This window comes from Bos indicus, chromosome 8, assembly GCF_029378745.1.
Source record: "Bos indicus isolate NIAB-ARS_2022 breed Sahiwal x Tharparkar chromosome 8, NIAB-ARS_B.indTharparkar_mat_pri_1.0, whole genome shotgun sequence".
Classification (NCBI taxonomy): domain Eukaryota; kingdom Metazoa; phylum Chordata; class Mammalia; order Artiodactyla; family Bovidae; genus Bos; species Bos indicus.
The window spans coordinates 103,835,888-103,907,976 of NC_091767.1; the positions used below are offsets into that span (position 1 = coordinate 103,835,888).

Below are 72,089 nucleotides of genomic sequence, written 5' to 3' on the forward strand. Positions count from 1 at the left end.
ATGGAAAAGGTTCTGTGACTGACTGAACGTGTCAAAAGTGGTTTGCAAAGTTTCATGCTGGAGATTTCTTCCTGAATGATGCTCCACAGTTGGGTAGACCAGTTGAAGTTGATAAAACCAAGACATTAATTGAGAATAATCAACAGTATACCACATGGGAGATAGCCAGCATACTCAGGGTATCCAGATCAAGCACTGAAAATCATTGGCACCAATTTGGTTATGGTAGTTGTTTTGATGTTTGGGCTCCACTTAAGTGAAAAAAAAAAAGGACAAAAACTTCTTGGCTGTATTTCTGCATATTATTCTCTACTTAAACACAATGAAAACATTCTGTTTTTAAAACAAATTGTCAGGAGTGGTGAAAAGTGGAAACTGTGCAATAACGTGGAATGGAAGAGATCGTGGGGCAAGTGAAATGAGCTGCCAACAACCACACCGAAGCCTGCAGGATTTTCCTGCAGTGAGAGCGCTGGAGTAAGGAAAGCAAGAGAGATCGAAGAAGTCCAGCAGAGTTCTGACGATAAGGAAGAGCAGTCTCTGTGTGTAGAGCAATGGTACATCTCATACAGCTGGATTTGAGGTAAGTATTGCTAAGTTTTCCTCCGTGCTTTCTCTGGCAATGTATAGAAGTGGATGCTCCCCCTGAACTGTGCCTATTTTGGGCATTCATATAAAAGCAGACCACCTGACCTGTCTCCTGAGAAATCTGTATGCAGGTCAGGAAGCAACAGTTAGAACTGGAACAACAGACTGGTTCCAGATCAGCAAAGGAGTACATCAAAGCTGTATATTGTCATCCTGATTATTTAACTTATATGCAGAGTACATCATGCCAAATGCCAGGCTGGATGAAGCACAAGCTGGAATCAAGATTTCCAGGAGAAATATCAATAACCTCATATACACACTTGACACCACCCTTATGGCAGAAAGTGAAGAACTAAAGAGCCTCTTGATGAAAGTGAAAGAGGAGAGTGAAAAAGTTGGCTTAAAACTCAACATTCAGAAAACTGAGATCATGGCATCCTGTCCCATCACTTCACAGCAAATAGATGGGGAAACCATGGAAACAGTGACAGACTTATTTTTTTGGATTCTAAAATCACTGCAGATAGTGACTACAGCCATGAAATTAAAAGATGCTTGCTCCTTGGAAGAAAAGCTATGACCAACCTAGCATATAACAACCAGCATGTTAAAAAGCAGAGACATTACTTTACTGACAAAGGTCCATCTAGTTCAAAGCTATGGTTTTTCTAGTAGTCCTGTATGGATGTGAGAGTTAGACTATAAAGAAAGCTGAGCACTGAAGAATTGATGCTTTTAAACTGTGAGGTTGAGAAAATTCTTGGACTCTTGGAGAGTCCCTTGGACTCCAAGGAGATCCAACCAGTCAATCCTAAAGGAAATCAGTCTTGAATGTTCATTGAAAGGACTGATGCTGAAGCTGAAACTCCAATACTTTGACTACCTGATGGGAAAAAGTGACTCATTAAAAAGACCCTGATGCTGGGAAAGATTGAAAGTGGAAGGAGAATGGGATGACAGAGGATGAGATGGTTGGATGGCATCACCAATGCAATGGACATGAGTTTGAGTAGGCTCCGAGAGTTGATGATGGACAGGGAAGCTTGGTGTGCTGCAGTCTATGGGGTTGCAAAGAGTTGGACACGACTGAGTGACTGAGCTGAACTGATTGATATTTTCAGAAAATACCGTCTCAACATTTTATTTTGCATTATTTGATTGCCAGTGAAATGTTTTATTATTCTGTTTATTGACTTTTATTTTTTTCTTTTGTGTATGTGTGTGTGTGTGTATATATATATATATATATATATGTACATACATGCACATATATATACACACATATGACCAATCTAGATAGCATATTCAAAAGCAGACACATTAATTTGCCAACAAAGGTTCGTCTAGTCAAGGCTATGGTTTTTCCTGTGGTCATGTATGGATGTGAGAGTTGGACTGTGAAGAAGGCTGAGCACCGAAGAATTGATGCTTTGAACTGTGGTGTTGGAGAAGACTCTTGAGAGTCCCTTGGACTGCAAGGAGATCCAACCAGTCCATTCTGAAGGAGATCAGCCCTGGGATTTCTTTGGAAGGAATGATGCTAAAGCTGAAACTCCAGTACTTTGGCCACCTCATGCGAAGAGTTGACTCATTGGAAAAGAGTCTGATGCTGGGAGGGATTGGGGGCAGGAGGAGAAGGGGACGACAGAGGATGAGATGGCTGGATGGCATCACTGACTCGATGAACGTGAGTCTGAGTGAACTCCGGGAGTTGGTGATGGACAGGGAGGCCTGGTGTGCTGCGATTCATGGGGTCGCAAAGAGTCGGACACGACTGAGAGACTGATCTGATCTGATCTGATATATACACACATTATATATATCCTATGTAAATCCTTTGCCTATATCTATTGGGCATTTGGTTTCTTCTTGATTTGTGAGAATTAAATAGTGATTTTACTAATTAGTTTTTAGTTTTTGGCCAATGTCTTAAATCCTAATAGAAATTTAAAATATTCATCTAATCAAAATGTCTTTCACTTTGTGACTTCTGTTATCAGAGTTTCTAGGAAGGTCCCCATCTTTATATTCATGATGACTTTATCATTGTTTTCTTCTAGTCCTTTTGCTCTTTTATCCCTTCGTGCATGTGTGTTATGTTGCTTCAGTTGTTTCCAACTCTTTGTGACCCTGTGGACTGTAGCCTTATAGGGTCCTCTGTCCATGGGATTCTCCAGGCAAGAATACTGGAGTGGGTAGCCATGCCCTCCTCCAGGGGATCTTCCCAACCCAGAGATCAAACCTATGTCTCTTACGTCTCCTGCACTGGCAAGTAGGTTCTTTATCACTAGCACCATCTGGCAAGCCCCTGTTTTATCCCTAGGTTTATATTCCTTAGTTTTATAGGTTTGTAAAATTGGAAGTTAAACTTAGCAGAATTACTAGTAGCATCATAATGAAGGCCTTACTTTTTTTTTTTTCTTTTCTCTTTTTTTTTGGCCAATTTTGTCAACTTGAGTGCATGCGATTTTGAGTTGTTCGTGGGTTTCTCTCACCCCTTCCTTACCTCAAATTCTCCTCTCAACTCACTTCATCAGGTCACGGTCCTGTGGAAGATTAACGGTGGCCACAAATTCCTTGCTAACCTCTCACTGAAAGCTGAAGTCTGCTTTCCCTCCCCTTGATTTTAGGCTTACTTTGATCAGTAGGACATGGTAGAAGCAATGCTTCATGACTTCTGAAGCTAGCTCATCAGAATCCCTTCAGTTTCTGCCTGGGTGGGTCTCACGGTCTGATGCCTCTTGCGACACTCCTTCCCAGAACTGAGATGCCGTGAGAAGCCTAGGACATGGAAAGGCCACACGTAGTCACACTGGTCCATAGCCCAAGTGGGGCTTCCGGCTGACTGTCAGCATTAAATTCCATTCATGCTGGATGTTCCAGCTTGACTGATTCTGGATGACTGTAATCACCCCAGTTCATCACCAGGTACTCTGTGGAACAGAGGAACTGCCTGTCAAACCACAGAATCATGAGGAATAATAGTCAAATTCTAAGTACTTGATGATTTGTTATGTAGTGACATGTAACTGAAACAGAGTCCCGTCACCACAAGGAGTCATTACTTTTCAAGTGTGTTGATGATTTTCATGCTGTGAGATCCATGGTTTTGGGTCTTCCCTTGTGTGGTCTGTATCCCTTCTTGGCTTCTGTGACCTCTCACTCTCCTGGATTTTCCCCTACCTGACTGGCTGACACCTCTGAGTTTCCTTTACCTTCTCTTTCACTCGTCCTCTAACTCTTCAGTTCAGTTCAGTTCAGTTGCTCAGTCATGTCCGACTCTTTGCGACCCCATGAATCACAGCATGCCAGGCCTCCCTGTCCATCACCAACTCCCAGAGTTCACCCAAACTCACGTCCATTGAGTCGGTGACGCCATCCAGCCATCTCATCCTCTGTCGTCCCCTTCTCCTCCTGCCCCCAATCCCTCCCATCAGAGTCTTTTTTAGTGAGTCAGCTCTTCACATGAGGTGGCCAAAGTATTGGAATTTCAGCTTTAGCATCAGTCCTTCCAAAGAAATCCCAGGACTGATCTCCTTTAGAATGGAGTGGTTGGATCTCCTTGCAATTCAAGGGACTCTCAAGAGTCTTCTCCAGCACCACAGTTCAAAAGCATCAATTCTTTGGTGCTCAGCTTTCTTCACAGTCCAACTCTCACATCCATACATGACCACTGGAAAAACCATAGCCTCTAACTCTTAGTGTGTCTCAGAGTAGTCTTGGGCTTCCTTCTCCATCTAGAGCTATGCACATCTCTCCAGGTGACCTCATTAAGCCCCATGTGCTGTGCTGATGGTTCTCAGACACACAGACAGGTTGATTTCTCTCTGGGACTGTAGATTCATATTGCCCATTGCTTGTCTGCTGACTCCACCTGGCTGGTCAGTAAGCTTCCCCAAACTTACACAGTAAAAGTATAACCCTGGACTCTCCCTGTAGCCATGACCATCCCTCCATCTGTTGACTTTAGTAAAAAACAGTACAGCCATCCAGATGTTAAAGCCCAGAAAGCTAGGTGCTAAACCTTGACTTCTCTCTTCCTCAGCCCCCTACATCCAATCTAACGTTCAGTCATATGAAATCTGTTTGGAAAATGTCATCTAAAAGAATCCATCACTCCTCTTGAATCTACATCTATAGACTATGGTCCCATTTTCTCTTGTCTTGCATCATTCAAACAATTTCCTAATTGATTGTCTTTCTTTTTTCTACTCTTGCATCTCGATGACTTAGTCTCTAAATTTCAGACAGATTGTTCTTTGAAAATATAACTCAGATTGTATCACTACATTGCTTACTTACAATGGATTCCAGTTGCTTACAGATCAAAGCCCAACTCTTTGTCCTTATACTGAGCACTACGTGACTTGGTCCCTATCGTCCTCTTTGACCTTTTCTCCCACTGTATTGCTCCCTGCCCATGCCCCACCCATTGCTTGTCTTTCTGTTGGTTCCTTGAAACGCTTCAGGTTCATCACACTTTGAGCCTTTGCACTAGTTATTCTCTGTGCCTGGAGGTGTCTCTTCTTTGATCATCACTAGTTGGTTCCTTTCTGCCCACCCAATTGCTCCTGATTCCATCACCATATTTTAGTTTTCCTTGTAGAGGTTACTTTGTTACCAGTTTCCCCCACTAGAATATTATCTCCATGAGACCACAGATGTTACCCACCTGCTCACTGTGGTGTCTCTAGTACTTCCATTAATATCCAGCATATAGCAGGTACTCAATAAATATTCACTAAAATAACCGTTCTTTTTCATGTCCTCATTTGTCTCTGCTCCCCTTGAGCCAGAGATAAATAAAATGCTGTTAAAAAGGGAAAACATCAGTAAGTTGCCAGGGGAAGGAGCACTCTAGAAGAAGAGGATCTCTCAGAAGCATCATCTTGCCTGACACCATCCATGACTCTCATAACTCTTTCAACAAAGCCCGAAATCAAGGAGCACCACGCTCAGTGCCACCTGTCACTCCGATCTTATCCTCCATTGCTGCTCTAGAGTGCCACTCTTTCTCCCCAGTAAACTCATCTCTGTCTTACATATCCGATTCTTCTCCCTGTCTTCTCCCTGTTTCTGTACTTTTCCATTATTCCTACAACGGAAATGCCTGTTCTTTTATTTATTTTTAATTTTTTATTGGCGTGTAATTGCTTTACAATGTTGTGTTAGTTTCTGCTGTACAACAAAGTGAATCAGCTATATGTATACCTATAGAAAATGCCTGTTCTTTTTGTCTCAACATATCCTGCAAAATCCACCCTCAGCCCCACCTCAACAGGTTGGCACACCTTTATTGGGCTCTCACCACAGGTCAGGCCTGTTGAGTCATCAGTGTTGGGCAGCCTCACAGGCCAGGTACCATTCCTTACATGCCTTTGAGAGATGACCTTAGGCTTGGTCTCTAGAGGGGTAAAGAGAGTCAGGGGGAGCTGCTTGAGGGGAGGGGAGGCTCTTGGAAATTTTCCTAGGTCACTTAATCAGAGCAGCTCTGCTTAGTCTGTTGTATGGTAGAATCCCATTGTAACGAGGGTGAGATTTTTAAAGTCACCCTGTGCAAACCCCTTCAGAAGGCACGGCTCTGGCACGGCTCTGGAAAGTGACTCTCATTAGGTGTTGCACAGCCAGTTTTATCCCCAGTGGGACTACTGTCCCTTTAGTTGAGCAACACTGTCGTCCACTTACTGAACACGTTCTATGGACAGTGCGTATCTATACCTTTAAATGAAGGAGCTGCGTTCAGCTCATGCTCTTAAAGGAAGTGTGGACTCAGGCCCACGCATCAAGGGTCCAGCAGCATCACACCTGCTCACTTGGTGTGGAATGACTGGCAGAGCCCCACACAGTCAAACTTGCTGATTTTGTGTTTGCGGGCAGTAACCAAGGTAGCTTGGGATTTTGCCCACTGACTGCTTTGTTTACAGAGCATCTTACATTTTCATTTAAATACAGGGCTCTGCTATTAACATGTTGAAACCACAGCTTCACATATTGCTGTGTTTCAGCAATTTGCTGAATTTGCATTATGCAATATGCATATGTAATATGTCTTGGAGATGATCTGAGGCCCACAGCATATAATTATTACTTTCAAGCTCTAGGAGCAGGGAATTCATCACCGTGCACTATAAATACAACCATGAGAAATGTGGATACGTAGGATTAAATCAAGCTGTTTTGGCTAAAAAGAGTTATCAAAGTGCTTTTTTCCTCCTTTATATTCTAAATTCTCAGAAAGTAAGGTTATTAAATCAGCAAGGTGAAGATAAAAAAAGTTCCCAATCGAATAAGTTGAAAACAGAGTCACTGAGCATTGCATGAACTGAGTAATTAGGATTTCCAGTCCCTTATTAAAATACCCCAGTGGATTTCAGGAGGGGAATTTTCCTGAAATTTGCAATAGATCAACAGAAAGAACTTGATGATTAACTTGACTATGCATTTTAGGAGGCCAGTGCATTCAGTTTATGGTGCGTGCTCAGTCGCTTCAGTTGTGTCTGACTCTTTGTTAACCTATGGACTATAGCCCACCAGGTTCCTCTAGCCATAGGATTCTCCAAGCAAGAATATTGGAGTCGGTTGCCATGTCCTCCTCCAGGGGATCTTCCCAACCCAGGAATTGAACCTGTGTCTTCTGCATTGCAGGCAGATTCTTTATCACTGAGCCACTGGGAAAGCCCACATTCAGTCCATTCACCAATATTTGTTGAGTACTTACTTTTCCAGGCAGTGTTCTATGTGCATTAGGCTGTAACCATTTATAGTATAGGCAGGGCCTCAACTCTCAAGGAACTCTCATTCTAGTGTGGACTGAGAGACACAGGTGATAAAAAATATATATAATTTTTAAAAAATTCAAACAGTTCATTCAATACATAGTTGATGTACACTATTATGTAAGTTACAGGTCTGCATATAGTGATTCTCTATATACTCCATTTATACTCCACTTATAGTTATTATAAAATAGTGACTATATTTCCTGTGTTGTACAATATATCTTTGTAACTTATTTTATACCTAATAGTTTGTACCTCTTAATCACCTACCCCTATGTTTCCCTTCCCCCTTCCTTCTCCCCACAGGTAGCTGCTAGTTTGTCGGCTATATCTGTGAGTATAGCCAGTGGAAGGTTTTCAGCATGAGAATGGGATCATTCATTATTTGCTTGTTGCATCAACTTATTCCCCTGCAGAAGAATTAGTCAGAGATTCTGAATCTCATCACATAGAAAGATTTGAAATAATACTGGTCCAGGCCCAATCTTAGGGATTCTGATTTATCAGACTGTTGAAAACTGGAGTATTGAGTGTTTCCTTATGTTTCTGCTGTGCAGCTCCTCTGCTGTGTTCCCCTTTTGCTGAAAGTGCCTACAATAGAGAAATTAAGATCATTGTTTATTAAGGATATGTCTTCCTGCTTGGATGGGAATGACGCTTACAGTTAATGCAGCAGGATGGTTACATTCAGAATGATAGCAGAGACTTCAAACCACTACCATTGTTTGTTTAAGTACCTGCTGTATCTCAGGTACTAGAATAGTACTTCATGCATCTTATCACATTTATACCTGGTAAGAAGCATGCAAGAAAGCAGATAAAGTCCCAGGTCTTGTGGCCAGAACATGTTTGGGTGAGCTTTGAGGTGAGAAGAAAATTGTTGCAAAGATGGGCCATCAGACAGGACTGGATGGTTCCTTACTCTTGTCCACGTGTGCATGCTGAGTCACTTCAGTCCTGTCCAGCTCTTTGTGACCCCTATGGACTGTAGCCTGTCAGACTCCTCTGTCCAAGGGATTCTCCAGGCAAGGGTACTGGAGTGGGTTACTGTTTCGTCCTCTAGGGGATCTTTCTGACCCAGGGATTGAACCCAAGTCTTGTGCGGCTCCTGCACTGCAGGTGATTTCTTTACCACTGAGCTGCTGAGGAAGCCCTACTGTTGTCCATAGAAGGACCCAAGATTTCCCCATTGGATTCAGTATCTATCTCATATATTCCTTAGCGATAATCAAATAGAAAAAAGCCTCTTCCTCTATTTTTAGTTGATCTGAATGGATATTAATTGGTGTATGGTTTTAGAATATCCATGTCCTAAACCTCGTAGACTCCATTTCCAAGGCTGAGCTGTCTTCATTAGTGCTAAGGGGAATTAGTGTATTCACCCCAAAATCCTATAAAATGTTCAGCTTTTGTAATACTCTTGGCCAGTTTCTTAACTTTTTCAATGGGGGTAGTTATCGAGCCCTGCTAGGCAGCAAAGAGTGAGGAACTGACCCAGCTGTCACTTGTGCAATTAGCAAAGGCTTCCTAGAAGATAAGACGTTTCATGTGGTTCCCACACAATGAGTTAGGAATGAGCCAGAATAGACTGAGGGAGAAGAGAGGTTTGAAGATGGGGAAAGTCTTCCCAGACCTTGGCATGAAGTCATCGAGGAGCTTTTGAGGGAGCTTGAAGTGGCTCAGCGGGCCCAGATGTTCTGGGGACAGAGTACAAAGGGCACTTTGGGAAGAAAGACTGCACTTTCATTCTAACCTTCAGTTCTATTATATCAGAATTGATATGACCGAGGATAATGATGCTGAGATCCAACTTTCAAATCAGTTCTTCTCCTTCCCTTGATTGGCACCTCCCAATTGCATCCTGTGAACCCCCAACAAGATTCATAAGGTGGGGCTTTTCTGCTCCCTCTCCACATGTAGAGACTGGTGAGGCCACTGGTGTGGGGGACAGTTTCTCTGTGAGGAAGAGCAAAGTCTATGTGTGTGTGTTTGTGTGTGTGTGTACACATGTGCTGCAATGGGTGAATTTAACTCGATGACCATTGTATCTGCTACTGTGGGCAGGAATCCCTTAGAAGAAATGGAGTAGCCATCATGGTCAACAAAAGAGTCTGAAATGCAGTACTTGGATGCAATCTCAAAAACGACAGAATGATATCTGTTTGTTTCCAAGGCAAACCATTCAATATCATGTAATCCAAGCCTATACCCCAACCAGTAATGCTGAAGAAGCTGAAGTTGAACGGTTCTATGAAGACCTACAAGATCTTTTAGAACTAACACCCCAAAAAGATGTCTTTTTCATTATAGGGAACTGGAATGCAAAAGTAGGAAGTCAAGAAACACCTGGAGTAACAGGCAAATTTGGCCTTGGAGTACGGAATGAAGCAGGGCAAAGGCTAATAGAGTTTTGCCAAGAGAATGCACTGGTCATAGCAAACACCCTATTCCAACGACGCAAGAGAAGACTCTACACATGGACATCACCAGATGGTCAACACCGAAATCAGATTGATTATATTCTTTGCAGCCAAGATGGAGAAGCTCTATACAGTCAGCAAAAACAAGACCGGGAGCTGATTGTGGCTCAGATCATGAATTACTTATTGCTAAATTCAGACTGAAATTGAAGAAAGTGGGAAAACCACTAGATCATTCAGGTATGACCTAAATCAAATCCCTTATGATTATACAGTGGAAGTGAGAAATAGTGTAAGGGACTAGATCTGATAGAGTGCCTGATGAACTATGGACGGAGGTTTGTGACATGGTACAGGAGACAGGGATCAAGACCATCCCCATGGAAAAGAAATGCAAAAAAGCAAAATGGCTGTCTGGGGAGGCCTTACAAATAGCTGTGAAAAGAAGAGAAGCGAAAAGAAAAGGAGAACAGGAAAGATAAAGCATCTGAATGCAGAGTTCCAAAGAATAGTAAGGAGAGTTAAGAAAGCCTTCTTCAGCGATCAATGCAAAGAAATAAAGGAAAACAACAGAATAGGAAAGACTAGAGATCTCTCCAAGAAAATTAGAGATACCAAGGGAATATTTCATCCAAAGATGGGCTCAATAAAGGACAGAAATGGTATGGACCTAACAGAAGCAGAAGATATTAAGAAGAGATGGCAAGAATACACAGAAGCACTGCACAAAAAGAGCTTCATGACCCAGATAATCATGATGGTGTGATCACTCTCCTAGAGCCAGACATCCTGGAATGTGAAGTCAAGTGGGCCTTAGAAAGCATCACTACAAACAAAGCTAGTGGAGGTGATGGAATTACAGATGAGCTATTTCAAATCCTGAAAGATGATGCTGTGAAAGTGCTGCACTCAATATGCCAGCAAATTTGGTAAACTCAGCAGTGGCCAAAGGACTGGAAAAGGTCAGTTTTCATTCCAATCCCAAAGAAAGGCAATGCCAAAGAATGCTCATACTACCACACAATTGCACTGATCTCACACGCTAGTAAAGTAATGCTGAAAATTCTCCAAGCCAGGCTTCAGTAATACGTGAACCGTGAACTTCCAGATGTTCAAGCTGGTTTTAGAAAAGGCAGAGGAACCAGAGATCAAATTGCCAACGTCTGCTGGATTATGGAAAAAGCAAAAGAGTTCCAGAAAAATATCTATTTCTGCTTTATTAACTATGCCAAAGCCTTTGACTGTGTGGATCACAATAAACTGTGGAAAATTCTGAAAGAGATGGGAATACCAGGCCACCTGACCTGCCTCTTGAGAAACCTGTGTGCAGATCAGGAAGCAACAGTTAGAACTGGACATGGAGCAACAGACTGGTTCCAAATAGGAAAAGGAGCACATCAAGGCTGTATATTGTCACCCTGTTTATTTAACTTATATGCAGAGTACATCATGAGAAACGCTGAGTTGGATGAAGCACAAGCTGGAATCAAGATTGCCAGGAGAAATATCAATAACCTCAGATATGCAGATGACACCACCCTTATGGAAGAAAGTGAAGAGGAACTAAAATGCCTCTTGATGAAAGTGAAAGAGGAGAGTGAAAAAGTTGGCTTAAAGCTCAACATTCAGAAAACGAAGATCATGGCATCCGGTCCCATCACTTCATGGGAAACAGATGGGGAAACAGTGGAAACAGTGTCAGACTTTAATTTTGGGGGGCTCCAAAATTACTGCAGATGGTGACTGCAGCCATGAAATTAAAAGACGCTTACTCCTTGGAAGGAATGTTATGACCAACCTAGACACATATTAAAAAGCAGACACATTAATTTGCCAACAAAGGTCCATCTAGTTAAGGCTATGGTTTTTCCTGTGGTCATGTATGGATGTGAGAGTTGGACTGTGAAGAAAGCTGAGTGCCGAAGAATTGATGCTTTTGAACTGTGGTGTTGGAGAAGACTCTTGAGAGTCCCTTGGACTGCAAGGATATCCAACCAGTCCATCCTAAAGGAGATCAGTCCTGGGTGTTCATTGGAAGGACTGATGCTGAAGCTTAAACTCCAGTACTTTGGCCACCTCATGTGAAGAACTGACGCATTGGAAAAGACCCTGATGCTGGGAGGGATTGGGGCCAGGAGGAGAAGGGGATGACAGAGGATGAGATGGCTGGATGGCATCACTGACTCGTAGGACATGAGTTTGGGTGAACTCCAGGAGTTGGTGATGGACAGGGAGGCCTGGTGTGCTGTGATTCATGGGGTTGCAAAGAGTCAGACACGACTGAGCGACTGAACGGAACTGACTGACTGACACATGTGCAAGTGTAATTGTGTGTGAAAATATGTGTGTATGTGTGTGCAAGCATGGGGAACTAACGTGTGTGTGTGTTATATGTCTGCAATTGGAATGAGACTGAGAGAGGGCTGGGAGCCAACACAGTGAAACAATAATGAATATATTTCCTGAGGTCTCACTTTGTTTCAGAAGCTGAGGGGTTAATACTTATTTCACAAAATAGTACCTGTGTCTATAGAAACACCTGGCATCTTATGTCAATCTCTCCAGGATTCTTGCTTCACTCTTGTAGGAAACATTTAAATTAACTTGCTTTGGTAGTCTTGAGTCCACATGGTAGATGACACAAGATAGAAAGGAGCTCATAGTACCAGAAGAGGAAAAAACAAAGCTGCCGGCTTGCCCATAACTGCTGACTCAAGCCATTTGTGAGCTGATACCCCTCAAGAGATTTTTGACTTTCCTTGTTGAATATTTTGCAAAGATGCGAGAAGGGCGTGAAAATGTTAGATAGTGTTCAGCCGAAGGGAATAGAATTCTGATATAAAGATAATAGTAATGTATAAGATTCTCTGAGAACTTACAGGATGCTGAGTAGTTTAGGACAATGTTAAGATCTTTTTTTAAAAAAATTGAAGTCTAATTTACATACAGTGAAATGCACAGAACTTGTGTGCAGTTTCATGAGTTCTAACAAATACATACAGCTATGTAACTCACATCCATATCAAGATATATCAGTACCATTCCAGGAAATTCCCTGAAATAATTGGTACTATCACTGTTCTTTTTTTTTTTTTTTTAATTTCATTTTGTTAACACCAAAAACATTTTGTATTGGGGAAGAGCTGATTAACAATGTTGTGATGGTTTCAGGTGAACAGTGAAGGGACTCAGCCAGACATTTACATGCATCCATTCTCCCCCAAACGCCCCTCCCATCCTGGCTGGCACATAACATTGAGCAGAGTTCCATGTGCTATACAATAGGTTTTTGTTGGTTACCCATTTTAAATATAGCAATGTGTACGTGACCTTCCCAAAGTCCTTAACTAACTATCCCTCCCCCTACCGCCCCGCCCACCCTGGCAACCATGAGCTGGTTTTCTAAGTCTGTGAGTCTTTTTCTATTTTGTAAGTAAGTTCATTTGTACCATTTCTTTTTAGATTCCACATGTAAGTGGTGTCATATGATGTTTTCCCTTCTGTCTGACTTACTTCACTCAGTATGCCACTCTCTAGGTCCATCCATGTGGCTGCAGATGGTCTTATTTCATTCTTTTTAGCGGCTGAGTAGTATTTCATTGATTGTCCAGGCAAGAACACTGGAGTGGGTTGCCGTTTCCTTCTCCAGTGCATGAAAGTGAAAAGTGAAAGTGAAGTCACTCAGTCGTGTCCGACTCTTAGTGACCCCATGAACTGCAGCCTACCAGGCTTCTTCTCCATTGATGGGGTTTTCCAGGCAAGAGCTCTGGAGTGGGTGCCGACGCCTTCTCCGATATGTACACCACATCTTCTTATCCACTCCTCTGTCAGTGGACATTTAGCTTGTTTCCATGTCTTGGCTCTTGTAAACAGTGCTGCAATGAACATTGGGGTGCATGGATCCTTTCAGGCCACGATTTTCCTCTGGATATGTGCCCAGGAGTGAGATTGCCGGGTCATATGGTAGCTCTATTTGTAATTTTTTAAGGAACCTCCCTCCTGTTCTCCATAGTGGCTATACCAATTACATTCCCACTAACTGTGAAGAAAGGTTCCCTTCTCTCCACACTCTCTCCAGCATTTGTTGTTTGTGGATTTTTTGATGATAGCCGTTCTGACCAGTGTGAGATGATATCTCATTGTAATTTTGATTTGCATTTCTCTAATAGCTGGGACTTCCCTGGTAGCTAAGCTGGAAAAGAATTTGCCTGCCATGCAGGAGACCCCGGTTTGATTCCTGGGTTGAGAAGATCCACTGGAGAAGGGATAGGCTACCCACTCCAGTATTCTTGGGCTTCCCTGGTGGTTCAACTGGTAAAGAATCTGCCTGCAATGTGGGAGACCTGGGTTCGATCCCTGGGTTGGGAAGATCCCCTGGAGAAGGGAACACTTTACTCACTCCAGTATTCTGGCCTGGAGAGTTCCATGGTCTGTGTAGTCCATAGGGTGGCAAAGAATTGGACTTTTCTCTAATAGCTAGCGATTTTGAGTATCTTTTCATGCACCTATTGGCCGATGGCACCCCACTCCAGTACTCTTGCCTGGAGAATCCCATGGACGGAAGAGCCTGGTGGGCTGCAGTCCATGGGGTCGCTAAGAGTTGGACACGACTAAGCGATTTCATTTTCACTTTCATGCATTGGAGAAGGAAATGGCAACCCACTCCAGTGTTTTTGCCTGAAGAATCCCAGGGACGGGGGAGCCTGGTGGGCTGCCATCTATGGGGTCACAGAGTCGGACACGACTGAACCGACTTAGCAGCAGCATGTCCTCTTTAGAGAGATGTCTATTCAGGTCTTCTGCCCATTTTTTTAAGTGGGTTGTTTGTTTTGATGCTGCTGCTGCTGCTAAGTTGCTTCAGTCATGCCCGACTCTGTGTGACCCCAGACAGCAGCCCACCAGGTTCGTCTGTCCACGGGATTCTCCAGGCAAGAATACTGGAGTGGGTTGCCATTTCCTTCTCCAATGCATGCATGCATGCTAAGTCGCTTCAGTCGTGCCTGACTCTGTGCTACCCTATGGACAGCAGCCCTCCAGGCCCCTCTGTCCATGGGATTCTCTAGGCAAGAATACTGGAGTGGGTTGCCATTTCCTTCTCCAGGTTTTGATGCTATTAAGTGTCAAAAACTGTTTGGTACTATCGCTGTTTTTAATTTTAACCATTCTAGTGGGTGTACTCTGGTTTCTCATTGTGGTTTTATTTGTGTTATACTAATGATAATGGTCTCAAGCTTTTTTTCAGTGTGCTTATTGGTTACTTAAATAACACCTTTGGTGATATATATGGTTCACGATTTAGCCTATTTTGATATTGGGTTTTTTTTTTTTTTTTTTTCAGTGAGTTGTAGAAATTCTTCATATATTCTGAAGTCTAACTTATTATTTTTTCTTTATGGTTAGTGTTTCTTGTGTCCTGTCTAATAGATCTTGCTTGCCCCAAGGTTGGAAAGATATGTTTCTTTACTTTCAGTTTTTATATTTAGGTCTGTGACTCATTTCAAATACTTTTTTGGTGGCTGGTGTGTGTTACTGTTTTTCATATGCACATCTGCATCATTTGCAGAAACACTGTCCTTTCCCCTTTGAATTATTTGGCCCTTCTAGTCAATATAAGGTATAAATGTAGGAATATTTTGGACCCTATTCCACTGATCTATCTTTGTGTCATTGTCTTGATTACCTTAACTTTATCATAAGTCTTGAAATCAGGCTAGATCCTCCAACTATTTTCTTTCACAAGATTGCACTGAATTTTCTAAGTCATTTGCAATTCCTTATGCATTAGAATCAATCTATCACTTTCTATAAAAAAGCCCATGGGATTTTAATTGGGATTATATTAGATTTATCAATCAATCCAGAGAGAAATGACATGTTAGCAATATTGAGTTTTATGATCCAAGAAGTGGTAAATTTCTCTGTTTTTTACGGTATTCAAGTTTTCTAAACGTTGTTTACTAGTTTTCAGTGTAGAGCAGAAATTGGCAAGCTCTTTTTTGGTAAAGGACCAGATACTAAGTATTTTAGACTCTGTGGGCCAACATGAAAAATCAGATATTATTTATGTTCTCATGTAAGAGGAAAGAAAATAAATTTCAACAATTTTTTATTGACAAATTATAAATATTGAGTACAGTGTTTTTTGTAATACTGGTCTACTAATGAGAAGAATAGAATTCTTTTTCTTTGAGGGATAACATTTTGCTTAACTGGAGTTCAGAGTCAGTATTCTCTGTCAGCAAGTTCAGTTGCAAACGTTCATCTGTGAGTGCTGATCGGTAATGAGATTTTATCTATTTTAATTCTGAAAAATGTTTTATCTCATAGGTGGTACTGGGAATACTAACACCAGGTTGCTGGCATGTGATTATAAGTAAACATATTTACCACTTGGAAGGTATTTAATATTTTTATTAGATTCTCCTCTTGATATTTCCCTTTTAGCATGTCATTACAATGCAGATTCAGTTCAGTTCAGTTCACTTGCTCAGTCATGTTCGACTCTTTGCAACACCATGGACTGCAGCACGCCAGGCTTCCCTGTCCATCACCAACTCCTGGAACTTACTCAAACTCATATCCATTGCACTGGTGATGCCATCCAACCATTTCATCCTCTGTTGTCCCCTTCTCCTCCTGCCTTCAGTCTTTCCCAACATCAGGGTCTTTTCCAGTGAGTCAATTCTTTGCATCAGGTGGCCTAAGTATTGGAGCTTCAGCTTCAGCATCAGTCCTTCCAATGAATATTCAGGACTGATTTCCTTTAGGATGGACTAGTTGGATCTGCTTGCAGTCCAAGGAACTCCCAAGAGTCTTCTCCAACACCACAGTTCAAAAGCATCAATTCTTCAGCACTCAGCTTTCTTTATATGTAGTCCAACTCTCATATCCATATGTGACTACTGGAAAAACCATAGCTTTGACTAGATGGGCCTTTGTTGGCAAAGTAATGTCTTTGCTTTTTAATATGCTGTCTAGGTTGATCAAAACTTTTCTTCCAAGGAGCAAGTATCTTTTAATTTCATGGCTGCAATCACCATCTGCAGTGATTTTGGAGCACAAAAAAATAAAGTCAGCCAGTGTTTCCACTGTTTCCCCATCTATTTGCCATGAAGTGATGGGACCGGATACCATGATCTTAGTTTTCTGAATGTTGAGTTTTAAGCCAACTTTTTCACTCTCCTCTTTCACTTTCATCATTAGGCTCTTTAGTTCTTCGCTTTCTGCCATAATGGTGGTATCATCTGCATATCTGAGGTTATTGATATTTCTCCCGGCAATCTTGATTCCAGCTTGTGCTTCATCCAGCCAGGAACTTCACATGATGTACTCTGCATATAAGTTAAATAAGCAGGGTGATAATATACAGCCTTGATGTATTCCTTTCCCAATTTGGAACCAGTTTGTTGTTCCATGTCCAGTTCTAGCTGTTGCTTCTTGACCTGCATACAGATTTCTCAGGAGGGAAGGTGGTCTGGTATTCCCATCTCTTTCAGAATTTTCCACAGTTTGTTGTGAGCCACACAGTCAATGGCTTTGGTATAGTCAATAAACCAGAAGTAGATGTTTTTCTGAAACTAGCCTGCTTTTTTGATGATCCAGTGGATGTTGGCAGTTTGATCTGGTTCCTCTGCTTTTTCTAAATCCACTTGAACATCTGGAAATTCACAGTTCACGTACTGTTGAAGCCTGGCTTAGAGAATTTTGAACATTATTTTGCTAGCGTATGAGATGAGTACAATTGTATGGTAGTTTGAACATTCTATGGCATTGCCTTTCTTATTCACCACTTTCAATTGACATTTAGGGGGAATCTCCTCAACTGTCCACTTTAATGGATTTTGAAAACGGGCATTTTGTTTGCACTTGTGTTGGGGTTTGAGAAACACAGCTGGAACTGTACTTTGAGCTCAGAAAATATGTAAGCTGCAAATCTGTGTGAAATAGAGATTTTCCTTCTTAAGTTTTGAAAGCATGGGTAGTACACCAGGCAGCTTGACATTATTTGTGACTCAGATTTTGTTGCTTGTTGTCAGATGACTTTGTTGCAGTACACCATCCCCAAATACAAGCTATGCTGTCTTGTAATTTTAAGTTGAATTCACTAAGAAACATGATTGAATCTTCAGCAAAAGCTGATTTCCAGTCATTCAAATGTTGGATAACAGTAGTTTTGTTTGTTATTGTTTAGTCATTAAGTCATTTCTGACTCGTTTGGGATCCTGTGGACTGGTGGCTCAGATGGTAAAGACCGCCTGCAATTCGGGAGACCTTGGGTTCAGCCCAAGGTCTGAAGTTTCAGCCCAATTAGGTTCAGCCCCTGGGTTGAGAAGATTCCCTGGAAGAGGACATGGCAACCCATTCCAGTATTCTTGCCTGGAGAATCCCCATGGACAGAGGAGCCTGGAGATCTGCAGTCTGTGGAGTCGAAAAGAGTCAGATGTGAAATTGCAATAAATGTTTACCACTGTTAAGCCATCAAACTGCTATATGGTAGGGCAAGTGAAAATATTCCCTTTATTTTCACCAAAAATTCGTGAAACTGACATGGAACTTCATTCATATGGAAGTGAATGAAGTCTACCAGTAACACTAGTGGTTTAATAATACTTGGATGATTTAAGTAACTACTGATAAATAGCCAAGTAACTACTGATAAATAAACCATTGACCTCAAACATCTCACATTTTCTTAAGCTTTGTAAGTTTGTATGAGTAAGATATTTTCTTTTCTGCACACATTTTTACCACCATCGGTTGTAACCCATCTTATCAGATTCCACTTCAAATTATCCCAACTAGTGTTTTCTCAACCTCTTTGAAAATATTCTTACCTGTAGTTGTTGCACAAAAACTAGTCATAGAGGCCAGTTCTTTAGTCATTTCAAATTTGGCAGTGACTTCTTGAATAGACAACAATGGAGCCGTATTTGTAACATCTGTCAACTCATAGACGGCTAGGGAAAATAGCTGAAATCATTTGTCTTGTTTTTTAATTGACTATTGATGTTGCTCCTAGTGTCCTCAACAATTCAATTAATTCTTCTTGCCAAAAGGTTAATAGTCTTAAACAAGTTTATTTCCTCCAGACACATTTCTTTAGCTGCTGCAAACATAATTTAATTAACTCATCACTGGTGAATGATCTTCCCTGCTTGTGTAACAAATGAGCCACTTGGAACTTGGATTGTGGCTTCATTTCCATTTATTATTTTTGTGAAGAGGTGGTTCTGTGAGGAGATTTGTTATTTTAAATTTTCTAATTCTTCTGACTATTGCTAGTTTGTGAATAGGGACTATTGTGACAAATGTCAGTCTAGTAGTGTTGAAATATATTGTCTTCTTTCCATACAGTTATAGTGTCATTGTATAATAAACACACTGTATTGCCATCTATTTGACAAAAAAATAATCCACACTCCACTGCACCTTAAAGTGAGACACTGGAAGTCTACTTTTCTTTCTTTTTAACATTACAGATTTGCATTGTTAATATTAAAAAAATTGCATTGCAGATAGACTGGAAGTGCTGTTAAGTTATAACTGCATCACAGGTTTGCAGTTTACCACACGAATGTGAGAGGCGATGGGAGTGATAAGTACTGTTCTGTTGGTCCTCTCTGCCATTATTGTGCAAAGCAGAGCCATAGATGCTCCCTAAGCAAATGAGCAGAGCTGTGTTCCATGCAGTGTTTTTATGGTTGCTGAAATTTGAATTTCAGATAATTTGCCACACATTGTGAAATATTATTATTCTGTTGATATATTTTCAACCATGCAACATTTAAAAATATAAAAGCCATTCTGTCTTATGGGCTTTACCAGATTTGGCCTTCTGGTCTTCACTTAATGACCTCTATGTTAAATAACCAATTGTCTTTAAAAGAACAAATATGGGAAAATTATTTTATAATCTCTCTTATACTTTCCTTTTCTGGTGCTTTCATTCCTTTGTATAGATCTTTGTTTTCTGTGATTCCATTTCCCTCAAACCTTAAGAAATTCCTTTAGTGTTTCTTTCAGTCCAGATCTACTACTGATAAATTATCTTAGTTTTTATATATTTTAGGTGGTTTATTTTGCCTTCATTATTCCCTTTTAAGTATTTTTATTTTCATAAGGATGAAATAAAAGAGTAGTACACCAAATAATGACAATATTAATAATGTGTTTGTAGTTCTATTATGTAATTTGTAGTTCTATTATGTAATTACTCATTGATATTCAGTCTTGGCTGTCAAAATATCCAATACTGTTAATTTGCAATTAGCATTCACAGTGCTTATTAGATACTTTTATTTTCTTCTTTCTTTAGTTCTGACTTGATGCTGATACATTTGTTTGTGTGCACATCTCAAGAGGAGTGTGTGAAAGTGAAAGTGTTAGTTGCTCAGTTGTGTTTGACTCTTTGTGACCCTATGGTCACAAAGCCAGGCTCCTCTGTCCATGCAGTTCTCCGGGCAAGAATACTGGAGTGGGTAGCCATTCACTTCTTCAGGAGATCTTCCCAATCCAGGGATCAAACCCCGGCTTCCTGCATTGCAGATGGATTCTTTACTGACTGAGCCATGAGGGAGAAGAGGTGTGTGTAAACAAGTGTATGTGTGTATAAATAAGTGTATGTGTTTAGTGTGTGTGTGTTCATGTTTTGGTCCTCTGCCCAAAAGTTTACAAATGTCAAGAAAATTTGGAGTTCCTCTTTTCTGGATCTTCTGTTATACCTTCTCATTTGTCTCCATCTTCATCAAAGCTTTGTTAAAGCTATAGTTTTCTTTAATTCCAAAACATTATATTCCTCTGATCTTGATGTAACCCTTTTTAAAAGAACTATCAACCAATTGGAGTTATTTGGTTAGATAAAAATTCAAATTCTTAAGGTTACCAAAATAGAATTCACGTGTGCTTAAAATTCAGTATATGGAACTCTCCATTAAAGAGGAAAAAGTGCAGATATATTGTGGCTTAAAAAATTTCTTTTTGGTGATCAAGTTTGAGCTGCAGTATTTTCACGTTTCATAGCTTTCATGCATCTGAGGAATAGAATTAACACTCTTTGTGGAATGTTTGTGTGCCGTGCTGTGCTTAGTTGCTTCAGTCATGTCCAAATCTTCGTGACTCCATGGACTGTAGCCCACCAGGCTCCTCTGTCCACGGGGATTCTCCAGGCAAGAATACTAGAGTGGGTTGCCATGCCTTCCTCCAGGGGATCTTCCCAACTCAGGGATCAAAGCGAGGTCTCCCGCACTGTGGGCAGGTTCTTTACAAACTGAGCCACCAGGGAAGCCCAGAAAGTTTGTAGCTTTACGTTTAAATTTCAACTTAAAATTTTGCCTTACAGAGTTGCCATAATGAATAACTATAAAACTACTCTGTAAATATTTAAAGATAATATAACATCTGCATTTCTTCCTTTCAGTAAGCTATTTTCCAGCTGAATATTTCTTCATTAACATATTTTTTGTTGCATACTCACTATAGTTAGGGTGGGCTTCCCAGGTAGTAAAAAACCCACCTGTCAATGCAGGAGACATGAGATGTGGGTTCAGTCCCTGGGTTGGGAAGATTCCCTGGAGGAGAGCATGGGAACCCACTCCAATATTCTTGCCTGGAGAATCCCATGGACAGAGGAGCCTGGTGGGCTATAGTCCATGGGGTTGCAGAGTCAGACATGACTGAAGTGACTTAGCACACATACATAGTTAGGACACTGTGCTAGGCGCTGGGACTCTGCAGTGAAAAGGTAGATGTTCCTGCCTTGTAAACACTTAAAAATAGAGAACAGACCTATGGACAACAGGGAGTGGGGAGGAGGAAGAGGATGAGATGCATGGAGAGAGCAACATGGCAGTTTGCAACACCATATGTAAAAGAGATAGCCAATGGGAATTTTCTGTATGACTCAGGGAACTCAAACAGGGGCTCTGTGACAGTCTAGGAGTGTGGGAGATGGGTGTACCTGAAAGGTTGTTGTTGAATCAAGCAAATACACCGGGATTCTTGGCCCCCGGAGGAGAAGAATTCAATCTGGGGCCAGAGACGAGGCTTGATCGCTCAGAGCTTTTGTGTAATAAAGTTTTATTAAAGTATAAAGGAGATAGAGAAAGCTTCTGACATAGGCATCAGAAGGGGGTAGAAAGAGTACCCGCTTGCTAGTGTTAACAATGAAGTTATATATTCTCCAGTGAATCCAAAGAATGTCTGGAGGTTGTAAAGACCTCATCAGACCTACTCCCATAATTTACATTTTAAGATAACACTGTCCTCAGGCAAGATACATCCTTGTAAAGACCAGGTCTACTCCCATAATTAACATTTTAAGATAACAGAAGGTTTAATCCAAAGACTGTCCTTAGTCCAGAGACTGTCCTCAGGCAGGATACATTATTGTTATATAATCCTAAGGAATGTGGAGAAAGAAAAAAAGTTTGCCCTTTCTTCCTCCTTGAGAATTCCAGACCCCTCTCTCCTTGGGGACCCCTAGATTTCCTATCAACCTACCTAGGAAATGACTCTCTCATACCTATGGCTGATTCTTGTTGATGTATGTCAGAAAACCACAAAATTCTGTAAAGCAATTATCCTTCAATTAAAAACAATAAACTATGTGAGGTATTATGAAGGAAACAGCAGAGATGCAGGGCTGTACATCTCTACATCTTTCCCTGATGTAGAATGACCAGGGAAATCTTCACAAAGAAGCCAATCAGTGAATTGAACAACTTTGAATAACGACTGATAAAAACATGGATGAAGTGGATGGTTTCACCAGACTACCCAAGACAAGAGTAGATTCATTTCAAGTTGTTTGTGGCCACATGGGATCTGGTTTCCTTTCATTCAGTCTTAGAAGAGTTCCTATGTGTGGCTGCAGAAGAGGAGCTACTGCTTATTGCTGGAGCTGAGCTGCATTGACTGCTGAAATGTTAGTGCATCTGTCCCCTGAAAGAGCTGCCACTGGGAATTGGGGTCCAAAAGGCCCAGGGTGACTTCTGAGGAATCACCTGGTACCTGAATACCAGGATTGTCAACTGGAACAAGTCCAGACCAACTTGTTATAGGTATTTGGATTCTGCATTTCAGCATTTGAAAATTCTTCTTCAACTTGGGGTTTATTACCTGTTGAATTAGGAAGAGGTCACAATTAAATGGGGGGATTCATACAGAGCCCCAGATACTCAACTACTTCAGCTGAGAGACTTGATGATTCTAGGAGTACACTTAAAGCTTTGAAATCAACATCCATTTCACTTGAAAAAAATTTTAAATGTATTTCAGAATTATCATCATCTCCTTGTTTAAGATCTTGGCCCCAGCCCCATCACTCTTGACATGGAAAATAATTTGAGAAGCTTTTCCACTTCGACCCGACGAGAATATTAGCTTCTTGAGAGCAGAGACCCTGTTTATGTTGTTAAAGGTTAAATAGTCAGTGCGTATAGAACACTAAGACTCAACAAACATTAGGTTAAGGAATGAACTCAATGCATTGGCCTCCTACAGTGGTATCAAGCCCACAGGTCCCTTCTGTTGATAATGTCAGTCACAGGAAAATTCCCCTAGTGAGATTCTCTGGAGTGTTTTACAAAGGGAATCCTAGATACTTCACAGAATGCCTTCTGATCGTATGTACTATATGGTTTCCATGAAAACCCTGTCCAGATTTTCTCTGTACTATAAGCTGGAGCATTGAGTGAAGAGAAGTCTCTCAGGCAGTCTCTCTTCATTCACTGTCCCCCAAGAAATGTGCCTTTTTGTCTCTTTTGTTGAGGTTCCAAGAGAAACTTTTTCCATAGAAAAGTTTTCAAAAATTTTTGGTAGTCAAAAGCTATTTCTGGGTGAACAGCTAGAAGAAATTGCCCTTCTGATGGTGAGTCAGTAAAGTTATCATCATCTCTTTCATTCCCTGAGATTTTAATGTAAGGGCTTGAGAGCCATAATTCATGTCATTCGTAGACAGCCCTAGACTACAGCGATTCTCTCCTGTTTCGCATGCTGCAATCTAACCTCTATTTTGCTTTCATTTTTGAAGGAGAGTTTCACTGAATACAGAATTGTGTGTTGATACATACTTTTTTTCCTTTGGCAATTTAAAGACGTTATTCCACTGACTTGTTACTGTTGAGAAATTAGATGTCATCCCTCTCATTGTTTCCCTGAATGTAATGTGTATTTTTCTCTGATTACTTTAAGACTTTTCTGCATTCATTTGAACGTGGTAAACCTTTGTTTGGTGTTCTTTCTCTCTTTTTAAAAAATGTATCCTGTCGGTGGTTTTGAGTTTCTTGGGTTCATGAGTTGTTCTTTTTCATCAAATTTGGAAAATTTTTGCTATTATTTCTTTATGTACATTTTCTGCTTCAACTAGTTTTCTTCTCTCTTTTTGGGACTCTCATTAAACATATATTGGACCTGATTTTGTCCCTCAAGTTAATATTTTCAAGTATTTTTTTCTCTTTATGTCTTAATTTGATTAATTTCTATTGACCTGTCTTCGAGTTAACAATTTTTTTTTTTCTGAAATGTCCATAAACTGTTAAGCCCACCCCCCAAATTTTAAAATTTATGATGTGGTGTTTTACATTGCTAGAATTCTCTTTTGATTGTTTTTATAGCTTTCATTTACTGAGAGTTCCTAGATGTTCACTTGTTATATCCATTTTTTCATTTAAAATTATGACCAGGTATATAATATCTGTTTAAAAGTTCTTGTCCCTTAATTCCAACAACTCTGCCATTTCTGGCATGTTTCAATGGTCTTTTTCTTACTGGCTGTGTGTCACGTTTTCCCTGACTTTTTCCCATATCTGATAATTTTTATTGTATGCTGGATATTGTGGATGCTAAGTTGTTAAAGCTCAATATTCAGAAAACGAAGATCATAGCATCTGGTCCCATCACTTCATGGGAAATAGATGGGGAAACAGTGGAAACAGTGTCAGACTTTATTTTTGGGGGGCTCCAAAATCACTGCAGATGGTGACTGCAGCCATGAAATTAAAAGATGCTTATTCCTTGGAAGAAAAGTTATGACCAACCTAGACAGCATATTGAAAAGCAGAGACATTACTTTGCCAACAAAGGTCCGTCTAGTCAAGGCTATGGTTTTTCCAGTGGTCATGTATGGATGTGAGAGTTGGACTGTGAAGAAAGCTGAGTGCCGAAGAATTAATGCTTTTGAACTGTGGTGTTGGAGAAGACTCTTGAGAGTCCCTTGGACTGCAAGGAGATCCAACCAGTCCATCTGAAGGAGATCAGCCCTGGGATTTCTTTGGAGGGAATGATGCTAAAGCTGAAACTCCAGTACGTTGGCCACTTGATGCGAAGAGTTGACTCATTGGAAAAGACTCTGATGCTGGGAGGGATTGGGGGCAGGAGGATAAGGGGACGACAGAGGATGAGATGGCTGGATGGCATCACTGACTCGATGGACGTGAGTCTGAGTGAACTCCAGGAGTTGGTGATGGACAGGGAGGCCTGGCGTGCTGCAATTCATGGGGTCGCAAAGAGTCGGACACGACTGAACTGAAGTTGTTGAAATCCAGGATTTTTGTTGTCTTCTTTTGAAAAATGTTGAGTGTTTTTTTTTGTTGTTGTTTGCATGTGTGTTTTTTTCTCGGAGCTTTTGATCCTGTCAAGGCATGTTCAAAGGGCTTGATAGGATGAGACAGATGTCTACCTAAATGTGGTCTTTCTAGGCTCTCAACTGAATACCTGGGCTTACAGTCATCTGTCTCCACTCCAGTTTGTCAGAATTCCATGATATCCCAATAGTGTGTGACTTCTGTAACCCCCATTCAGCTTGTCAGTTCCCTGTAGCTGTTTCCTGATGCTTCTGCATCAGTTTAATATTTAACCAAAGGAACCTACACAAAAATTTCTGCTGCTTCTCTGCACAGCTTCCTTCTTTCTCGTATCCTTCCGCACCAATTCTAGCTGCCTCAGCAGCCCCCCAAAGCTGATGCTGTTTCCTTTCCTTGTAAGACTGCTGCTTTCTCTTTGGGCACCACTTTCCTGTCTCCATTTGAAAATTGTGCAGGCAGGAAGCTGAGATGAATGGGGAGCTCATGTCTCGTATTTCCTTTCTCTCAAGATCACAGAACTAAGTTATCTGTTGCCCAATCCCCAAAAGTAGTTGCTTCATAAACTTGGTCTGGTTTTACAGCTGTTATGACAGGAAGTTAAGTCTTTTAGTCATTACTCTGCATGGCTAGAACTGGAGGGCTCAGTCTCTTCCTAATCTTTGTTTTCTCGGAGCTTAGAGCAGTGTTTCGAGCCAGGTGCTGGTGCTGGCTGAAGGAGTGCACAGTAATTTTGTTAAGTGACCAGGATAAGGGATTGTGGTGGACTACTGTACGAACCCCATGTCTCTGGCCTCCTGCTCTTGCTTTTCTATGCTGTATTGTATGGGGCTTCATTTTCTTCTCTCTCTGGTTATGAACTGGCAGGTCCAGTGTTCATTTTTGTAAAAAGAAGGCTTAAGTTCCCCATGAATGACTTCTTCTTCCCTGCTTTATGAAACTGACAACCACATTTGTGATGAAACCACTTTAACCTTTCAGGATTTGCTTTGGGGGACTACGGGGGAAGCACAGGGAAATGTCCAGTGTTTTTCAGTGCTATCTTTGTAGCTTCCTTCTTCACGTACCAAAGCCACGGGACACTGCTTAGAGCATCTCTCTGATGCAGTCAGAGGCTACTTCTCTGTCTCCCTGAGTACTCTGAATGTTTATCCTGGTCCTTCTGGAGTGATATTGATTGCTTTACATTCTTTCAAGTTGATGCTGAGCTGTCAAATTTCTATTTAAGCCATTTCCTGGGAGTGACTGTGCAGGAAGTTGGGTTAGAAGATTGCATCAGGTCAGACATGTAAACCTTGGAAGAAAGAAGGGCTCTTAAAGCTGAGTTCCAGTGCTTATGATATGTGCAGCAGTTGTCAGTTTTCTTAAGCTCTCTAAGCCTCAGTTTCTTCATGTGTAAAATGGGAATATGAATGCCTATCTTCTAGGTAGCGTTAAATGAATTAACAAGGGTAAATCACTTCTGTCATGCTTGCCTCAGGGGAGGTTCTCACTGATGGTAGACACCCTTTCCCTCCCTGCCTCTTTCTCTCCCATGTCCTTCCTTCTTTCTTCTTTTGGACACTTGGTGGAAGATGGTGGTGCCTCTGAAGGGCTAGTGCTTGTGAATATATGGACAGGGAAAATGTCTTTGGGGATTATGGGTATTTTTGCTGGGAGGTTCTTTGCTGTAAACATATTTGCCACAGCATTTTTGCTAAAACTGTTTTTGCTACATAACTAATTGATTGGAAGACAGCTTTGCCCTGAAAGACAAAATAACTAGCTGACAGTTTGGTTTGACAGGTTGGTTTCAAATGGTTGGAATGAATAGTGTTTTTCTAAGTTAGCCTCGTTAATGATGGCTTTATCAAGCCGACAGAGCATGGAGGTTTGCCCCAAGAACTGGTTTCTTGTTTTGAAACACACTACATTGGAGTGAAACAGGTCAAGGGGGTTCAAGGCTCAGAGTTGAACCCACCTTTCCCATGGAATGTCTATCAACAGACATATGACAGTACTCCAAGAATAAGCAATAGGCATTCACCGGGCAATACAGAGCTCAGTGACAAATATGCATCCCAGTATTTGGAAATCTCTCTTAATGAAGGAAAAAATTTTAGCCAAAAAGAAAAAATATGACGCTGAACAAGGGGACGAGTCAATAAGCCAAAAAATGTATAATACATGAACAAAGGCTTGGAAGACAAGCCACAAAATAAAATTGATTCCCTGTGCAGTATTGCCATAAGTCTGCAGAAATTTTAAACATATTTGAATATTTTATAGTTTGCAATAAAGTCTTTAATTTTTAATTCATTTTTCATGTTTTAATGTTTCATTATGTCATTTAAAAATTTTATTCATTCATTTTCACATTCTGACATTTTAATTTTTTAATTTTTTTTAAATTAATTTTTTTATTGGAATATAGTTGTTTTACAATATTGGGTTAGTTTCTACTATCAGTTCAGTTCAGTTCAGTCTCTCAGTTGTGTCTGACTCTTTGCAACCCCATGAATCGCCAGGCCTCCCTGTCCATCACCAACTCCTGGAGTTCACCCAAACTCATGTCCATCGAGTTGATGATGCCATCCAGCCATTTCATCCTCTGTCGTTCCCTTCTCCTCCTATTCCCAATCCCTCCCAGCATCAGGGTCTTTTCCAATGAGTCAGCTCTTTGCATGAGGTAGCCAAAGTATTGGAGTTTCAGCCTCAACATCAGTCCTTCCAATGAACACCCAGGACTGATCTCCTTTAGGATGGACTGGTTGAATCTCCTTGCAGTCCAAGGGACTCTCAAGAGTCTTCTCCAACATCACAGTTCAAAAACATCAATTCTTCAGCGCTCAGCTTTCTTTACAGTCCAACTCCAGCATCCATGACCACTGGAAAAACCATAGCCTTAACTAGATGGACCTTTGTTGGCAAAGTAATATCTCTGCTTTTGAATATGCTATCTAGGTTGGTCATAACTTTTCTTCCAAAAAGTAAGCGTCTTTTAATTTCATGGCTGCAATCACCATGTGCAGTGATTTTGGAGCCCAAACAAATAAAGTCTGACACTGTTTCCACTGTTTCCCCATCTATTTCCCATGAAGTGTTGGGACCGGATGCCATGATCTTCGTTTTCTGAATGTTGAGCTTTAAGCCAACTTTTTCACTCTCCTCTTTTACTTTCATCAGGAGGCTTTTTAGTTCCTCTTCACTTTCTGCCATAAGGGTGGTGTCATCTGCATATCTGAGGTTATTGATATTTCTCCCAACAATCTTGATTCCAGCTTGTGCTTCTTCCAGCCCAGCATTTCTCATGATGTACTCTGCATAGAAGTTAAATAAGCAGGGTGACGATATGCATCCTTGACGTACTCCTTTTCCTATTTGGAACCAGTCTGTTGTTCCATGTCCAGTTCTAACTGTTGCTTCCTGACCTACATACAGATTTCTCAAGAGTCAGGTCAGGTGGTCTGGTATTCCTCTCTCTTTCAGAATTGTCCACAGTTTATTGTGATCCACACAGTCAAAGGCTTTGGCATAGTCATTAAAGCAGAAACAGATGTTTTTCTGGAACTCTCTTGCTTTTTCGATGATCCAGTGGATGTTGGCAATTTGATCTCTGGTTCCTCTGCCTTTTCTAAAACCACTTGAACATCTGGAAGTTCACGGTTCAGGTATTGCTGAAGCCTGGCTTGGAGAATTTTGAGCATTACTTTACTAGCGTGTGAGATGAGTACAATTGTGCGGTGGTTTGAGCGTTCTTTGGCATTGCCTTTCTTTGGCATTGGAATGTATAGTTTCTACCATACAGCAAAATAAATCAAGTATATATATATATATATATATATATATGTATGTATGTATATATATACCCTGTCCGTTTTGGACTTCCTTGCCATTCAGGTCACCACAGTGCACTAAGTAGAGTTCCCCCTGCTGTACAGTAGATTCTCATTAGTTATCTATTTTGTGCATAGTATCAATAGAGTATATGTGGATCTTCCCTGGTGGTCCAGTGGCTGAGAGTTCCTGCTCCCAATGCAAGGGCGTGTCAGGGAGTCACACACTCCCATAGTGTGTATGTGTCAATCTCAGTCTCCTAATTTCTTGCACTGCCCGCCCCCCCGCCCCATTAAGTCCTTTTGTAGATTTGAATTTTTAAAATTTTATATTGGAGCATAGTTGATTAACAATGTTGTCCAAGTTTTAGGTGTTCGGCAGAGTGATTCAGTTATACATACACATGTGGCTGCTCTTTTTCAAGTTCTTTTCCCATTTAGGTTATTACAGAGTACTGAGCAGCATTTCCTGTGCTATACAGTAAGTTCTTGTTGGTTATCTATTTTTAAATACAGCAGTGTGTTCATGTCAGTTCCTAACTCCCAATCTACCTCTGACCCTTCCCCTTGGTAACCACAAGTTCTTTAAAGTCTGTAGTTTGTTTCTGTTTTGTAAATAAGTCATCATATCCCTCTTTTTTGTTATTTTATCTTTTATGGCAAAATTGCCTTACAACCTGTTAGTAGTTATACGGTAAAAATGCTTGCAGCGAAGATGTCAATGGCGAAGATGCTCATGGTGAAAAGACCAGACAAGGTCTTGGAGACATGGAAAGGTCCCAGTGCATTGGCCCTTACTCCTGTGTTCCTGTCTGTATCACACCCACAAGCACTTACAGGGGTTTAATTTGGCTGTGTAGACTTCCAGAGTGGGACATCTCTGACCCGTTTGCCCAGGGGCCATCCCCTCTAGGGAGGCACTACAGGAGCTGGGAACAGTGTACTGAGGTTGTTCAGGCTCCATTGGGCCTGACAGTTTCCTCTCTAGGCCTGTTTGCTTCTCTATAAAATTGTTATTGTCCTCTGGACCCAATTCTCCTCCACATGGAACTCTTGAGAGAAGAGATACATGCCAGTGCTTTTTCTTGTGGTTTCGAATTGTGTTTCCCAGTGCCAGGACACTAGGGAAAGGTCCCTGGTGCAGGAAGCAAACTCCAGTTGGTATCATCCCTAAAAAAAAATTGGGAATTCCCCAGGTGATCCAGTGGTGAAGACTCCGCACTCTCAATACTAGGGGCCTAGATTCCATCCCTGCTCAGGGAACTAGATCCCACGTGTCACAACGAAGACCCAGCACAGCCAAATACGTCAATGAATATTTTTTTAAAAATGGCAAGAAGGGCAAAGAAGGGTTCTGGATCCCCATGCGTGGTGCAGGAGAAATGTTTCCCGTCTGAAAGCATGGAATGGAGTGCTAGGGATTGGTGGGGTGGTTGTGACCAGCCATACCAGAAGAGTCCAAGGTGAAACTCATTTGCTTTTGGCTCAGGGACAGCTGGCAGCTGGCCAGTGCTCAGTTATCTTATTCTTTGCCCCTGCAGGTCCTAGTAATTGGCAGTACTCGCTGGATTAGTCATACTTGCTATCAATCAGTAATTGTGTTGTATAGTCATCAGTCCAGATGTTAACTAAATCAAACACACTGAATCAACCTCTGTGGTTGGATCCCTCTTCTTGGTTCTCTGTCTTCACACCCTGTTTGTTTCCTTTCTGTGATGACTTATCAGGATGTAATGTCATTATTTTATTCCTTTATGGTTCCCCCTTCATAATTTCAATTCAGTAGCTTGGAAGCTTGGTGAGCTCAATAGCCATGTCAGTTTCACTCACAGCTCCCAACAGGAGCCTAATATATTGAAGGTGCTTATTAAGCATCAGTTGAATGAATGAATAACCCAATCTGTAGCTCATCATTTACTCTACCCCATTTCATTATAATTCCTATAACTTGGTTTTGCTTCCTTAAAGGAGGAAGAGGAGAAATACAGAGAGCATAATCTCTAGGTTATGACAGAAGGGTGACTGTCGTTTACTGAGCTCTGATCAGAGGCCATGCACTTTGATGGGCAAAGTCTCATATTATCTTCAGGAGGGCACCTAAGGCAGGTACTGCCCTCCTTCTCATTTTGCAAATGAAGAAAGCCAGGCTCAGCTAGACTACCTCAGCTGTCTGAGGTCTCACAGCTGGAGCGTGGTGGAATTGAGAATGCAACACAGGTCCGTCCAGCTTCAGGACCCTGCTCTTTGCTTCCTGTGTTGGTGTTTCAACAATTTTGGTTCACTATTGCAAAGTAGAAATAGAGACACAGATGTAAAGAGGAAGCATATAGACACCAATTGGGGGAAAAAGGGAATGGGATGGATTAGGAGATTGGGATTGATATATATGCACTGCTACGTATAAAACAGATAACTAATGAGAACCGACTGTGCAGCACAGGGGACCCTACTCAGTGCTCTGTGGTGTCCTGAGTGGGAAGGGACTCCAAAAAAGCAGGGTTTTTGTATATGTATAACTGATTCACTTTTCTTTATAGCAAAAACTAACACAACATTGTAAAGCAACTATACTCCAATAAAAATAAATTTCTGGTTCAACTCTGGCTCCACATTGGAGTTAAAAAAAAATACGTTTGATTGTCTTCCATTCTGTGTGTGTGTGTGCTCAGTCTTGTCCAACTCTTTGCAACTGTATGGACTGTAGCCCTCCGGGCTCCTCCGTTCATAGGATTATCCCAGCAAGAATACTGGAGTGGGTTGCCATTTCCTCCTCCAGGGGATCTTCCAGACCCAGGAATCGAACCCATGTCTCCTGTGGCTCCTGCATTGGCAGGTGGATTCTTTACTGCTAGCACCACCTGGGAAACCTCACCTTCTATTATTCTAATTTAATTAGTCTGTGATATTGCCTGGACATCAGGTGCTTTTTTTTTTTTTTTTAATCTAGCCCCATCTCCCACTTCTGCCAATGTGTAGTCAAAATTGAGATTTATTGCCCTGAAAAGCACAAGATAAACATAGAGCCGGTCAAGCAGTTTTGCTTGAGGGCAGAACTTCCTGGGAAATGCTTTAATGATAGTGCATCATGGTCCCCTGGGATAAATGCACAACCTGGAGAGGAGAGGGCTCTGGGTAGGATTTCCCTTCAAAAGCAAGACCTGACTTTACTCATCTGTATTATGACGATGATGACAATTCTGGCTTGTTTAGCTGTGAACCTAGAATCTTAGGCTGGAGGTGAACTTAGAAACCCAAGCTGGTGAAAGGGCTGCCAAGCCCAGTGGAAAGTCCGGGGGTGGGTGGTGGTGGTTGAGGGGGAGCAGAGGGGCAGGAAGAGTGCTGTCAGGATGGCACAGCACTCACTGACCCTGGAGTATATGTCTCAGTCCCAGCCACCTTTCCATTTTCTGCCCTGGGTGAGTGAAAAGTCCCCATTTGCCAAGTGTAACGTACTCGAAATATATGGTACACGGGGAATTTTGCTTTCTCTTGAAGAAACCCTCTTGTCTCCCCCAATACACTGAAAAAGGGAAGCTCACTTGAAAGTCAAGCATTATGAGCATAGAATTATTGAGACTTGTTTCTAAATTACAAATGGAAGGGGCTTTAGCTCACTTGATCCTTCTGTACTCAAGATTCTCGGGCCTCCCTAGTGGCTTAGACAGTAAAGAATCCCCCTGCATTGCAGGGTTTGATCCCTGGGTTGGGAAGATCCCCTGGAGGAGGGCATGGCAACCCACTCCAGTACTCTTGTCTGGACAGAGTAGCCTGGTGGGTTACAGTACATGAGATCGCAGAGTCAGACACGACTGAAGCGACATAGCATGCACTCACTCATGATTCTCACAGGAAGACATTGAGATTCATAGAAATAAAGTGGTTTGCCCAAGGTGGCAGAATTTGCCGGGTGACAAACCGGGGCCTGGAACAAAGTTCATTGACTCTAATCCACTGTGTTTTCTACAATTCCACCCTGAAGCATTATTATTATTGTCATTTTCATTATTATTATTTTGGTGTGTATGGGGGGAGTGGATAGAAGCAATGTAAACAGGGATGGCAGTCAAAATATATAACACTTGGTTAGTTTTGCTCTTTGTTCTGAAGTTCCTAGGGATTAGAGTCCTTTTGAGAACAAAAATTGTGTTTGGGAAGCTGGATTTGGTTCTCCAGTATTTTTCATCTGGAGAACTTGGTATTATGACTTTTGTGGACGTTTGACTTTTAATACATTTAGGGCAAATATTTCATTTTTTTCCATAAGTATAAAAAATGGTTTATCACTCCCAGGAGTTGAAAGTGAAAGTTGCTCAGTCATGTCCAACTCTTTGCGACCTCATGGACTCATGAGTCCATGGGATTCTCCAGGCAAGAATACTGTAGTGGGTTGCCATGCCATCCTCCAGGGGATCTTCCCAACCCAGGGATTGAACCCAGGTCTTCCACAAAGCAGGCAAATTCTTTTACCATCTGAGCCACCAGGGAGAGGGAAATTTTTGAGACTGAGTTGTTGGAGGAGGATTTATTGTCTTCTCCCTCAATCCATGTTTCATTTTACCTACAACCACTAGCTGGAAACAAATGAAATTTCAATGTGACCATTTTTTGACCCACAGAAATGGCAATTTAATATGGTCCAACCTAATATTGGCTGAGCATCAGTGGTGACTCCAGATACTGCTCTGGAAATGGAAAGAGATGAATGAGTTTAACCCCTTCAGTTCTGGCTGATTGCTGTTGTCATGAGTGACAGAATGTGTGGTTTCAAAGATCTGGGTCTAAGTTCTGGCTCTATCAAATACTAATATGACTTTCTCTGGCCTTTTTTTCCTCCTTTTTTAGGGATGTTTAGTGTGAGCTTAAACCGCTTAACTACAGAATCTCCTAATTCATGAAAGGAACTCATCATATTCTGGGCTTCTCTTCCTTTCCTCCATCTGACCAGAGTGGTACAATCTTTTAGGCTTAACAATCAATTGGTCATAAGGTTTATAATAACCTGTGAAAAATCAGTTGCCATTTTGGATTCAAATACATGGAGAACTAGATGCATTTTAAAACTTCAAGAGATTATCTTTGGACCTTAATCTAGAAAGAAAAATAAATGCACAGATGGACAAAAGAATTGGTCTAATTATTAAAATTCTGTGGCTTTCAATGCCAGTTTATTAAGTTACATCTATTAAATACTTTAACGTACAACATTTCATTCACAGTGATTGAATACATACAGTAGTGCCAGAAGACATGGGATTAGTTAAGAACATATCCAACAGCATACAATATGCAGTTTACCTTGGGTTTGTGATGTTTTAACATAAAACATAAAATCAGTAAAAGCACATGGGGCTTATCATTAAAACCAGATAAACATTTGTTTAATCTTTTCACCCCTGAAACAAAAGGGGGGAGATTACATATTTCATGACTTTACAAATAAAGTCATCTGATGAAGTTCAGCTTCTTTAGTTACTCAGCATTGTTTGTCTCCTTCCACCTGAACACGACACGAGCGTGGGACTCGCCCTTCATATTCTTTGTTGTCTCGACTCTCTAGCATCTAGGGAAGTGCTGTCATATGACAGATGCTCAAGAAAGTAAGTGAGTCGTGGATGACATGGAAAGATGACTAGTCTGGGTGTCAGGAGATATGCCTTCTAGCCTCACACTGCTACTTGTTACTGCCTGGCATTGGGCCATTCACATCACCTTTCTGAGTCTGGGTTCCTTCATCCTTAAAATGATATAACTTGGAGCAAATAAACTGTACAGTTCTCTAAAATTCCATGACATGCTCTGTTGGTCACGATCTCAGAGTCCCTTGTGTTGGACAGTCTCTGAGAAAGTAGGAAATGGCAACCACTTCTAGGCTAGAAGCCCTGAACCCTTGACAAGACCTTCCAGGTTCTTAATAATCAAATAGAACAGTAATCAATTTAAGGAAAGGAAAGGAAAGTGAAGTCTCTCAGTCATGTCAGACTCTTTGTGACCCCATGGACTGTGTAGCCTACCAGGCTCCTCTGTCCATGGGATTTTCCAGGCAATATTACTGGAGTGGATTGCCATTTCCTTCTCCAGTGGATCTTCCCGACTCAGGGATGGAACCCAGGTCTCCCGCATTGTAGACAGACGTGTTACCGTCTGAGCCACCAGGGAAGTCCATTTAAAAATGGACTTAAAAAATCAATTTAAAAATGGCCACAAAGATTTGGAAAAGACCTCAAAAATCCTTTGACTCAATTCTTATTCTCACCTCAATGAAAGTATGGTTTCTACAAAAACCTTAAGATGAGTCCTTTACTTGAATATCTTCTGGGACTAAATATTCACTATCTGGGAACATTCTCTTCAGGGATAGAAAGTTCATTTGGATATCAAGGCAGAAATGGTGACCCTGTAACTTCAACTTCTTAGCCTTAGTTCTTTCTTCTAGGGAAATAAGAAAAATCTCTTCCCCTTTCTACATCACCCCGTTGATACTTGATATTTCTCACGTCTTCCTCTAATTTCTCCTCCAGTTATTAAGAGGAGTACTATTTAATAAGAGCAGAGGGTAATTGGTGAGCCTAGGATTATGATTCAGGAAGCTAGTATCCCAGCTCCAGATCTGCCATTAGCTCATTGTGTGGTCCTGAAAAAGTTCTGAATGGGCTGGTATGGTACTTTTTTCTTAAAATGGGATGATGGAAGGAGAGATGGCAGGCGGCAAATGTGTATCAGAGCTTGGAAAGTTGTAAATATGGTTGTCAGAGTGGGGCAGGGCATAGATGTGACTGTTCTGACCCTCATTCTCTCACTGTTGGAGCAAAAGCATTCAGGGGTTAATAGTTCACTGAATTCTTCCCAGGCCCAGCTGCCAGCAGGATGCAATTGCTCTTAATATCCAGGATAGTGGTGCATCCTTTAAAAAATTTCTTCTAAAAATGGCAGAATCCTTCCGGGCTCTGGGTCCTGGGAGAGCAAGAAATCTTGAGGAAAGTGACTTCTGCATGTGTTTGGCAAGGTGCAGCGTATAAACAGTCCTGACCTAAAGAATTAATCCCCAATGTCACAATCATGAAAATACGACTGGGAAAGGACTTGGGAAAATACCTTGCAAGAGAAACTTGGCAACAAGACATGCCTTGTGCAGTGAGCTAGTTGAACTTTTACAATCCAGAGGGGTTACTGACAATCAGGGGGGTGGCATTTCCTCTGGGGTTGTGTAGCTTTGATTGAAATGGAGCCCAGGGCTCTGGCATGCCCTGTTATTGAACTGAACCAGACGCTTTTCAGGATGTGAAAGTGTACCTTTTCATGTCCTACTGTACCTTAGCCAAACAATTTAGGAAGTGTAGTAGCTTAAGCAATTTTGTTGGGCCAAATAGACCAAACCACGTCAAAATGCTAGTGACCTCATGCATTTTGATCATGGTTCCTGTACTGGCTGAGAAACACAGGCTTTTCAAAACATCTGAGTTATCCCCAAAGTTACAATAGTATCATTGGTGTTGATGGATTATCTTCTCTAGTCCAGGAGATAATAAAAACCTTTTTGTATATGTGGCTTAGCTAGTGGATTTTACCACAGAAAGTATCTTTGTTTTCTCCCCTTTTATTTATAGAGAACTGTCCTTGAATAGCTGTTTAAAAAACCACTTAGGGTAAGCACAAGTCATTTTGTTAATGATTATCCTTCATCAAATGGCACCCATTTTCATAATGAGAAAATACCCACATGCCTAAAGCTAGCAAATTAATTAGTTAATACAACCAAAATAAATTAAAAGATCTACAGACAGTGGGGGCGCTAAGCAGTTAGAATGAACACATCAGAAGAGAAAATAATTTTTCTTTGTATCCCCAGGGCAAGTAGGTACTCAGTAAATGTTTGTGGAATTGATTTGAGTTCAGCCTTCTCATAGACTTAGAACCAGTAAAACATTTTCTCCCTAAATTAACTATTTTCCAAAGCATGTGAGCATGTTCCTTTTCCCCTTCTAAATCTTTGAATGCACTCTATTTACTCCTTAAAAAGCATTCCCTCACTTCATTTTCACAACTAGTGTACTAATTTTTGTCATGGAAATAATGCCAAGGAAACAGAAGTTCTGACTTGAGTCCCACTAGCAATGTTTGGCCTACTTAAGCAATAAAAGGAATATCAAAGAGGATTTAACAAATTCAGCATTAACAGAGAAGTTAACATTTCATTTCAGCAATGAAAACTTGAGCAAAATACAATCTTCAGTAATCAAGAGCAAAACAAATATGTGGTGGGGATTTTTCCAAAGCCTCAAGTCTTTTAGGAGAGTAGGAAATTCCTATTTTTTGGATAAACTTCCAAATTCACCAGATTCCCTATGGAACAGAGGGAAGATTTGAAGGCCCTTGCTAAGGGGTTCTTTTCAGAGGAGGGCAAAGTGAGCAGGCCACTCTGGGCACCTCTGTGAAAATCCTTTTCCACATCCCAAGATGCTTGGTGCTCACATGCAGATGCAGACAGAGCATTTTATTTCCTTAACAGGGTTAGTTCTGACCTAGAGCCAGGCTGGAGTCATTGATAAAAACATTCCTGAATTGCAAATAACTATTCTTCTAGGAGTTGGTGGAGGGAACATTCTCTTATCAAGCTGGTTTTGTAGTTACTGAGAAACCTTTCCTTTCTGCTTTAAGTAAAGGGTAATTCCTCTGACTGAGGTGCCCTTTCCCCAGGCCCTCTGCTGCCCGCCCACCTCCTTTCAGGATGCAAGCTTTACTTCCCTTGTAAAGACACTTTTGAACCAGGTGGAAGGGACCACGCCCTGCTCTTTGCTCGTGCTGAGCCCTTTGCTGACTGTTGGTAGAAACTGAGGGCTTCAGAGCCTTAACCTCCCAACTAAGAAATTAATTTTTATTTACTTATAGCTCAACAAGTGTTGGTCAAGTACTGCTCCACTAGTCATTGTGTTCAGGAACCCCATCACACACGTCTCTGCCTCTGCGGTAACGAGTAAGAGTGAGGTGAAGTGAAAGCTGCTCAGTCATGTCCGACTCTTTGTGACCCTGTGGAATAGTCCATGGAATTCTCCAGGCCAGAACACCAGAGTGGGTAGCCGTTCCCTTCTCCAAGGGACCTTACCAACCAGGCATTGAACCCAGATCTCCTGCATTGCAGGCGGATTCTTCATCAGCTTAGCCACCAGGGAAGCCCAGGAAAGAGTGATGTCGTTGCCAGGCTTGCTTTCAGACCCATCTGTGAGGTCTCCCACAATAGGGGATATCTATAACAAAGGCCAAGGTGCTGGAGACCACTCCCCAAGTCACACTGACACACTCGCGGGCTTCACAGAATGCTCAAAGCTAACATGTTTCATCCCTATGAGCGCATTTGATCCTGGGAAACAAATTGATGGATTCCTCCTTTACAGACAAATCAACAGAGGCTAAGAGAACAAGAATGTCCCTCCAACCTTTGACATATGGTTGCAGGAAAATCATACAGATTTGAGGATCATAGAGGATATGAACTCATAGAAGCACAGGAGAGTGTTCTGCCTCTTCTTCAGGAAAGACGCCTTGGCTGGGCTGATGAGCCAATTCCACATTTAAATCCCTTTGAATATTTTCAAAGTACCCATATAACACTCTGCACATAAAGTGAGTCAAACCTCAAAGCAGATCTCAGTTAACATCTCCAGATTTGGTGATTGGCATTTTCCCTCCAGGGAATAAGTCCATCATCTCTTGGGATCAATCAACTTTGTTATATGGTTGGTCTGTTTTCTAGAACTCTTGTCTTCAAGTTTCTTGAGTGGCCTAATCAGCTGGTTGTCTAACATAGTGAGGAGAGCTCCAGAAATCTTCTGTTTAACAGTATCCAGTGATACTTGTTAGGAGTTGGAATTAGACCTTGAAATACGTTGAGCGGCATTTGACCAGGAGCCAGGTATTCATATACATTTGGGTAGAGTCTGTCTCATTCTTCATAGTGTGTTTTGGTTTAGCACACACACAAAAGGTGCTCAAGAACACTGTGCTGAGCAGGTGCTGTTGTGTTTTCAATATGCATGTGGAACTCACAGTTGCTTGTTTTGATGCATGTGTACATAAGAAATAGAAAGGTAGTTTTTCTCATTGGGCATAGATGGCATGAAAATTAATTCCTTTTCTTGAAGAACATTTATAAGAAATATCAGTTCTTTTTTCTTTTTTTTTCCGGTAAGGCATTGAAGTATGTGTTTGGGGGAACTGATGCAGGATTTTGCGTCTGAAGTGTTTGGACTATTTCTGGGGCTTTGAATTTTGTTTTTAAGTTTCCTAAACTGAAGCAAATGCTGCATAATAAAATTGAACAGTACCTAGGCCCTCTTCTTGACAAATGCATAGGAGCCAGGCATGGAAATGTTCCATTCATTTGGTGATCAGTGTTTTAATGTTTAGAAACTCACCACTCTTCCAAGCAGTTCTGATAATAGGTCTGCTCTCTTCTGCCTTTTTCTGATTAGTATTCTCATCAGTCAGGTACATAAAGTATGAACTTTTGGCCCCTAAATTTCTTAACTGCCGTCTCTATCCTCCGACAAAGCCTCCTGGTTATAATTACAAGTGAGGAAAATTAGGACCTAAGAAGCAGAGGACCTCCATACAATGACATCTGTCTTACCACTAAAGCAAGAAGGCTCCGAAGAAGGTTTTATCTTCTTTTGTGTAATCTACCAAAGAGATATCGCTGACATTCACCATCAGCTTGTCCCCTTCATTCAAGGAGAACATGGCCCCTAGGTAGATGGGTTGGAACCAGTTGCTGCCTATTTCGCACACTGACTTGGTCCCCATTAGGAGCTGGGTTGGTTCGGGGTAGCTGTCTGTTACCTTGGTGATGACCACGATGATGGAGTCTGGCTTGTTTGGCCGCCTCCCTTGGCTGATTTCACCACACTCGGATGTGGTCCCTCGGAATGTCACCTGGGAGTAAACAAAGTAGTCTCCCGACTCTGGGATCACCAGGAATTTGTTGGTGTAATTCATCCGGTTCTTGGTGAAGGCTAAGCCGAGTTCATGTTCCCAGTGTAGAGCTGGGAACTGATTTTTCAAGGGCTGCATGGGAGTCTGTCTCACAACTGCAAAGACAAGAGGATAGTTTCATTGCTTGTGTCAGAACCTAAGGAATTTGCTTAGAAAAATCTTACATTATTTTCAAAGAGTAAAGAGATTGGATAAAACCAACGCTAACAGTCTCCTTGAGAAGGAATGAGTAGAGGATGTGTGAATGGACATAGACTTCTGTTCAGAGAGTAGCATCTTAGGCAGGGGACCTCAAGCAAATCACTTGGCCTCTCTGGACTTGAATTTTCCTGTTTGATAAATTTGAATTTTTTCTGAGCCCTCTGATCTTAGAAACCAAAGAAGGTTAAAAAAAATCTCCTACTCTCCTTGCTCCAGGCACCTGAAATTCTGTCCACCCTCAACCTGATCCTAAACCTGAGCCAGCCTCCTGAAAATATGCTGGCCTCAGGATAAAGCATTCACTGAGCTGATCAAGCCAAACTTCCATCCCACTTCCCCATACATGGTTCTTTTTAGCTGTATGTACTCCCTTCTATAAAAGCAAAACCCTTCAGCCTATCTCTTGAGAAACTTGCAGACTTTATGGTCTGAGATCCTTCTGTTTGCAAGCCTCTTCCCTTTCCTACCTCTCCACTTTGCAATAATCCTTTTGCATAAAGTATTAAAGAGGATTTGTTTTTTGCTGTACTTTTCCTTAAAAAACAACAAAAAAAGAACAACATTAAAAAAAAAACAAACGTAAAAAGAAAAGGAGATAATACCAGTGGAAAGGATTAAGAGATGATGTATGTTAGGAACGTCCTCTAAACTACATTCACTTTTACTAGCCTTTTGGTTTCGGAAATGCTGTGCTACTGAGAGAGATGTCAGAGAGAGTCATGTTCCCTATCACTTCCTTCCAATGCCTATTCCAAAGCCACATGAAACACAGGCAGTAATTAATAAAAAATTAGCATGCAGAACGCCAGAGATCCAGAAGATTTTGCAGTGCTTCTCCCACATCAAAAGGGACAAAATGTAAGCCAAAATACCACAGACTTGAGGAGTGAAAGGAGACGGGGACTCTGGACCACCCAGGCCCTGTTCTAATCCTGACTCTATAACATGGAGGCTCTTCTGTCTGAAACTCAGTCTCCTGTCTGTGAACTGGAGACAAAGGTCTTGTTCTAAAGAGCAGATGAATGAGACGTGGACATTTTCATCATGATGGCTGGATACAGTGTTACTTCTATATATATTTATTCTCTTTCCCCAAATAAGCTAACATCTTTCATTTTGACATTAAAAAATAAACCTTTTTCATGTTATATATACTTTATATGTTTTTATGTTTGCATTATTTAAAATGGTGGCTCAGACAGTAAAGTATCTGCCTGCAATTCAGAAGACCTGGGTTTGATCCCTGGGTCGGGAGGATGCCCTGGAGAAGGGACTGGCTACCCACTACAGCTTTCTTGCCTGGAGAATCCTATGGACAGAAGAGCCTGGCGGGCTACAGTCCATGGGCTTGCAAAGAGTTGAACACAACTGAGCAACTAACATTTTCATTTTCACATACATTATATAGAATATATGAATGAATGCTTTTTATGAGCTTTTGTCTATAGCAGAAAAAAATTGAATCAAACCATTGATTCAAACCATTGATTTTGAATAAGATAACCTGCAATAAAACTGGTACTTTTCAGAAAAAAGAAAAACACATTTTAATTTCCTACAACTGCTTTTGAAATTCATAGCAATAACCATTATGTACTGTTGGCCACAGTTTGGGGATAGGTTATATTTAAAGAAGTGTTCAGCAAACTTCTCACCTGGTAAGTGACCAAAACCTGGTTCCCGGATTTTCTGAAGTGTCTTTCCCTTTGCTGACTATGTTGTGACTTCTTCTGCGATTATGACACACGTTTAGAATGTGTGTGGTCTTTCCTCATCCCTGCACTGAGTGGCCCCTGACAGCTCTGTTGTTTCTCTGCAAAATCTGTAAAAACCATTTTTACCAGTGACCTCTGATAGTCTCTACTCCCTCTTTGTGGGTGATGCAGTAGATTTAAAAAAGTCATCTCCTGGAACATCCCTGGCAGTCCAGTGGTTAAGACACCACGTTTCCACTTCAGGGGACACGGGTTCCATTCCTGGTCAGTGAATTAAGATCCCGTGTGCCGAGTGCAGTCAAAAATTAGAAAAAAACAAAAACAAAAAACAAACCCCAAAACTTAATTTCAGATGATTAGAAGCAAAAGCATGTATTTTCTAGACAAAGTCAGTTCTGTTAAATTGGTATGCAGTTAGCTAGGTCAACACAGCAGCAAGCAGGACTTTGAGTAGCAAGTATGTTGTAGTGGAAATAGTTGGAGTCAGTCTCAAATCTCAACTGTTCCTCATCCTGTGACTTGGGAAAGTGAACTTAGTTGTCTGAGCCTCAGTTTCCCCATCTTATTGGGCTGATACACAGGTTGAAAGAGATTGTGAATGTAAAATGTCTACCATAGTGTTTAGTGTTTCAAAGTGTTACTCACTTAGCTGTGTCTGACTCTCTGAGACCCCATGGACTGTTGCTTGCCCGGCTCCTCTGTTCATGGAATTCTCCATGCAAGAATATTAAGAGTGGGTTGCCATTCACTTCTCCAGGGAATCTTCATGACCCAGGGATCGAACCCAGGTCTCCTGCATTGCAGGCAGCTTTGTTACCACCTGAGCCACCAGGGAAAACAGTGGTGCTTGAGACATATTAAAAGCTCAGTAAACCTGGGATAGATTCCTGTCCCAATTTCCATTCCCCCCATTCAATAGGAAAAGGAGTGGCATCTCCATACTTGGTGTCTAGGATTTTCCTGCCAAGCCTGTTCATTATCTCCCATTTTCATAGGTAAGTGGTGAGTGATAGCAACTGACATCTCCCTGGCCCTCATCCTCACTTAGGACTCACCACAGTTCCCACTTGGTCAAACATTAAGGCAAATATGGGCCACAGGGATATCCCTTTGTGAGTTGCAGACTTTGTTATAGGTCAGAAGAATATGCTTCTTTTAACGCTCTAGTATTTCAGTGGGTTTTTAACACATCCTTCTGCACTGTCTTGCTCTCGTCTCTGGAGTCTTAGAAGTATGTGTGACTCCAGACACAAGGTGTCAGGAATGTCAACACTAAACTTGGGAATCTGACTAATTGGTGATGCTAAGAGATTGCTCTTAATCTTTTACATCAATGAAAATTCTTTAGAAATACCTAGCTGAGTGTAAATGTCCAATAAATTCATCTTGAATAGAGCACAGATGGACTCAGTAAATTGGCAACTCAGGTGAACATTCATCTTTGACTAGATTTGTAATTATGTGACTCTCTGCATCTGAGAAAAGTCATTTCTGAATGAGCAAGTGTGAGAATGAAGGGAGAAATGATAGAGAAGGAGGAGAGCTGATAGAATCTGAAAGAAAATGCCCAAGAAACAAAGGGGCTTTGGACCCTTCAAGGGAAGAAGAAATCTGAAAACCCTTGACTGAGAGGAGTCTTTTTACCAAGGGGTGTGGTTTCCATTTTAAAGCTACACACTTGAGTTTTGGCAAGCACTGAAAGAAGCCTCAGGTCCATGGCCCTTAGCCTCTTCAAAAACACACTCAGAAGAATTACCTGTCAGGTGTGCCCTTGGCTTCTCCCTGTCAGCTCCAGGAGGTGCGTCTGTAAGGAAAGGAGAAAAATGCTTGTATGAATGGGAGGGTGACTGGAGTGAAGATGGCGTTTGGGGAGTTGCATGGTGCCTGCAACCGGAGAGAAGCATTCCTCTCCTCCAGCTTGCTTCAGGGTTTTTGGTTTTTTTTCCCCCAGGGGCAGGGCAGCCTCAGAAGAAATAATCTTGAACACAAGTGAACCTTGACCCCATGACTTTCGCCAAGTCATTCAACCTGAAACTCTGTTTTCTCATACCTAAGGTGGGCACATCAGTTCCTGCCATGGGTGATGAGTGCTCAAAGTGACTCCGGCACGTGGTTGGGTTCAGCAAGGCTCATCTTGCCTTCCCTTTGCTTCTGTCTGTTCTGTGGGAGCTGATTGGCCTTCTTCGTTGTCCCTTCAGCTGTATCCTCTGAGCCATCTGAATGTGCTAACAGAACTAGCTGGGCACTGCTCTGTGGCTATGTGACCGTGGCAAATCCCCTTCCCTCTCTGACCTCTGTTTCCCTGTCAGTTCTCAGAGATGATGATATTGGATAACTGTGTTCTAACTGTAGTAATAAAGATGTTATTGATGATAAAAAGAAGAATTGTTGCATACATTTGGTGTGCTAGGTATTGCAAAAATACCTTTCCAGAAGTTAATCCACACTAACCTTGGGAGGTTGGTACCATTATCACCATTTTTATAGGTGAGTAAACTGAGACCGAGGAAGGTGAAATTATTTGTTTAAAGACTGTCAACTCCACAGGCCATACACTTGGCCATGGCACCATTCTGCCTTCCTAGTGACTGAGGAGGAGCCTCACTTTGCCTCTCAGTCTACATCTGAACTTCCCACATATCAGAACCGCAAGAAACGTTCTTGCACCCCACAAGAAATGGCATAAAATATGAACACACTTACAAGCTCGCTGATGCGAAGGTCCAATCTCCTGCTCTTTTGGAGTCTGTTGGGAAAGAAAGACATGGTTCAGGTCATCTGTGGTCCTTTTGACCCACTGCTTATATCATGAGCACAGTTAAGATGCTGCTGCTACGCAGCCTTGGTCCTCAGAGAGAAGGGAGATGGGCGTGAGAATATGGGTTGACGGCAGTCTCGCACCCAAGCTCTCTCCTTTCCTCTTCCAGCTCCCCAGTGACCTTTCTCTCTCCTAGGCTTGTCTCTGAAGCTCAGCTTTAACATTTTGTCCTCAGAGCTTTTCCTGCTCCATTCTAGGGCACTCTGACATCTTATCGTTGCTTCTGTTATTTGAACAAATAGCCACACTTGCTTTATTTTCTTTTCTTCAGCACAATTTAAAAATTGGAACTGTTGCAAAAAATGAGACTGAAAAAGAAATGACTGTACTTTCTCATCATCACCCTCCACAATTCTGCCTTATTGCTTTGTACTATATGAAGACTTTTTCATTCTTGCAACCCTAGTTTGTGAGCCATTTCAGATACCAAAGGGTAGTTAAAGAATAACTGCTTTGGGGGGTAGACAGACTGGATTTGAGTCCTGTTTCCACCATTTATTAACAGTATAATCTTGAGCAAGATACTTCCACTCCAAGCTTTGGCATTTTCATTTGAAAAATGGGAATAATAACATCCCCAGCAACAGATAACTCCTGGGTCAGAGATGAAGAAAATGTATGAGTCAGTGTGGAGAAGGCCTAGGAAATGAAGAACCACCACTCATAAGACTTGCATACGAACTCAGGAGCAAAACTAAGTTCTTAGTTTAGGAATAAGATCACTGTCTTACATTATCCAATGTTGTCTTCTCTGCTGTAATTTGACTCAACTCTGAGTCTTCTGATTTGGTTCTTGTAACTACATAGTCCACGTGACCACTGATCATAGTGTCACCATGAACACTTGGTTAATTTTACATTTTAAAATTCATGTGTGTATGTGTGTGTGTGTGCTTGTGAACGAGAAACTGTGTGAGTAAGAGAGAAGGCAGTTTTATCAGTGGGAGAGGGTGTAAGTCAATGTGTTTTTGCATCTGTGTGTCTACACATGTTGTATGTATGGATTCTCTGCATGTGCATATGTGGTCTTATGGATGTAACTGGGTTGTTGGTGGGTCTAGGTCTGAGCAGTTCTGTGATAACAGTGATCTTGTTAGAGCCCAGACCACCAGGCTTGTGTTACTCCCAAGACACGTTACCCAACTTCTACTAGAAGCCGCCCGCCCAAATTGTCTAGTGGCTTTCTCGCTTTCCCAGCACCCTTTTCTCCACTTGCGAGTTCTGTGGATGGCGCCACTACTGCTTCTCTTCAGTTACCAAGCCTGACGTTTGCTTGCTGCTTTCTTCTTCCACAAAGCCAAGTAGTATTTTTATTTTGAAAATTTTGTCATTCATGCCTCCACTCCAGGTTTCAGCACACTGCTCTCCTGGATCCTTCCCACAGCCTCCTAACAGGTCTTCCTCCACCTGGTTCCTCCTTTTCTTTAACCCATCTCTTAAGCTGCCTTCAAAGGGCTTTCTCTAAAGCATCACTTTGAGACACAACTCTGTTCCTAAACCTTTGGTGCCCCCTATAACCTTTCAGACACAGTGCTAAATGCTTATGTTGGAATTAAAGTCCCAGCTGCCATCCCAGCCTTGTTATCCACTATTTATCCCTTTCCACGTCTTCTTTGGCTTCCGTGGTGGCTCAGCAGTAAAGAATCCGCCAGCAGTGCAGGAGACACATGAGACAAAGGTTTGATCCCTGGGTCAGGAAGATCCCCTGGAGGAGGGCATGGAAACCCACTCCACTATTCTTGCCTGGAGAATCTCATGGACAGAGGAGCCTGGTGGGCTACAGTCCCCGGGGTCACAAAGAGTTGGACACAACTGAAGCGACTGAGCAAGAGAAGCAGCAAGTTCTCTCTACTCCAGTCATTAGAGGCAACTAAGTGAATGATTCAAGAGACCTGAAAAAGGCAGTAAATGTAGCCTTATTTATTCCCTGAGTAGCGGCACTGTGCTGTGCTAAGCCCTTCATATGCGTTACCTCCTTCATCCTGGCAGTGAGTCTCTGCAGTGGATGCTCTTTATATCCTCATATTGAAAACTAGGCCTAGGGACACTAAGAAACTTGCCCAGTGTCTTATACCTGGTAAGTGGAGGAGCAGGGCTTTAGCCCAGGCCAACTGACTCCAGAATCCTAAGTCCTCAGCAATTATTCCTTCTAATCCCGGGCAAGTTCCTCATGTGCTGAGGTGGATGGATAAGTGCTAGAGGTTCCATGCACTGTGGCAGTTGGGGAAACACAGAGTCCAGAAAACAGGAACTTGGCCCAGAAGTAGGGGAATCAGGGGGGATTACCCTTGCACTGAGTCGTACAGGTATTAGCCATGTAATAAAGATAATGACCATTTTAGACAAGGCCAGAAGCTTGTGCAAGAGTCAAGAGGCTCAACAGAGCACAGGAGCAGTTGGGAAACTGGGATTTCCGCTGCCAAATGAACACATTATATGCTTTTAGCATAGCGCCATGAGCAGTCATCTTTGAACACTTAAGCCCAATCAACATGATGACTTATCCAGCATGGATAACTTGGATGAGCTTGGTAGGTAGCGAAGCAGCCTAGAAATGAGCTCACTCTGCAGCCTGTTTCCTTACTTGTTATTGACACAGCTGATAAAGGACTTGCTCCTTTGGCAAGGTAGAAAACTGAAGGTGAATTTTCAGAGAGAACTGGGTAGCCTGGGTGCATCCCCTGGTGTAGGAAATGGTACCTTCCCCGGTTGGCCTTCTACTTCATTTAGTTCTTCGCTGAGAGATCTTTGTGAACATCCTGCTTATTTTTGTCTAAGCAGACTTTCAGCTAAGAGTCTGGAGCATTTCTCGTGGCTCAGAGTTCGATTGTCTTTAGCAAGAATTTGGGAATGAACACATTTCCCTGTTTGCTCTGCTGGATGTCTGTAACTTGGGCACACATTTTATTTTCATATATGGGTGGATGTGTGTGGGTTTGAAGTGGCCCACCCAGTATGCTACGAAACATCTGGAGGCTGTGACAGTGCCTGCCAGTTGGCAGGTTTGAAGAACAAAGCATTCCAAGAGTCTCCAAGAAGAAGGTCAGCTGGGACTCTCTTTCCAAGAACAGCATCTAAAGCCTTCCATTGCGATTTCTCTCTCTTTCTTTAAAAAATGATTTATCTATTTTTATTTTTGGTTGTACTGAGTCTTCGTTGCTGCACGCAGGCTTTCTCTAGTTGTGGAAGGCGGGGGCTTCTCTGTGTCGTGCTGCGTGGGCTTCTCATTGTGGTGGCCTCTCTTGCTGAGGAGCACAGGCTCTAGGGCACGCAGGCTCAGTCGCTGCAACGCATGGGCTCTAGAGCGCATGCTCAGTGGTTGTGGCCCGTGAACCCAGTTGCTCCATGACATGTGGAGTCTTCCTGCATCAGGGATTGAACTCATGTCCCTGGCATTGGCAGGAGGATTCTTAGGCACAGTAACACCAGGAAAGTCCACTTTTTCTCTTAATAATCACTCTATCAAGGAAGGAAGATGACTGTGATGAGAAGCAAGAATGAATAAACAGGAGATTTGAGAGGATGAAACAGAAAGTTTTCAAGGCAAGGTTTACGCATGTGTCCTGGCTCAATGCCTGTTGCTCTCAAGGTGGTTGCTTAGAAAAAATGTCAGTAAGTGGCTTACTGTCTTCCAACCCTGACACCTCTTTATCACTTTTGGTTATTCTGGGGTACCAAGGAGATGATGGCTCCTGAGAAATGCTGGTTACTGCAACATTAGCTCACAAATCTGAATAGATACGGAATCCAAGAGCACCCCTGAGAAATATACGTTATCTATTTCCCATTAAATGCCTTCTCAAATCACTGGCTGAGAATAAGGATCCAACTTTTATTCCCCCCTAAGAGCATTTATCACTCCCTCAAGTGTTGTTGCTTATTTGTGGGCTTATTGCTTTTCTCTCTCTAGCAAGACTTGGTCTGGCTTGCTCACCCCCACATTCCTAGCACCTCAAGACGGTGCCTGGCTCCCCCACTGGATTGTCCAATTGATGCTCAGGCACCAGAATGACAGACAGAAGAGAGAGCAGAAGATGGAGTAAGATTCAGTTTCAGTGACTTTAGCCAGAATTTTACAACTTAGAAATCCAAAACTTTGCACGTATTCTAAATACATGCAAAGTTTTGAGATTTTGTTTAAAAAAAAAAAAAATGATTAGGCAGAAGTGGATAGACATAATCGTTTAGTACAGAGGCCTTAAAGGTTGTTTTCATCAGGCTCTGCTTGGAGCATAGTCACAGCTCTAGAAATATTTGTTGAAAGCTGCCCAGGATCAGAATCAGAAAATGCAAATGTGTCTGCACACCAGCATATATGTTGATGGGAGAGTAGGACGCTTGCTACTTTGGTATTTATTAGCCCAAGCAAAGCAAACTCATGCTTTTTCCCCTTTAGTTCTTATGAAGTTAGTTAATAAAGGTAGAAGTGAAAGTGTTAGTTGCTCAGTCACTTGCGATTCTCTGGGAACCCGTGGACCATAGCCCATCAGGCTCCTCTGTCTATGGAATTTTCCAGGAAAGAATACTAGAGTCAGTTGCCATTTTTTCCTCCAGGGGATCTTCCCAACCCAGGGATTGATCCTGGGTCTCCTGCATTGCACGAAGATTCTTTACCATTTGAGTCAGCAGGGAAGATATTTCTTTTAGATCAGGGAATTTTCACTTGCATTTGATTTTTTTTTTCCCCTTATTGCTTTTTTTTTTTTTTTTTTTGAGGGGATGGTGCAAATAGATTCTATAGCGTGTGTGTGCTCAGTCATGGTCCACTCTTTGCGATTCCGTGGACCGTAGCCTGCCAGGCTCCTCTGTCCATGGGGTTTTCCAGCCAAGAATACTGGAGTGGATTGCCATGCCCCTCCTCCAGGGGATCTTCCCAACCCACAGATTGAACCAGCGTCTCTTGTCTTACCTGCATTGGCAGGCAGACTGTTTACCACTGCGCCACCTGGGAAACCGACTGGTAAAGAACCTGCCTGCCGAAGCAGGTGAGACATGAGAGACCCGGGTTCAACCCCTGGGTCGGGAAGATCCCCTGGAGACTGGTAAAGAACCTGCCTGCCGAAGCAGGTAAGACATGAGAGTCCCGGGTTCAGTCCCTGGGTTGGGAAGATCCCCTGGAGAAGGAAATGGCAACCCACTCCAGTATTCTTGCCTGGAAAACCCCATGGACAGAGGAACCTGGCAGGCTGCAGTTCATAGGTTGGCACAAAGTCGGACATGACTGAAGTGACTTAGCAGCAGCAGCAACTCAAACTAACCATGACCTATTACTTCAGACATTTTGGAAATTCTGTAATACGTCCAACAAGGAAAAAGGAAGGATGGAGGGAAGGAGGAGACTGCAATCTAGTTGAGGGCTCCTTGGTGCCAGGTACTATTAGTGCTTTTGTGCTTGCCTCATCTAGTACTCCAGTTGCCCTCAGGAGAGGTTGTCACCTGTTTATCGTCTTTATAAGTCAAAGGCAAAGAGAGGGAGGGATCTGAACCTTTAGACCAAGTACAGACTGGTACATGTCAGGAGCCCTATAAACATTAGCTGACTACACGGTGGATGAGCCTGAAGTGATATGGTCTTTGAGATTCTCTTATTGGCATTTCTCCAGAAAAATCCCTTGAGCATGTTTTAACTAATGACCCACTTATCCTTTTTCCCATAGTCTGTACTATGGGAAATACCATAAATACCACATAAATAAATAAATACCACATAAATACCACAGTTGCAAAGGCATAAATGCTTTATGACCCATAACATTCTCCCAGCACTTCGAGGAGAAATACACAGGTGCTTGTTGCCTTGCCTTTTCCTTTTGCAATTTCCTGTTGGTACTTGCACAAGGATATACCCAACCAGGAAATGTTTGATGCCAAGGCCATTTCATTTCATCCTCCTCCAAGGTGTGCTGGATGGAGCTTTACATGGAACACTCCAAGTGGTGCAAGGCAAAGAATGTGGTGTTTGCAGCCCAACAAAAGGTGGAAATCTCAGCTGTATTATTTCCTAGTGGTTACAGTGGTAAAGAGTCCACCTGCAGTGCAGGAGTTGAAGGAGACGCAGGTTCAGTCACTGAATCAGGAAGATCCCATGGAGGAGGAACTGGCAACCCATCCCAGTATTCTTGCCTGGAGAATCCCATAGACAGAGGAGCCTGATGGGCTACAGTCCATAGGGTTGCAGAGAGTTGGACATGACTAAGCACATAAACATGATAACCTCAATGAGACAGTCTCATCAGTAAAAGCAAACTGATTCTTTCCTCCCAAGACTGTTGTGATGGCTAAGAAAGACCATGTGCATAGAGTAGGAAGCCGATTCATTTTCCTTCTTTGTTTGGGCTCAGTCAATCCTTATGGTATGTGTTGTTGGTTCTGAAGGAGGAAACAGAACAGGCTCTATCTTGAAAGCAGGACTCCATCTTGGGCCGGACTAATGGACTTTGAGCTATATGCCCAGTATCTATGGAAACGACACACCAACTGGAAAACCAGGCCCTCGGCAAGGAAGAGCCCCAGGGCTCTCCATCGCCTAAAAGAATACCCTAATTATCTGTGCAACTGAATAGAATCATGCATTCTATTATGCTTATTGGGATATGACCACAAGCCTATTGATAATTGTCCACTGTTAACTATCTGGAGAAGGCAACAGCAACCCACTCCAGTACTCAGGCTTAAGGCATATGAATCATGGGTTAACTTTGATTGTATCTTTCTTTTTCCTTTGTTCAGACTAGTTTCAGGGAATTTGGGGAGGTGGGTTTGGGCATGTACACTTAGGCTATATAAGGTTTTCACAAAAACTGGCCGGGGTCCTTGGCTAAGAGGAGACTGCCTTGGGCCTGCCGGTGTAATAAACTGCACTCTATTGTCTGCATTGTCCTTCTGAGTGAGTTTGTTTCCCAGCACGTGTGGCTACAACAGTTCCACATACCTTCCCTTCATCCCCACCGCTGCAGTGGTAAACAGAAGCCACCCTTGGGTCTCTTTATGATGAGTGGCACATTTGGATCCCTTTGACCCTCTGGATGGCTCTCTCCTCCCAACAGGAGGCCTCCTTAGTCCACAGTTTGCTTCTAGACTCCTGCCCTTGCTGAGTCTACAGGAGTTGAAGGATTGGGATATAGCCTCACCCATTCAAAGCCCATACTTGTTGCTGCTTTCAGCTGCAGGGCCTTGTTAAGGACACCAGGCTGGGGGATGACCTCTGAGAGGCACGGTGCTGCTGCCGCTGGGCTGCCTCTGCTCTGTTAGAAGAGGACGCTGGCCTTGAGTGATGTGTGTTTATTTTAAAGAGGGAATGGATGGATCATGGAGTCAGTAGCCAGGAGCTCCAGCGGAAGTGTGCAATTCATATACCTGCTCAGTTGCCCTCCCTTCCTTTCATTTCTGCAGTGCACCCTCACCTCCTCTGGATTCTCTGCACTTTGCCTCTGGTTTGACCTTGGGAGTGGGCTGGGCTTCTCCAGTTGTGCCCAGACTCCTTGAGGCTACAGCAGAGGCAGCCACTGAGTGCTCAGGGTTCTGCAATTTACAAAAAGCACTTCTCTCAACTGTGTTTCCTCTAGACAAGCAAAGGGGCTTAATCCTTACATCCAACAGAGGGAACAGCTTCAGTGAAATAAAGCACTTAAAGGTGGCCTCAGCAGAGAAATGATGTCTGTGGAGCATCTATCATATGGCAATAGCTTTCTGGACATCGTGCAGAATTCTCAATGCAATGCCATGAAGAAAATGTGTTACTCTCTCTGTTTTATAGATGGGGAGTTTAAGGCTTAGGGAGGTCAGGTACCTTGTGCATTCTTCCATTCTCCTGTCCATCCAGGAAACACTTATGAGTGCCTTCTGTGTGCTAGGGACTGCCTGGTGTCTCCGGAGGAGAAAGGGAAGTCGCATTTTTGAGCACTTATTATGTGAAAGGCATTTTCTAGGGTATCATTTTTAAATCCTCTCTGACTACCCCCAGAAAGTGAATAATTTGTTGGCTTTATACTCAAAGGCAGACTAGCCTCACGGTTAAGAGGAACGAACATGCACAGGGGTTCTGATCCCAATATCGCTCTGTGTATGGTTTAGACTTTCTAAGCCTCAGATTCATCTTCTCTAAAACAGAGATAATAGCAGTACTTTCTTCATTGTGTGATTTCAAGGATTAACTGAGATGATGCACTAAGCATCAACAGTAAGCATTCACTGCACGTGTGACATGCCGGATCCCACATTAAGAACTTTATAGGCGTGACCTCATGTGCTTGTCTCAAAACTCTGAATATGAAAAAGCTTAGAATGGAGTCTGGTATATAATAAATTATAATGTGCTTAGTCGCTCAGTCATGTCCAACTCTTTGTGACCCAAGGTACCCACCAGGTACCTCTGTCCATGGGGATTCTCCAGACAAGAATACTGGAGTGGATTGCCATGCCCTCCTCCATGGGATCTTCCCAGCCCAGGGATTGAACCCAGGTCTCCCACATTGCAGGCGGGTTCTTTGCCGTTGAGTCTCCAGGGAAGCCCACAGATTATAATAAGGTCACAGTTGTGGCCTGGAAGGGCCATGGCTCTCCCTGTAGTGTGTACCATGTTGAAGCCTGAGCTGGCATCACTGTTGGGTCCCGCTGATCTGGAGCAAAACCAGGATGTCTCAGGGGCCATGTGTAGGAGAAAGAGGGGTGCAGGGAATAAGAACCAGGAGCCTTGCAGGGATTTTCAGGAAAGGCTGGAACTGAGATTGGAGGGGACGGAGGAGAGGTGAGGAGAGTACATGCAGATGATTCTAGAGGTAGGACCTGGAGGAAAGGACTGAAACTGACGGTGGTGCAGCCCTGGGAAGCCATGCCTCCCGTGGCATTCCTGACTATTCATCACACAGCACTGAGTGCCTGACCTGTGGATCTGTGCTGGGTTCGGGCTGAGCCAGTGCGGTGCATTCAGCTATGCCTGGAATGCAGACTCTGTGCTGGAGGGAAGATGAAGGCCTAGACTCCAGGTACCTGTGGGCCTGAGTCAGAAATGTAGACCACCACTAAAGGCCAAAAGAATGCCTGAGCCATGTTCAAGAGCAGCTGGGAAAAGATGCACTGGAGTGTGGGTGAAGGGGGCAAGACCAGGGTGGAGAAGGAGGTATGAAGACAGCTCACAAATATCAGAGACCAAGAAAAACCTTCCAGTGCCAGAACCTGCTCTCTGGACTGCTGATGGCAGATTCCAGGAAGGCTGCGGAAATCGTCCTCTTGTGACGTAATTTCCATGAGCAGGGAAGTTCCCGGAGCCTAGCTCCTACAACTGCTAATACTCCACACCCTGCCAGATACTTTAAGTGTTTTATTTCTAATTATCCCTATTTCATACATTAAAAAGCTGAGGCCCAGGAAGATTAGGTAACATGGCTAAGAAGTGGCTAAGCCAGAATTCAAATTGGGTTTGAATTTTTGACTCACGGTTTTTCCACATTGCAAATCTATGTAGCATGCTTCAAGAGTCTCAAATGCTTCACTGTGTCTTTTTTTTTTTTTTTTCTGTATAGGTAACAAATATATTTTGTCCAAAATGTTATGGGTTCAAGAATATCTCCCTATTTCCTTTGTTACCCAGCCTCCCCAGTTTCCCTACTTGGATACTAACAGAGTTATCAGTCTATTTAATCGTCTTCCTTGAGATAGTCTATGCATTTATAGACACATCCATATATATTAATATACATTGTTTTTTCAGAAAATGAAGTATTTCGCATTCTATATGCTGTTATGTACTTTGGTTTTTTTCACCTAACATACATCTTCCAGAAAGTCCCACCCGTTCATACGAGATGCTTCATTTTTAGTTTCCCATTGCATGAAAGGACCATGATATATTTAATTGATGCTATATTTATGATCGCTTCATCTAAAGGCAACTAGCCCAACCTTCTCAAATCTAATTTTTATTTCTTCTCTGCAACTTACTGGATAATATGTCACATTGAATCTTTCCTAACACATTTCCTGAAGGAAGAGTCCCGTTTAAAGTATTTTCTTTTTTTAACAGTGCTGGTGACCGTTTTTGTTGCTGCTAAGAAAAACCTGGAAGACTACACACAAGTCGCTGTTGCTTTTCCAAAGTCTAGCCTAGGGACCCAGCAAGAAAGGAACTGGTCCTGTTTTCTGGTAGCGTGGGGCCAAGCAAACACAGACGTAGGATCTAGCTCTAGGCCTGCCCCTGACCTGCTCTGTGACCCTGGACTTTTCCTTCGCTCCTCTGATTCTTGGCTTCCTGAACTGTAAAACGAGGACATTCTACTAGATCAAAGGTCAGCAAACACTTCCTGGGAAGGGCCATGTAGTAAATATTAACTCCGTGGACCACAGGGCCTGTCACAAATACTTTACTGTTTGTATGAAAATGTCCAGTGTGTAATGTGTCCAGTGTGAACATGTTCACTGTGTAAGCGAATGGGTGTGGCTGTGTTTCCACCACACACACTGGCTGAGATTTGGCCCATGGATCATAGCTGTTGACCCTTGAACTAAGGGCATTGCCATCTTTTAATTTCTATAAATCTCTGAAGAGCCCTGCTACTAAGGGAAAGGAAGGGACAGACACCCAGCAGTGCCTAGATTGCCAAGTACTTTCGAGGGGCTTTACGAAGTTTCCTTAGCATCCTCAGGGCTCTTCTGTGGGGTGGGTATGATGGGAAAACGGAAACTTGGGGAGCTTCTGCGTGTTGCTCACTCTCTTCCTTTCAAGCCCCTTTGAGCCTCCTCTTCTCAAGCCTCAGCTCTCTTCTGAGGTAGATTAGAAAAGATCCTCAGGGATGCTGGCCTCCTACGGTTGTTCCATGGGTGGAATGAGGAGGTCTCTCAGTGCAACCCTCACAGGGGGAAGAGGCCAGGTGAGGACCTGGCACGCAAGAGCACTGGAGCCCTGAGGGGACCTCGGGGAGCCAGAGGGGCTGAGGAGCCAGAGGCAGGGAAGAAGGGTGAGGGGTGAAAGATGAAGCCACCGTGGTGGGGCCAGTACACAGTGCAGTGAAGAGGTTCCCAAGAATCACTGCGGCTCCCATGGGGAGAGTCAGGATCAGGCCCCTCTTTACAGGATCTCTCATTTTGCAGAGTTCTATTCCCTATGCTCCACAACTCCCCAGTACACGAGGGTGATCCCCTCTCTCATCCATGCAAAGGGGCAAATGTGCTTTTGTTGGCTGAAAGCTTGATTGTGGATGGGGCGGTGGAGGAGGGGAGGTAACAAAGAAACCAAGGCACCCTGGATTTGTCAACTCTGAGGCTTCGCTCCAACCCCCTACTCTGCGACCTTGGGTGCTCCGCTGAGCTCTCGCTCCAAGTTCCCCGTCTGCCAAATGCCTCTGTTCCCCCTCTCACTGCCTCTCTAGGTAGGGATGAACGTCCAGTGGGATCACATTTGTGAGCTCACGCTACATGTGTGAGATGGGAGCTCATAGCATATCTTCAATATTGTCTTTAACGTGTTATCATCAGCTTATCCTCTGCTGCTCAGCCAGCTCTTCAGGCCCATGAATATATTTGAAGGTCTGGGTGACCCTCCTCTCTTAATTTTTCTTGTGTTAGCATTGATTTGCCTGGGCCTGAAAAATCATTCCGTGAACAAGCTCAGATCCTGTGGATCTCACTGCAGGCTGTCGGCAGATGGTGGTTGTGGGGCTGGGTGGGGGTGGTGAAGAGGAGGAGGAGGCGAGGACGGGGACACAGAGGGGAAGCCCATGGAAGGGAGGATGGGGAAGGTGGCGATTTGCCCCTAGGTGCCTCTGGGCAGTCCCCACAGGCAGATCACAGCGGGGCTTTGTATCTGCAGGGCTTGTGGAATGTTTCAGGCTCTGAGGGAGACAGATCTGGGTTTGAGATGTGGATCTAGGTCTTACTAACTGTGGCATCTACGTCATAAGGACAAGTGCAAATGAAAAATAAGAAGCTTTGTTCAAAATAAGAGAAATTTCTTTCCCTTCCTCTTTCCTTGAACATTTATGTTAGAAAACTCATAAGTGGTTTCTCTCTGCTTTGGAATGTATAGAAACTCTTTCAAAGACCACATAGGTCTCTTCTTGCCACCCTCTCCCTGGACCTGGGAACATCTCTCTGAAATGTGAACATCAGGAAAGATAATACCCCCACCTCCCAGTTACAGTGCAAAGGTAGGTACCTAATTCAGGTGGGCACCTTGCTCCGAGTTGCAAGACTACCTTCTATCATAGAGAAATTAGAAGTTGGCTTGCTCTCTGGAGAAAGCCAATCAGCTACCACAGCTGTCACTCCAATTACAGGAAGTTTGGATGGACCCCGTGTGACAGCCGGTGCCGGCAAGTCCTCTGAACGCGTTCCTGCGGCTCTCCCCACATTTCCAGCATGTAAACGGCACCTGCACGTGCTTTATTAGTGCTGTCAGAGCACAGATACTAGAATCCTTTTTGTTAGAAAGAGGAACAGGCAAACACACACACACAGAAGCCTCATACTTATGCACACAACCGGAAGCTCCTGAGCTGGGCTTCAAAGTCGGGCGGCTAAGAACCCTGACATTTCATTGTGATGTCTACCCAAGCTGTACTGGTAAATTGATTTTCCTTCTTGAATCCCACTGTCTTCCATCCCCTCTGAGCTAGTTATTGTCTGCTAGCCTCTCTGGGTCCACTCTCTGTCCTGTGCCTGGCGAGTCTTCCCTCCTGGCAGGCTGCCTCCCTGGCTCTTTTGAATCCAGCTTCCAGCTGAGTTCTGCCCAATGGGGTGAGAGGCTGGGACCAGACACTGGTCAGAGTTTCCCTTGCCCGCTTTCTGTTGCCTCTCTGCTGCCCCTCCAGGCAGGCCCTCTCCTACAAGTTAGGTCTCCTTGGGTTCTTTTAAAGCGCCTCCCTCTGTTTGCCTCTTCGGGTCAAGAGGCGGTGACCAACTCTATACCGTTGGTAGCACCAGGATGCTGCCAGCCCTGTGGTTCCCATTAATCCATCTGCATTTTAGCAAACTGACCTTTCTTTGAACCTCTTTTAAATTCTTTAAACATTCGTATTTAAGTCTCTTCTTTAAATAGGGCTGGTGTTTCTTTCCAGGACTCCAATTCCTGCATGCTCCCCAGCCTTAACCTCATTTCCCTTTCTCTTTCTTCTGACCAAGAACTTGTATAACCTGACCAAACCACAGCTCCAAAAGTCCCCGCATGTTCACTCTCCAGGGAGATTGATTTAGCAATGACAGAATGGAATATTAACTTCTGCATCTCTTGAGTGCCTACAACAGGGCAGGCACGTGGTTCCTTCACTCACAGGGCTTCCTGTCTAGTGCCAGCTTGTGCCTGGACTCTCTTCCCGACTGGATACATCACTGCCCCCTGAGGGACCACAGCATCCAACCCAATGGACTTTTAGATCAACACCCCCTGGGCAGAGACAGGGTTTTCCATCAGAACCAAGGAGAGCTCAGGTTGGAAAGCACTCAGTGCCTCATTCAAGAGCACCCGACTCTTTCTGGCTAAAGAGGGACAGAGTCCAGAATGTTGACTGGACTCTACTGTTTGACTTTGTAGGAACCAGCCCCACAGTGGTCTAGGGTCACAGCCCAGACCCGCATGCCCTCCTGTTCTCCTGTAATTATGAGCAGCAATTCTGGTTGTCTGCCTGTTTCTACATTTCCTGAATGGTGGTGGCACGTGGCCATGGATGCTGGTGTCCGAATCTCAGCCGGTGTCAGTCTCAGGGTCCTAATCTCTGCTGACCCTGATGGGTGGTGAGAGTTACACACTCACCACGACTGGTTCAGCATGTCTCTGCTTTCAAGTACCAGCAGTGCTTAGAGAACAGGTTTCCAGTTAAACTAACTGAAGAACCTGTTTTCCCCTCTGAAATGTAATACTTTGGACTGAAGTTAAATAACTTATCACAGATTATGCAGGAGAGTTTTTTTAAAAAGGGTATTGCTTGAATGACACATTCTTCAGGCTCTGAGGTTTTTGGAGTTCCTAGTCTGGAACTGTTTTCCCCCATCACCTGTCAGCACTCTCCAACCATTGCATCACTCTTTTCCTAGACCCAATATTCTTTGACTAAGCTCCCTGACACCCCACCCCGACCAAGACCGGAGAGATAAATAATCAGGTAGGAGGTTCTCTTTTGAGCTTTGATAAAGAATATTTCCAAACCCAAGAAAGGGGGTTGATTAAATAAATTATAACACATACATATACAGCAATACAATACAACCATCTATGTCATCATGCTGCTGTGAATTTAGTAACAATAAAATCACAATATATTAGGAGACTCAAAATAAACCTATCTTATTGAAAAGTACCCCAAAATGTTAATTATAGTCACCTTCATGCATTATGGGTAATGATAATTATCTTTTTCCCTTTATCTGTATTTTCTTTTTTCGACAACTATGTATTAGTTTTGCACTTCCTCCCCCCATAATTTAGCTTTTTTTTAAAGAAAAGGAATACCCCCAAATTATCAGTACATTATAAGTATCTAAATATGTGGCTTGAAGTTCTTTCCAAAATAAACATCCAAAGGCACAATTCATACCCTGGCAATGTTAAGAGTAAAAACCAGTTTGGACTTCTCCACCCCTCACATTCTACCTCTCCTCTGCATGTGGAAGCAAGCACTGTGATGGATCCCGGAGCTCTGTCCAGAGCTGCAGTAGTGGCCAGGTGGCCTCTGGAGGTCTGCGGACCCCCAGGTCACTGAGAAGTCTCACTTACCCGGAGCTCACAGGCCTCTCCTTGGGCCCGGAGCTGGCCGACGAGCAGGTAGGTGGTGAGTGCGGCCAGGATGGGGATCGACAGCAGGCAGCAGGTCAGAGGCCAGTGTGCACTGCTCCTCCTGGACGCCAGCCCAGCCCTGGCCTTGGGCCTGCAGCCGCCATCCTCCGGCAGCATTTCCACGCTGGCCGTTTCCCTGAAGCCCAGTGTCAGGCTCTCTGCCATGCTCCTGCTGCTCCTAGAGTTGCCTCCAACTCCTTCTGGGCCGAGAGACCCCCCATTAAATAGAAGCCCAGCTCTCGCAGTGGATGAATTAATCACTGCCTACTCCTCCCCTTGCCCGCCCCCCCCCTCCCCTTTCCACAACACACTTGGCCCCACCCCACCCTACTAGGGAATGCACCGCCTACAACAGAAACCAAGTTTGGTTTAAGAAAAAAAAAAAAAAGAGAAGGAGAAGAAGAAAGCTTTCCCAAGCATATTTATATACAGTGTGCTCATGTGCTCCTTCCTTCATCTACAGAAGGAAGTCAGGAAAGTCCCTGGAGGAGGAGAAAAAGAATTCAAGTCAGTGGGTGGAGCCAATGAAAACATACCTGCTCCCTGGGCTGCTGGAGGCCTGCCCGCATGCCAGTCTGGGAGTGTGCGTCTTCCGGAAGTGAAAGTGAGGATGGGGAGGTGTGCCCTGTGGCTTGCGGACTGGCAGATGGAAATCATGTTTGCATCACCACTTTGCAAAGTGCTGCCAAGCCCTCTGCTTTTTTAGGTCTCCTAGGAGCTTATTCCCATTGCACAGATGGGATGACTGATGTCCTGAAACGAAAATGCACCGGCCCTAGGTCAGCCAGGGATTAAGACACAGGAGCTAGGAAGACGATCTGGTTCTTCCAAATCATGTTTTAAGCTTCTTTCACACGGTTGCTTATGAAAGGAAAGTGTATTTTTAGCTTGTGTTGACCAACCTGTGTTTGTCTGAGGCAAGAGTATGAGGTAATAAGAGGTGACTGTCTATACGGAGAGGACACCCTCTGATGAGTCCAAAGTTGACTGAGCCCAAGCTGGGCGTGCCTGGGGGCCATCACATGTAACAAAGGGCTAACACTGATTAAATGCTGGCTTTGTGCCGGTCACTCTTCTGAGTGAGTGAAATGTATCAATGAAATTATTCCATCCTGAGATGACCTTTTGGTGTAGAAATGTTGCTCTTCCCACCTGACAGATAAGGAAATGAAAGTACAGAGAATAAGCGAGAGAAGCAGGCTTGGCACTGGGGCAGGCTGGTTCCAGAGACTCCCAACCATTACGTTACACGGCACGTCCACGGACACCCGCACCGTTCCACCCAGACTGCCATCCCTTCCACGTGCAGGTTGCAGAGGCTTCCTGGAGAAAGAGGTGGTGTTGGACAAGACCTTGAAACTTAGGGAGGGTGATACTGGAGAAGAAGAGAGGGCCTTACAAAAAGACGGGTTACAGAAAGAGGAAAACTTAAGGGTGTCCTGTGGCATATGGTGGAAACCAGTCTGACTTGTGCCTCCATTCAGCGGCTACTTCTGCTTCTATCACAGCTGGAACCCTATAGGCTACTTGGAAAAACCGTGCATGACCTACCCACCGTCACTTCTCCGCAATGTCCAGCTTTTCTCTTGTTATTTTCCAAGCTGTGGTTCCCTCAAGTGCACTGTGGACTAGCTGCTCTGTTGTATTTGCTGTTCCTCCACTGTTTCCCCTGTCATTGAGTATTTCATACTAGACTGTGACTGTTTCATCATCCTCAGTAAAATATCAAATCTAAGACGGCAGACATGTCCCTTCCTGTTGCTTCTAACGTAGTAACTGTCACACCATAGAATCTTAACCAACACCTGTTGAAATAAGCATCTAAAATATTCTCAAAGAATCCCAGCCAAGGGTGTGTTCCTTGGTTACCTATTCTTGGTTTAACAAATCAATAAGAAACTTTTCCTTGAGATTAACCTAAATCTTTGCTATTGTAACTTTTAAACATGTAATCACACTTAGTATCGAATCATCCTGAAGGAGTTTATAAACGTGTACTTACCCTTGTAGTTCTTTTTTAGAGAGTTGGTGTGCTTGATCAAGCCACGGTCTTGTAAGTGTATGGGTTCAAATGAAGAGGTATGTATTATCATCTTCAATATAAGAAGGTCTTGAAAAACGGTGAATACTAAGAACACCAAACTGGGTATCTGGAGACTTCAGTTTTAGTCTCGTGGGTGTGCGACCTTCAGAACTCCAGGAGACGCTCCTCTTTCTGATGTATCTGATTATCTGCAAAATCTGGTAAATAAGCTTGTTATGGGCTTCCCAGGTGGCACTGGTGGTAAAGAACCCACTTGCCAATGCAGGAGACATAAGAGACACAGGTTCAATCCCTGGGTCGGGAAGATCCCCTGCAGGAGGAAATAGCAACTCACTCCAGTACTCTTGCCTGGAGAATTCCATGGACAAAGGAGCTTGGTGGGCTATTTCCATGGGATCGCAGAGTTGGACACGACTGAAGCAACTTAGAACGCAGCACACAGCCTCGTTATAATTCTGTTTAAAGTAAGGGTCACTGGATTCTGAATTTGTGCCTGGGGAACTTCCTGTGGGAAGAGGATAAGAGTGTTGGGCATAGATCTACTAGACAGCTATTTGAGATAATTGTAGACGTGCATTTACGTAGTGCTGTAAGACAGGGCTTCCCTGGTGGCTCAGTCTGTAAAAAATCTGCCTGCAATGCGGGAGACCTGGGTTGGGAAGATCCCCTGAAGGGGGGCATGGCGACCTACTCCAGTAATCTTGCCTGGAGGGTCCTCCGGAACAGAGGGAAAAATACAGGGAGATTCTTCATACCCTTTACTCAGCTTTTCCCAAAGACAGCATCTTGCATAAGTATGATAATACCATTATCAGGAAGTTGACATTGATATTCAGATTCGACCAGCTTTATATGCACTCTTTGTGTATATGTGTTTAGCCCTGTGATATTTATCACATATATAGATTCCTGGGGCCATCACTACAGTTAAGATACAGAAAAATCTCTACCACAAAGATCTGGCTCGGATCTTTATGTAGTCACAGCTGCCATCCTCCCCCCTTCTCCCTTCAGTTCAGTTCAGTTCCATCGCTCAGTCGTGTCTGACTCTTTGCGACCCCATGAATCACAGCACGCCAGGCCTCCCTGTCCATCACCAACTCCCGGAGTTCACTCAAACTCATGTCCATCGAGTCGATGATGCCATCCAGCCATCTCATCCTCTGTCGTCCCCTTCTCCTCCTGCCCCCAATCCCTCCCAGCATCAGAGTCTTTTCCATTGAGTCAACTCTTTACATGAGGTGACCAAAGTTTCAGCTTTAGCATCATTCCTTCCAAAGAACACCCAGGACTGATCTCCTTTAGAATGGACTGGTTGGATCTCCTTGCAGTCCAAGGGACTCTCAAGAGTCTTTCTTCCTTAACCCCTGACAATCACAAATTTTCTCTTCAACTTGGTAATTATGCTGTTTGCCAAACATCGTATAAATGAATCATGTGGTCTGTATCCTTTAAGGGTTGGCTTTTTTTTTTTTTGCTCAGCAGCATTTCCTTGAGGTTTGTCCAAATTATTACATAAATAATACTTCATTTCTTTTAATTGTTGAATGGAGTTCCATGGTATGGATGGACCACAGTTTGTTTGACCAGTTAAACATTTGGGTTATTTCCTGTTTAGAGTTTTTAGAGCAGAATAAAGCTGCTATGAATGTACGGGTGTACAGGTTCTTGTGTGAACATGTTTTCATTTCTCTAGAGTAAATGCCCAAGAGTGAAATTGCTGAGTCATGCAGCTGGCACATATTTAGTTTATAGGCAACTGCCAGACTCTGTTCCAGAGTGGTTGTATCATTTTACTTCCCACAGCAATGTGTGAAAGAGCCAACATCCTTTCTGCATCCTTTCCAGAACTTAGAGTTACTGCAGTTTTTAACTTTAGCTCTTATGTTAAGTGTATAGGGTTGTCTCATTGTGGTTTTAATTTTCATTTCCCTAAAGGCTAACAACATTGAACATCTTTTCATGCACTTTATTGCTATCTGTATAACCTCTTTGGTGAGACAAACATCTATTTTGGCTGTTACAATGTACTTCTCCCTTCCTCCTTGATTCTCAGTGCAGAAGGAGATTCTCAATTCCAAGGCAGAGGTAAGTAGCTTACAGAGAAATAATGAGTTACTGTACTTGAGTCCAAGATAGTGTTCTAAGTGATGGGCTAAAGCAGTGATGAAAACACATAAAAATCCCTGGTTTCATGAAGCTTATAGTCTAGTGTATGGAGATGGCCAGTAGACCACAAAAAATAAGTTGAATTTATGGTATAGTAGATGGCCTTAGTGGTTTAGAAAACAAATTAAAAAAACAGAAAAGAGAGCTAGGGAGTTACCCTAGTTGTAACTTAAAATAAGGTGGTCAGAAAAAGCAACTTTTCCTGAGACTGGACATTTGATTGAAGACCTGGAATGAGGAGAAGCCCTGTGGGTGTCTGGTATCATAGAAGATTGCTCCTGACCTTGAAGCAGGTGTGTTTAAGGAGCATCAAGGTGGTCATGAAGACTGGAACAGTGTCACAGGAGCCTGACCACACAGGGCCTCTGGGGTGGGACTCAGGTAGGACTTGGCTTCTCCTTCTAGGAGATGGGAAGTCTTAGAAGATGTGTTGCAGAAAGTTGGCAGGTTCTGATTTCAACTTGAAAAGGATAATCCTGTTTGCTATGTTGAGAATAGCCTGAAAGGAGAAGGGTGGAATCAGAGAGACTAAGTTGGAAACTATTGAAGTAAACTAGGTGAGGAGTAATGGTAAATCGGATAGGGTGGTGGCAGGAGGGTCACAAGAAATGGCAGATTCCAGATGTATTTTGAAATAGAGAAGACATAATTTCTTACTGAGCTGAATGTGAGTGAGAGAGAAGACAAAAATCTGGGTCCAAGTTCTTGCCTAGAGCATCAGAAGAATGGAGATGCTCTTCATGGAGACAAGGAAGACTGTGGGAGTTCCACATCTCAGATCAAGATGTGCATCCTGTAAGGTGATTTTAGACCCAAGCAGAGAGGACATGACAAGGAGGCAGTTGGATGACAAGTCTGGGGTCCCTGGGAAAGACTTGGGAGGAGACATTCATTTTTGAGTCAGTCTTGGGTTAGAATCCATCACATCACTTCAGTTCAGTTCAGTCGCTCAGTTGTGTCCGACTCTTTGCAACCCCATGAATTGCAGCACGCCAGGCCTCCCTGTCCATTACCAACTCCCGGAGTTCACTCAAACTCATGTCCATCGAGTCAGTGATGCCATCCAGCCATCTCATCCTCTGTGGTCCCCTTCTCCTCCTGCCCCTGATCCCCCCCCCAGCATCAGAGTCTTTTCCAATATGTCAACTCTTCGCATGAGGTGGCCAAAGTACTGGAGTTTCAGCTTTAGCATCATTCCTTCCAAAGAAATCCCAGGGCTGATCTCCTTCAGAATGGACTGGTTGGATCTCCTTGCAGTCCAAGGGACTCTCAAGAGTCTTCTCCAACACCACAGTTCAAAAGCATCAATTCTTCAGTGCTCAGCCCTCTTCACAGTCCAACTCTCACATCCATACATGACCACAGGAAAAACCATAGCCTTGACTACTGCTGCTGCTGCTGCTAAGTCGCTTCAGTCGTGTCCAACTCTGTGTGACCCCACAGACGGCAGCCCACCAGGCTCCTCTGTCCCTGGGATTCTCCAGGCAAGAATACTGGAGTGGGTTGCCATTTCCTTCTCCAATACATAAAAGTGAGAAGTGAAAGTGAAGTCGCTCAGTCGTGCCCGACTCTTAGCGACCCCATGAACTGCAGCCTACCAGGCTCCTCTGTCCATGGGATTTTCCAGGCAAGACTACTGGAGTGGGGTGCCATTGCCTTCTCCTTAGCCTTGACTAGATGGACCTTTGTTAGCAAAGGAATGTCTCTGCTTTTGAATATGCTATCTAGGTTGGTCATAACTTTCCTTCCAAGGAGTAAGCGTCTTTTAATTTCATGGCTGCAGTCACCATCTGCAGTGATTTTGGAGCCCAGAAAAATAAAGTCTGATACTGTTTCCACTGTTTCCCCATCTATTTCCCATGAAGTGATGGGACCGGATGCCATGATCTTCATTTTCTGAATGTTGAGCTTTAAGCCAACTTTTTCACTCTCCACTTTCACTTTCATCAAGAGGCTTTTGAGTTCCTCTTCACTTTCTGCCATAAGGGTGGTGTCATCTGCATATCTGAGGTTATTGATATTTCTCCCGCAATCTTGATTCCAGCTTGTGTTTCTTCCAGCCCAGCATTTCTCATGATGTACTCTGCATAGAAGTTAAATAAGCAGGGTGAGAATATATAGCCTTGACATACTCCTTTTCCTATTTGGAACCATTCTGTTGTTCCATGTCCAGTTCTAACTGCTGCTTCCTGACGTCCATCACATAACTAGTGCCTAAAAGTGGAGGCTCCTCTTTGGATTACAGATTGTCAGTGCAAAGTCCTTAGGACCAGATTTTAGAAAAGCGTTAAGCTGAACCATAAGAATTTGCCAATATCAGGCCATTCTTGACCCATATTAATAGTATATATGCTTCCTCATAACTGTCCATTCCAGATGTCTTACATTATGTAACACTTTTCTGGTGGGTCTGGAACAGTGCTCTAATCAAACACAGAGATATTTCTGAAGCCCAACTCAAACTGAGTGAGATTTATCTACACACCACACCCACACACTTATGTTTTCAAGTTAGGTTTGGTGCCAAATGCATCATATCAGCATCTTACATTTGCGTCTCACATTGTTAGGGTTTTGTTTTGTTTTTTTTTTTTCCTCACATTTTTGGATTGTATTATTATCATTAAGCCTTCCCAGACGGCGCAGTGGTAAAGAATCCACTTGCCAATGCAGGAGACACAAGAGATGTGGGTTTGATCACTGGGTTGGGAGGATCCAGTTCCATGGACAGAGAAGCCTGGCGGGCTAGTCCATGGGTTCCCACAGAGCCAGACACAGCTAGGTAACTGAGTGTGCACACACACATTATTATCATTGTGCTGTTATTATTTGGCCATTCTGTGTAGCACCCACAGAGTTGAAAGAGCGGAAGGTACTGAGAGGCATATTTCAGCTCAATTTTAAGCCTATATCAATGCTCTTCAAAGATAAACCATGCTGCTTGCAAAGGCAGCAGCTCTCTGCCCAATGACTAAATACAAGACCTGAATAACCACTTATTGGGGGATATTTTAGGAGAAATTAAATTATTAGATGCTTGAAGTCGATGTCTGTTATAGTTCTTGGTCTCACTGAGACAGGATGAGCCTAAATCATTTCTCCTCTTCAGGCCTCGGTCTCTGCATCTGTAAAATGGGGACAAGGAGTTGAGCTTTGTGATTATTGCTGAGGGTGCTTCCAGCATCAATGTTTTCAGGGTCTCTCTGTGTCTTTTCACTGGTTGTTCCCCTTACCCGTCTCTACCCACCCTTGTTTGCTGAGTAGCCCTTTCCCACACTGTACCATGCAACTTCCCCACAATGTGCAATGAGGAATTAGCATAGGGAGCTGGGATAGGGAGGAGGAGGTTTTCTTGCTGCTTCCCAAATTGGGAAAACCAGTCATTTTTTCAGTAATTACTTCTTGACATCTTAGTATGTCTTGACTTGTGCAATACCCACAGTCTTCCCAGGAGATTGCTAATCCAGGGTGCATCTCCACCTTCCTGGAATGGTGTTCTTGGCTGCAGAGCTTCCCCTTTCTGGTTCTGCTGGGAAATAAGCTATTTGATAAAAGAATTTTTCTTCTTTTAAAAAATTTGTTTATTTATTTTTATTTATATTGAAGTGGCTCAGCGGTAAAGAATCCTCCTGCCAAGCAGGAGACTTGGGTTCAATCCTTGGGTTGGGAAAATCTCCTGGAGAAGGAAGTGGCAACCCAATCCGGTATTCTTGCCTGGGAAATCCATGGATGCAGGGCAGGCTACAGTCCATGGGGTCACAATGGTCGAACACAATTGACAGCTAAAGCACCACCAGCACAGAGTTGTGTATAATATTATACAAGTCTACAATGTAGTGAGTCACAATTTTTAAAGGTGTATAGTCATTACAAAATAGTGGCTGTCTTCCCTGAGTTGGACAATACATCCTTGTAGATTATGCTTAATAGTTTGTACCTCTTAATTTCTCATCACCTCTCCCTTCTTCCCTCTCCCCCTCTGTAACCACTTAGTTTGTTCTCCGCATCGAGTCTGCTTATTTTTTGTTATATTCACTAGTTGGTTATATTTTTAAGGTTCCACATATAAATGATATCATGCAGTATTTGTCTTTCTCTGACTGACTTATGTCACTTAGCATAACACCCTGCAAGCCTATCTATGTTGTTACAAGTGGTAAAACTCCATTCTCTTTTTTTGAGTGAGTAGTATTCCATTGTAATAAACTACTGTATCTACTTTACATGTGGTATGTTTATACCACATCTTCTTCTGTTGATGGATACTTAGGTTGATTTCATATCTTGGCAATTGTAAATAATGCTGCTATGAATGGGGTTCATGGATCTTTTCAAATTAGTGTTTTTATTTTTTTCAGATATATACCCAGAAGTATGTATCATACATGTCATATGGTAGTTCTATTTTTAGGTTTTTAGAAACTCTCCATAATGTTTTCCACAGTGGCTGTAGCAATTTACATTCCGCCAACAGTGAACAGTGTATGAGGGCTCCCTTTTATTTACATCTTTGATGACACTTATTTATTTATTTATTTATTTTGCAGTATAGTTGTTTTCTGCTCAGTAGTAAAGAATTTGCCTGCCAATGCAGGAGACCTGGGTTTGATCCATGGGTCAGGAAGATCCCCTGGAGAATGAAATGGCAATCTACTGCAATTATTCTTGCCTGAGAAATTCCATAGACAGAGGAGCCTGGCCGGTTACAGTCCATGGGGCCGCAAAGAGTTCGACATGACTCAGCAACTGAGCACACACGCATAGTTGCCTTACAAGGCTGTGTTAGTTTCTGCTGTGTGGCAGAGTGAATCAGCTACATAAATACACACATCCCCTCTTTTCTGAGTTTCCTTCTCATCTAGGTCACCATAGAGAGCTGAGTGGAGTTCCCTGTGCTGTGCAGTAGATTCTCATTAGTTACCTGTTATATTTTATACATAGTAGTGTATGTGTCTCAATCCCAGTCTCCCAGTTCATCCTGTCTCTCCTTTCCCCACGTGGTATCCGTACATTTATTCTCTATGTCTGCTCCTCTATTTCACTTTGCAAATAGGTTCATCGGTACCATTTTTCTAGACTCCATATATATGTATTAATATATGATATTTGATTTTCTAACTTGATTCACTCCATGTGACAGTCTGTAGGTCCATCCACATCTTGATAAATGTCCCAGTTCTGTTCCTTTATATGACTGAATAATATTGCATTGTATATGTGTGCCACATCTGCTTTATCTATTCCTCTGCTGATGAACATTTAGGTTGCTTCCATGTCCTGGCTATTATAAATAGTGCTGCAATAAACATTGGGGCATATGCCCAGGAGTGGGATTGCTGGATAGTAGTAGTTCTGTTTTTAGTTTTTTAGAAAACCTCCATACTGTTCTCCATAGTGGCTGTGCCAGTTTCCATTCCTACCAACAGTGAAGAGGGGTCCCTTCCTCCATACCCTTTAGAGCATTTATTGTTTGTAGATTTTTTGATGATGGCCATTCTGACCAATGTGAGATGATACCTCATTATTGTTTTGATTTGCATTTCTATAATAATTAATGACATGACTGAGTGACTAAGCACACACACAATAATTAACGATAGTGAGCACCTTGTCATGTATGTGTCCATTGGCCATCTGTATGTCTTCTTTGGAGAAATGTATATTTAGGTCTGCAGAAGGAAATGGCAACCCACTCCAGTATTCTTGCCTGGAGAATCCCATTGACAGAGGAGCCTGGCAGGTTATAGTTCATGGCGTTGCAAGAGTTGGACACAACTTAGCGTCTAAACCAGCACCAACCGGCATATTTATGTCTTCCACTTATTTTTTGATGGGATTGTTTGTTTGTTTAATATTGAGCTGCATGTGATTTTTGGATCTTTTGGAGATTAATCCCTTATCAGTTGCTTCATTTGCAAATATTTTCTCCCATTCTGAAAGTTGCATTTTCATCTTGTTGATGGTTTCCTTTGCTCTGCAAAAGCTTTTACATTTAATTAGGTCCCATTTGTCTATTTTTGTGTTTATTTTTCATTACTCTAGGAGGTGAATGGAAAACTTGCTGCAATTTATGTCAAAGAGTGCTCTGCCTATGTTTTCCTCTAAGAATTTTATAGTGTCCAGTCTTACATTTAGGTCTTCAGTCCATTTTGAGGTGGTTTTTGTGTATGGTAGTAGGAAGTGCTCCACTTTTATTGTTTTGCATGTAGTTGTCAGGTTTCCCTGGCACCATTTATTGAAGACGTTGTCTTTTCTCCTTAGTGTACTCCGATCTCCTTTGTCATAGTTTAGATGCCCATAGGTGCTTGGGTTTATCTGTGGACTTTCTATCCTTTGCCACTGATTTCCATTGATTCCTGTTTTCATGCCAATGCTATATTTATTGATTAGTGTAGCTTGTAATACAGTTCGAAGTCAGGAAGCCTGATTTCTCCAGCTCCGTTGTTCTTTCTCAAGATTGTTTTGGCTATCTGCAATCTTTCCCCTACATCCTCCCCGACATTCGTTGTCTGTGCTCTTTTTGATGCCACTCATTATGGCAGGCAAGCAGCGCTCCCTTGCTGTGATTTTGAATTGCATTTCCCTGATGATTTTTGATGTGGAGCATCTTTTCTTGTGCCTGTTGGCCATCTGCTTGTCTTCTTTGGAGAAGAGGTCTTCAATTCATTTAGGTCTTCTGCCTATTTTTAAATTGAGTTGTTTCTATTTATGATGTGGAGTCATATGAACTATTTATTTTGGATATTAACCCTTTATCAATCATACCATTTGCAAATATTTTCTCCCATTTAGTAGACTTTTTCTCATTTCATTGATGGTCTTCTGCTGTGCAAAACATTTAAGTCTAATTAGGTCCTATTAATTTGTTTTTCCTTTTATTTTCTTTGCTTTAAGTGGTGGTGGTGGTTTAGTCACTAAGTCGTGCATGGACTGTAGCCTGCCAGGTTCCTCTGTTCATGGGATTCTCCAGGCATGAATACTGGGGTGGGTGGTCATTTCCTTCTCCAGGGAATCTTCCTGACCCAGGAATTGAACCCGGGTCTCCTGCACTGCAGGCAGATTCTTTACCAACTGAGTTACTAGGGAAGCCCCTTTAGGAGACAGATTTGCTTTAGGAGGCAGATTCAAAAAAAATATTCCTATAATTTTATGTCAAAGAGTGTTCTGCCAGTTTTTCCTCTAGGAGTTTTCTGGTTTATAGTCTTGCATTTATGCCCTTTGAAGTGATGAAGTGAAGTGGCTCAGTCGTTTCCAACTCTTTGCGACCCCGCGGACTGTAGCCCGCCAGGCTCCTCTGTCCATGGGATTCTCCAGGCAAGAATACTGGAGTGGGTTGCCGTTTCCTTCTCCAGGGGATCTTCCCGACCCAGGGATTGAACCCAGGTCTCCCGCATTGCAGGCAGATGCTTTATCATAATTCTAAAGCAGGTTAGAGCCAACTAGTCTACTCCTAAGCACATGCCCAAGAGAAACTCTCACACATGTTCAACAGGAGATACATATGAGAACCTCTGCCACAGCAGTCACCATGGAGGCCAAAACTTGGATGTCACCAGGAAAGGTGGTGAACAGAGTGTGTTGAAGTCACCGAATAAGGCATTATACAGCCGTTCAAAGGAAGGAACAACACAGCATACCTTGATACGGATGAATCTTAGCAAAATGTTTTAAGCGGAAAGGTAAATTCCCAGAGGTTATATATAGCAAGGTTATATGAAGTTAAAAACAATGGGTGTGAGCGCACACACACCACACACAAATACATATGATACAGCTAGTTATAAAGGAGAATAAAACAATGATGAACACAGGACTTAGGATGAGGAATACCCTGAGCTGGAACAGTAAATGGGTGGTGGCAAGAGGCTTCATATGATACCCCTCAAGGTCCTGGCTTTCCTTTTATGTCATGCGTTAACTGGTATTTACAATGTTATTACTAATTAATTAGCTGACTAATTAGAAGGCAGTCCAAGCATAGACTATGACGTGTGTAACATGATCCAGGGATTATGACGATTCCAATTCTGTCTTTATGAGATCCAAAAACAGACAAAAAATAAGAATCAGTGGATGCCGTGTGTGTTCCTGAAAGACTTTCCAACAAATCATGTGCATGAGCCTCAACACATAGATTTCAGAGTGACTGCTTTGGTCTTACAAAGGGATGTTTTGATTTCTTCTTAGTTCTTAATTATGGTCCAGCAACTGA

General features: G+C 42.8%; 1 protein-coding gene across 1 annotated transcript; it reads right to left on the minus strand.

Moving 5' to 3' along the window:
• Window positions 1-34,314: 34,314 nt before the first annotated feature.
• On the minus strand, window positions 34,315-59,889 carry TNFSF15 (TNF superfamily member 15). The gene is made up of 4 exons (XM_019966804.2): window positions 59,605-59,889; window positions 44,789-44,831; window positions 43,842-43,889; window positions 34,315-40,264 (listed from the first exon to the last, which is right to left on the minus strand). Exons 1-4 carry the CDS (start codon window positions 59,827-59,829, stop codon window positions 39,810-39,812), a joined length of 771 nt encoding a protein of 256 aa, XP_019822363.2. The 5' UTR covers window positions 59,830-59,889; the 3' UTR covers window positions 34,315-39,809.
• Window positions 59,890-72,089: the final 12,200 nt, after the last annotated feature.

Bases quoted from the DNA above. Each gene is read 5' to 3' on its own strand.
- TNFSF15 (XM_019966804.2), bottom strand. From the start codon at position 59,829: ATGGCAGAGAGCCTGACACTGGGCTTCAGGGAAACGGCCAGCGTGGAA. The intron at 43,890-44,788 runs GTAAGTGTGTTC...CTTTCCTTACAG, and splicing joins ACCTTCGCATCAGCGAGCTT to ACGCACCTCCTGGAGCTGAC. The intron at 40,265-43,841 runs GTAATTCTTCTG...TTGTCTTTGCAG, and splicing joins GCCAAGGGCACACCTGACAG to TTGTGAGACAGACTCCCATG.